Raw genomic sequence first — 70,496 nt, 5'->3', positions numbered from 1 at the left:
GTTAACAGTATTATGTATATATATGTGTGTAAATATAACTCCCAGACTATTGAGCTTGGGGAAACAAGGCTTAGAGTCTTGAGGTGGTAAAGTAGGAAAGTTCAGTAATCCACGAGATAAATGATGGGAGAGAGATATTTGTAATCCACGTTGTAATGGAGAAAGAAGGTAAGTACGATGTATTCCACAGGTTCCACGCTGGTAAAACGAGATAACAGTTACCGTAGATCTTGTCCATCGTGTCGTTCCAAATCCGCATACGAATTATCACCGAAAGTGACCTGTCACAGGAATATCATCTTCCAGTGGTTACCACACAACATACCGAGGCAAGGGCTACACAAGTGGTCCACAAGATATCCCCAGAATCCACTCCTATGGATAATACGAAGTGACAGTCACATATAATCGTTGTGCAGTGTGTGCCGATGTTTAACCCACCCTTGTGGGCATAGGAGAGTTCCAAATCCTCAGCTGCAGCAAGCTGAAGCTACCAGCTTCCCCAGTCTCTCTCTCTCTCTCTCTCTACTACAACTGAAGATCTCTCTCCCTCTCCCTCTCTGTGTTTAACCTGCACAGACCGCGACAGCCTGTGGCTGACGTCATAGTCCCGTCTCACTCAGGCACTCTTAAAGAATCCTGCGGGTTCATAACAGAAGGAACTAGGAAGTGTCATGGAAGAGGGGGAACATAAGCGCACTCTTCATTGAAAGGGGCATTAGAGTAGACCAGGTGGTGAATGAGGTGTTAGCATCAGTCAGGACATTTAATAGAGGAGTTGGGACGGTCTGTTGCAGTTAAAAGCAATGGGCCCAGCAGCGATCCCCGTGACATGTCACTACACATAGATCTCCAGTCCAATAAGTAATCTCCTACCATCACCCTCTGCCTCCTAACTTCAGGTGTTTATGTATCCACGTATCTACCTCTCCCTGGACTCCCTAATATGAACCAACCTTCCAGACTATAGTTCCATAGAACCATAAAACATTACAGCACAGAAACAGGCCTTTGGGCCCTTCTTGGCTGGGCGGAAACATTTTTCTGCCTAGTCCCACTGACCTGCACCTGGACTATATCACTCCATACACCTCTCATCCATGTACCTGTCCAAGTTTTTCTTAAATGTTAAAAGTGAGCCCACGTTTACCACTTCATCTATCAGCTCATTCCACACTCCCACCACTCTCTGTGTGAAGAAGCCCCCACCCCTCCAATGTTCCATTTAAACTTTTTCCCCTTCACCCTTAACCCATGTCCTCTGGTACCTTTCTCCCCCAGCCTCAGTGGAAAAAGCCTGCTTGCATTCACTCTATCTATACCCATCATAATTTTATATACCTCTATCAAATCTCCCCTCATTCTTCTACGCTCCAGGGAATAAAGTCCTAACCTATTCAATCTTTCTCTGTAACTGAGTTTCTCAAGTCCCGGCAACATCCTTGTAAACCTTCTCTGCACTCTTTCAACCTTATTAATATCCTTCCTGTAATTTGGTGACCAAAACTGTACACAATACTCCAAATTCGGCCTCACCAATGCCTTGTACAACCTCACCAAAACATTCCAAAAACCACTTTTAGAGAATTTTGTATCTGTATTTCCAGATCCCTTTGTTCTACTGCATTCCTCAGTACCCTACCATTTACCTTGTATATTCTACATTTGTTTGTCCTTCCAAAGTGCAATACCTCACATTTGTCTGTATTAAACTCCATCTGCCATTCTTCAGCCCATTTTTCCAGCTGGTCCAAATCCCTCTGCAAGCTTTGAAAACCTTCCTCACTGTCCACTACACCTCCAATCTTTGTATCATCAGCAAATTTGCTGATCCAATTTACCACATTATCATCCAGATCATTGATATAGATGACAAATAACAATGGACCCAGCACTGATCCCTGTGGCACACCACTAGTCACAGGCCTCCACTCAGAGAAGCAATCCTCCACTACCACTCTCTGGCTTCTTCCACTGAGCGAATGTCCAATCCAATTTAATACCTCTCCATGTATACCTAGCAAATGAATCTTCCTAATTAACCTCCCATGCAGGACCTTGTCAAACGGCTTGTTGTCCATGTAGACGACATCCACTGCCTTCCCTTCATCCACTTTCCTGGCAACCTCCTCAAAAAACTCTAATAGATTGGTTAAGTGTGACCTACCATGCACAAAGCCATGTTGACTCTCCCTAATAAGTCCCTGTCTCTCCAAATACTTGTAGATCCTATCTCTTAGTACTCCTTCCAATAATTTACCTACTACCAACATCAAATTTACCGGCCTATAATTTCCCAGATTACACTTAGAGCCTTTTTTAAATAACGGAACAACATGAGCTATCCTCCAATCCTCCGGCACCTCACCCGTAGATACCAACATTTTAAATATATCTGCCAGGGCCCTTGCAATTTCAACACTAGTCTCCTTCAAGGTCTGAGGGAATACCCTGTCAGGTCCTGGGGATTTATCTACTCTAATTTGCCTCAAGATAGCAAGCACCTCCTCCTCCTCAATCTGTATAGGTTCCATGACCTCACTACTTGTTTGCCTTATTTCCATTGACACCATGCTAGTTTCCTTAGTAAACACAGATGCAAAAAAAAACCATTTAAGATCTCCCCCATTTCTTTTGGTTCCATACTTAGCCGACCACTCTGATCTTCAAGAGGACCAATTTTATCCCTTACTATCCTTTTGCTCTTAATATACCTGTAGAAGCTCTTTGGATTATCCTTCATCTTGACTGCCAAGGCAACCTCATGTCTTGTTGTAGCCCTCCTGATTTCTTTCATAAGTTTTTTTTTTGCACTTTTTATACTCCTCAAACACCTTGTTTGTACCCTGTTTCCTATACATGTCATACACCTCTCTCTTCTTATCAGAGTTCCAATATCCCTTGAGAATCAAGGTTCCTTATTCTTATTCACTTTGCCTTTAATCCTGACAGGAACATACAAACTTTTTATAACTTATGCTTCAATTACGCTTTTGTGAATGGCGCGTCTCAAATCCGATGTGTCTGTGACACCCACATCAGCCCCGAACAGATTTGTGAAATTAACTGGGGAACTGAACAGAAACGTAGGGAGGCTGGGTGTAGTTGATCAAACAGTCAGAGATTGCAAACGATCTTGGTCTCCTGGTTAAACTAAAAATATAGCCCACGTAAGGAGGAGATGAAACCTACCCTAAACTAGGGATCAGGACTGTGAGAAGCGCTGGTCTCGGGGCCTTTACAGTTATCGAGATGAGAATCTACAAATAACACTCGATAATCTGCAGAAACGCAAACACGAGGAAATCTGCAGATGCTGGAATTTAAAACAACACACATCAAAGTTGCTGGGGAACGCAGCAGGCCAGGCAGCATCTCTAGGAAGAGGTACAGTCGACGTTTCGGGCCGAGACCCTTCGTCAGGACTAACTGAAAGAAGAGCTAGTAAGAGAGAAAGGTCGGCAGAAAGAAAAGCTTGCGCTAGGTGCTGCGTACCGGGTCAACAGTTCGCGCTGTGAATGTGCCAGTTGTGAACATCGAGTCAGAGAGTGTTTAAAGGACCGGACGGCTCAGAGTGGAGTCACTGTGTTTGTGAGTCCGATCACGTTGCTAGATTTTTCAGCCCCTCCTATGGAAAATGAAATATTTCCCCGTCACAGGATGCACTCGCTTCCCAGCTCAATCCTGAAGTAGGAATTAACCGCAGAGTTTTAGTTGGTTGCAATATTTCTGTCGAGGAACAGCGAACATGTCGACGATCGCAGTAGAAAACGAAGTCTGGGCAGCAGTGAAACTGGTTTATATGGAAACTGCTGCTTTTAAATCGGACCAAACTTCCTTTACAGCAAGTAATCTTACCTCGGGTACAGACAGAGAGCGGTGTGGGTCTCAGGGGTGACCTATTTTAATTGAAATCGGAGAGTTTTTGAGGAGAGAGAAACACAGAGAGATGGGGCAGCCAAGAGCTGACATCAGAATGTCTCCGCCCCGTCCGCTCGCTGCCTTTAAATTGCTCTGCGCGGTCGCTTCTCGCTTCATTTCTCACCCAGTTCTGAGACCGAGAGGGAGTTTGTACAGAGTCGTCGACATGACCGAGACTGCAGCCGCCGAATCAGCTCCTCCAGCCGCGCCCGCCGCCGCAACCAAAGCTCTCAAGAAGAAGAAGGCGGCCGCCCGCACCAAGCTAGCCGGCCCTAGGCTAGGCGAACAAATCGACAAAATTGTGGCGGATTGCCGCAATCGCCGAGGGGTGTCCGTCATCGCGATAAAGAAGGAGTTAGCCGCCAACGGCGTCAACGTGGAGAAGTTCAATCGCCAGATCAAGATGGTCATAAAGAAGAAATTGGAAAGCGGCTCCCTGGTTCACACTAAGGGCGCGGGTGTCTCCGGCTCCTTGAAGGCCGCTAAGAAAGAGAGCACCGCCAAAAAAGCGAAGAAACCAGCGGCCAAAATTCAGGCCAAGAAATCTGCGGCCAAGAAAACAGTGGCTAAGAAATCTCCCACTAAAAAACAAGGCGTTAAGAAACTAACGCCTAAAAAAGCGGTAGCTAAGAAACCAGCGGCTAAAAAAGCGGCCGCGAAGAAACCAGCGACCAAGAAGGCTGCGCAGAAGCCCAAGAGCCCCAAGAAAATGACTGCCGCGAAGGCGGCCAAAAAGTCTTCAAATGCCAAGCCGAAGGCGAAATCTATGAAGACCAAGCAAAAAGCAGCTAAAAAGTAAAAAGGAAAATGCAACTTCTAATGACCTAAAACCAACGGCTCTTCTAAGAGCCACTCACATCTCCCAGGAGAGAGCTGACTGAAATCAGGTGATTCCTGTCCCGGAGCTGGGTTCAGATGGCGATGCGAAATCATGGATCCCCAGCACACCTGACATTAACAATCGCTTCCCTAGTATCAAAGCTGCATGGCGTGTCCGGGCCGAGGCTCACTTGGAACGTGTTCGGCCTCAGGTTCCGTTCAAAGATCGTTTCTTTCTCATAAAATACCAGGATATCGTCTGTGAGCCGGCAACACTAGAGGGGAATCCCCGCCTCACAGCCAGAAAACCAACATAAAACGTTCCACAATTAAACAGGTTATAGTGACTAAAATTCTCAAGAGGAGTGGGGTCGGGACATCACTATCTAGTATGGTGGGGGTGGGAGGGGCTACTACACAGGACCGAAAGAAGCTGCTGAAAGCTGTAAATTTAGGCAACTCCATCTTGGGTGTGAGCCTACAAAGTACCCAGGATATCTTTGGGGAGCGGTGTCTCAGAAAGGCAGCGTCCATTACAGTATTAAGGACCTCCGGCACCCAGGGCATATCCTTTTCTCACTGTTACCATCAGGTAGGAGGTACAGAAGCCTGAAGACACAGTCAGCGATTCAGGAACAGCTGAATGGACCCTTGGACTTTTTAAATATATAGTATTTCTATTTTTTGCGGGATTTTTAATCTATTCAATATAAGTTTATTGTATAAAGTATACTGAATAAGTTACTTTATTATTTTTTAAATTTTGTTCTAGATTATGTATTGCATTGAACTGCAGCTAAATTAAACAAATTTCACGTCACATGCCGGGGATAATAAATCTGATTCTGAGGTCTCTGGCTGTGTGTAAAAGGAGACCGCGGCAGTCGGTTGTCATTTCGCAGTGACTTGGAGCGGGAAGAGATAAAGAATTTAATTATTGATTTTAGTTAATGTTTTGTAGATATATTTTGTATTTCAGTCCAGGGAGGATTCATGTGATCATTTCGTGGTTCTGTTTTCCCTCTCAAACTTTAAATACCTGCAGAAGATTAAAATCTCAATTCTCTCCGCCTGTCGGGCGGATTCCGTTTTCCGGTAGGACGGAATTCACTCACACAGTGAAGCTAGACGCATATTCTGATTCAGCTAATTGAAGGAAGTAAAATCGACGTGAAATTTAATAATTCGGGTTAGAAACTAGACCCGGTTGTTCTTGAAATTGGCGGGCGATTTGAAATTGAACCCCCTGCAGTGAGATTGGCTGAATTCTGACTCTCAGGCTCCAGTTTCCATATTTGGTCACAGGTAACATTCCCCACCATCCCCCAGCTTTCAAACGGATGGAAGAAAAACAGCCAATCGCAGCACTGGGATCCGATAATGGACATCTTTCCCACCAATCAGAGGATGCGGGCGGCCCTTCTCAACCCTTTTAAAAGGCGGTCCCGCGTTCTGCTCCGACGCTCCTATTTGGGACTGCTAACAGGTTTCTGAAGTGGAATGGCTCGGACCAAGCAGACGGCGCGCAAGTCGACCGGAGGGAAAGCTCCTCGCAAGCAGCTGGCGACCAAAGCGGCGCGGAAGAGCGCTCCAGCCACCGGCGGAGTGAAAAAGCCCCATCGCTACCGGCCCGGCACCGTGGCTCTGCGGGAGATCCGGCGCTACCAGAAATCCACCGAGCTGCTCATCCGCAAACTTCCGTTCCAACGCCTGGTGCGGGAGATCGCTCAGGACTTCAAGACCGATCTGCGCTTCCAAAGTTCAGCTGTCATGGCCCTGCAGGAGGCCAGTGAAGCTTACCTGGTGGGGCTGTTCGAGGACACCAACCTGTGCGCCATCCACGCCAAGCGAGTCACCATCATGCCCAAAGACATCCAGCTGGCTCGGCGCATCCGTGGGGAGCGCGCCTAAACCCGACCTCGGCACAAAGCACAACAAAAAGGCTCTTTTAAGAGCCACTAACTAGGCAGATAAAGGGCTGTCTCATTCTATTTACTCACATTCCCCTCAGTTGGTTGTGTTTACCGAGAGATCTCTGAATTGCTTACAAACTACAAACGGTTGACCCCGAGAATCGGCCATTATATACCCCTCAGGGCATCTCTGTCCCACACCTTGCCTTACAGCTGGCTGCTGCGGGTGAGGTTTCCCGATATTTGTGGTTGTTACTGTTAAGAAAATCGGATTTTCATAAATTCAAGCAACACACAAAATGCTGGAGGAACTCAGCAGGCCAGGAGCATCTATGGGAGAGTTCTGATGGAAGGTTTCGGCCTGAAATGTCGACTGTTCACTCCTTTCTCTAGATGCGGCCTGGCTTACTGAGTTCCTTCAGTATTTTGTGTCTGATGCTTTAATAAACGCAGTCTTCCATTTAGTAACTATTCGAATCCATGGTAGGTTCACGGAGACACAACAGTTTGCAGCTGCAGGTATTACGTCCTTTCACATACAGTATTAACTATTTTTTTTCTCTCCTTATTTCTCTTTAGACCGCAGAGAGAACAGTGCATTTACAGCTGATTAAATTTATACAAATCAGCCGCGAATACAGCCTGAATCGGCTTTTGGAAGCGTTAATGACCAGGAACATTCAAACGTGATCTAAATAAAACTTGGCCTGTTACTGTAAAATAAATATTGAGCAAATTAACGAGTCACCGTATGTTTTCGCTGACTACGGAACAATAGCCAACTTTTTCGGCGGGCTTTTCAAATTTTCGTCATCCGGGGAACTAACTGACAGTTTCTTTCCGCGCTTTTCTTGCTGCCCTCTGTTCATTGGTGAATAAGGTAGCTCTCTCATGGGGTTAGTGCGCTCGCCACAAGGGTTGGAATTTAATCTCCAGACAGTAACGTAGCAACCGCACTTTTCATGATCCGGTGCCGCCCAGTCGGTGTTGCTCGTATTTCCAACGTCTGCAGATTTTCTCTGGTTTGTGTTCTCAGCGGTTTTCAGTCCCGTGGCGTAATTGGCATAAAGTTACTTCGTCCATCCGCTTGTTTTAAATTTAATTGCACATTTGGGAAATAAAGAGTTAACATTTCGGGTCAGTGACACCAGATCTGCTCTTTCCGTGAGGCGGTGGGTGGGTCGGGTCTGAGAAGAGTCTTTGATTTAAACCTTCACTGGTCACAGGTAAGCTGTCAGCTGACTGGTGGACAGCATTTGTGGGATCTTCATTCCAGAACCATAATAGGGACAAGACAGAATTAAAAGTCAGCAATTTTCAAATTATAGTGGGGAAATTGCTATAAAGATAATTTGTACTTGGAATGGGAGGGATGGATCAGTGATGGTCAGTACAGAGAGACCCAACTGACTAATTTAATTGAGATCATTATTTGAAGAGATTACCAAATAGATTGATAAGGGCAGTGTGGGTGATGTGGTTCAGATGGAATTCAGTAAGATTCACATAGAAGACTGATCCAAAATGTTAATGCCACAGAACCCAAAACATGGCTTGGTAACAAGAGACAGAGTTGTTCAGTAATATAGAACAGAAACAGGCCCTTTGGCCTATCTCCTCCTTGCAGGCCAAAACTCCCATCTAACCTAGTCCCATTTCCCATTGCCTGAATTTGACCCATATCCCAAATCTTTCCTATGTACTTTTCCAAAATCATTTAAATGCTTTTATTGTGTCTGCCTCAACCATTTTCTCTGGCAGCTTGTTCCATGTGTCTGTGTCAGTAAGCTGTTCTTGAGGTCCTATTTAAATCTTTCCCCTCTCACCTTAAAATTATGTCCCCTAGTTTCTCAATCCATTACCCTGGGAAAAAAAAGACTACACATACACCTTATCTACACCTCAATAATGTCACCCATCAGTCTCCTGTGCTCCAAGCAAGGAAGTCCTTGCTTGCCTGACCTGATCCTATATACAGTACTGTTAGTCAAGAGGAACTGCAGACCAATATTGGGGACAAAAATTCTTGTGGGCAGGTTTACTAGAGCTGTTGGGAGTGGCTTAAACTAATATGGCAGGGGGATGGGAATCTTGCATGCAATTGTGGTTGTTGTGTACATCCCTCCCTCTGCCAACCCGACATCGGTGTGTAACATCATTTACACCATCATAGCCAGATTACAAACCCAACACCCGAGTGCCCTCATTACCACCTCGGGTGACTTCAATCATGTTACCATGGCTAGAATACTGCCCAACTTCATGCAGTATGTGAGCTGTACAACCAGAGGGGAGAGGACTCTGGATTTGATGTACGCTAACATTAAGGATGCATACAGCTCCCCTCCCCTCCCCCCACTGGGAAGGTCAGATCACAACCTGGTGCATCTAAAACCCTGCTACGTGCCTCTGGTGAAGAGTAAACCAGCAACCTCGAGGACAGTGAGAAAATGGTCAGAGGAGGCTTATGAGGCGCTCCAGGGTTGTTTTGGAGTGACAGACTGGCAGGCACTCTGTGAGCCACATGGAGAGGATATTGATGGGCTCACAGGGTGCATCACTGATTACATCAACTTCTGTGTGGACTGCAATGTTCCGACAAGAACTGTCCTTTGTTATTCAAATAACAAGCCATGGATGACTAAGGACATCCTGAACACTAAAAAGAGGGCGTTTAGAGATGGAAATAGGGAGGAGCTGAAGGCAATACAGAGGGACCTGAAAGCCAGGATAAGAGAGGCTAAAGACAGGTACAGGCGGCAGCTTGAGTGGAAACTCCAGCAGAACAACATGAGAGAGGTCTGGAGGGGGATGAGGACCATCACTGGGTTCCTGAACTTAACCTGTTCTTTAACAGATTTGACATTGTGGCCCCTGCCCATCCCCCACATGAGCCATCTGCTGTCCGCCCCCAACCAACACATATTCCACTCTCCCCTCCTATCCCTCCTCACAGTCCCCCACCCTGCTGTCATGACTATTCCCCTTCCCCACACGAAACCACCACGGTGGGCTTCACAGCTGAACACGTGAGAAGACAGTTGAAACGTCTCAATCCAAGCAAGGCTGCAGGACCGGATGGTGTCAGTACCAGGGTGCTCAAAGCCTGTGCCCCTCAGCTATGTGGAGTACTTCGCCATGTATTCAACCTGAGCCTGAGGCTCCGGAGGGTTCCTGTACTGTGGAAGACGTCCTGCCTCGTCCCCGTGCCGAAGACGCCGCGCCCCAGGGGCCTCAATGACTGTTGACCGGTGGCATTGACCTCCCACATCATGAAGACCCTGGAAAGACTTGTTCTGGAGCTGCTCCGGCCTATGGTCAGGCCACACTTAGATCCCCTCCAATTCGCCTACCAGCCCCGACTAGGAGTTGAGGATGCCATCGTCTACCCGCTGAACCATGTCTATGCCCACCTGGACAAGCCAGCGAGCACTGTGAGGGTCATGTCTTTTGACTTCTCCAGTGCGTTCAACACCATCCGCCCTGCTCTGCTGGGGGAAAAGCTGACAGCGATGCGGGTGGATGCTTCCCTGGTGTCATAGATTCTTGATTACCTGACTGGCAGACCACAGTACGCGTGCTTGCAACACTGTGTGTCCGACAGAGTGATCAGCAGCACTGGGGCTCCACAGGGGACTGTCTGGTCTCCCTTTCTCTTCATCATTTACACCTCAGACTTCAACACCGCACAGAGCCTTGTCATCTTCAGAAGTTTTCGGATGACTCTGCCATAGTTGGATGCATCAGCAAGGGAGGTGAGGCTGCGTACAGGGCTATGGTAGGGAACTTTGTCACATGGTGTGAGCAGAATTATCTGCAGCTTAATGTGAAAAAGACTAAGGAGCTGGTGGTAGACCTGAGGAGAGCTAAGGTACTGGTGACCCCTGTTTTCATCCAGGGGGTCAGTGTGGACATGGTGGAGGATTACAAATACCTGGGGATACGCATTGACAATAAACTGGACTGGTCAAAGAACACTGAGGCTGTCTACAAGAAGGGACAGAGCCGTCCCTATTTCCTGAGGAGACTGAGGTCCTTTAACATCTGCCGGATGATGCTGAGGATGTTCTACGAGTCTGTGGTGGCCAGTGTTATCATGTTTGCTGTTGTGTGCTGGGGCAGCAGGCTGAGGGTAGCAGACACCAACAGAATCAACAAACTCATTCGTAAGGCCAATGATGTTTTGGGGATGGAACTGGACTCTCTGACAGTGGTGTCTGAAAAGAGGTTGCTGTCCAAGTTGCATGCCATCTTGGACAATGTCTCCCATCCACTACATAATGTACTGGTTGGGCACAGGAGTACATTCAGCTAGAGACTCATTCCACCGAGATGCAACACAGAGCGTCATAGGAAGTCATTCCTGCCTGTGGCCATCAAACTTTACAACTCCTCCCTTGGAGGGTCAGACACCCTGAGCCAATAGGCTGGTCCCAGACTTATTTCGTAATTTACTGGCATAATTTACATATTACTATTTTACTATTTTCCCCCGGGATCAATAAAGTATGACTATGACTATGATAGAGCTGAGGATGAGCCAGCAGGTTTACAAGTAGATGGTTGGTGTAACGTGAATGTAAGGAAGGACAAGCCAATGACTGGGTACAAATGCTGACAGAGCAAAGAGTTAAATTGTACCAAACAGGCAAAATTCAAAAGGGTGAAGAATGCAGGACTGAAGGTGCTGTCTTTAAATGCGCGTAGCTGAATTCCATCTCACCCACACTGCCCTTATGAAACTTATGGCACAATTATAGATTGGGCGGTGTGACATTGTGGGCATCACTGAGTCGTGGCTGAAAGAAGACAATAGTTGTAAACTTAACATAAAAGGATATACTTTGTATCGAAAGGACAGGCAGGAAGGCAGAGGTAGTGGTGTTGGTAAGAGATGGTAATACATGTTCAGAAAGAGGTGACATAGGGTCAGAGAACGCTGAATCTTTGTGAGTGGAGTTAAGAAACTGTGAAGGTAAAAAAAAAAAAACACATTATGGGAATCACATATACTAGGCCTCCAAATAGTCACCAAGATGTAGGGCTGAGATTGCATAGGGAGCTGAAAAAGACAAGTATAAGGGTAATGGCACAATTGTAATGGGGGAATTCAATATGCAAGGGGATTGGGAACATCAGGTTGGTGTCGAGACACAAGAGAGGGAATTTGTTGAATGCCTACGAGATGGTTTTTAAGAGCAGCTTGTGCTTGAGCCTACTCAGGGAAAGGCTATCTTAGATTGGGTATTGTGTAATAACCCAGATCTTATTAGGGAGCTTAATGTAAAGGAACCCTTAAGAGGCAGTGATAATAATATGATTGAATTCATGCTGCAATTTGAGAGGGAGAAATATAACTCACATATATCAGTATCGCAATGGAATCCAGGGAATTACAGAAGCATGAGATAGGAGCTCGCCCAGGTGGATTGGAGGAGGACACTTGTGAAGATGACAGCAGAGCTGAGGTGGCTAAGTTTCTGGGAATAGTTCACAAGGCACAGATTGGATATGTCCAGAGAAGAAGTTGTTCTTCAACAACAGGAGTAGTGTTATGGTCCGGTCCGTAAAGTCCACATTCCGGTTCACAATCTGGTCCGTGGACTCAGAACTCTGGGTCTTCCAGCTGTCCCTTGGTTTGATTGAATTAATCATAGGCACCTGATTCCCATCTTGGGGCTCAGAATATAAGTAGCCTCGGGGTTGAGTGTGGGCTGCTGGTTTGTCTTATCAGCCCCCCCTCCCCCCTTGGAGCAACCTGCTGATGGAAGACTAGTGAAACCATTTGTGATCTCTAGGCCTGGTTGGAGGACCACTGCTTCATGGAGCCTTGTTGCTACTCATTGGAGCAGTCATCGTGGTATGGATTAGGCCATTTCTGTAGCCAGCCAGGGTTGCTGGCTGCCCCGAGACTCAGAGCCACCCTGGATTAAGCTTCTTTCCTGTCCTTGCCTCTGTTGGGTAAGCCAGGCTGTAATTGCTGTTACCCTGCGGTTGGTTCTGTCCCTCCCTGTCCTTGCCTCTCTGGGGTGAAGTTCTGCGTCTTGCCCAGGAGAAGCTCCAAGAATACAAGCCTCGAAGATCCCAAGCCAAGCTCCAAGAACACAGGCCTCGAAGATCCCAAGCCAAGCTCCAAGAACACAGGCCTCAAGAGCAAAGATCCCAGCCTGTCTCCAAGCTCAGGCTTCTAGACCCCAGCCACGTCCTGAACTGAAGCCATGTCATGTCCTTGCCTGGTTCTGGGGTAGCTGAGCCCAAGGTTCTGGGTCCTTGTCCAATCTCGGGCTCAGAGTCGAAGCCTTGTCTCCTAGTCCATGGTTTCTAGTCCTGGTCCCGCTTTCCCTAGCCCAAGTCTGCGTTCTTGCCCCTGCTCCTGGCCTGTATCCTGTCACGTCCCTACTCTAGTCAAGTCCTGTTCCTTGAACTTCAGTGTCTGTGTCTTGCATTTGGGTCCATTCCCCGCACCCCATTGTGACAAGTAGACAACTGGCTGATGCAGGGACTACATAAAATCCGAGGGAAGGGCCTACAAGGTAGCAAAAGTGAGTGCATGATTGGGAAGCTTTTAAAATTCAACAAAAGGTGACTAGAAAAGCTATAAGAAGGGAAAAGATGAAACATGAGGTCAAACTTGCCAATAATATAAAGCAGGATACTAGAAGATTTTTCAGTTACATAAAGAGTAAAAAGAAGGTGAGAGTTGATATTGGACCACTGGAAATGATGCTGCTGAGGTAGTAATAGGGGACAAAGAAATGGCAGATAAGCTTAATGGATACTTTGCATTTGTCTTCACTGTGGAAGACGCTAGCAGTGTGCCAGAGGTCTGTGAGTGTCAAGGAGCAGGAGTGAGTGCCATTGCTATTATAAAGGAGAGAATGTGAGGGAGACTGAAAGGTCTTAAGGTGGATAAGTCACCTGGACCAGATGGACTACATCCCAGAGTCCTGAGAGAGGTTGCTGAAGAGATAACAGATGCATTGGTGATGATCTTTCAAGAATCACTTGATTGTGGCATGGTCCTGGAGAACTGGAAAATTACAAACGTCTCTTCACTCTTTAAGAAGGGAGGAAGGCAAAAGAGAGGAAATTATGGAGCCAGTTAACCTAACCTCAGTGGTTGGGAAAGCGTTGGAGTCTATTATTAAGGATGAGGTTTCAGGGTACTTGGAGACTCATGATAAAATAAGTCAAAGTCAGCATGGTTTTCCCCCATTTTGTGGACTCTGATTTGTCCTCTGGGATAATCTGATCAGAGCAATTGAATGTGCACACAAGGAGCTTCAAGCCATGACATGCTAAACCAGAGACCATTCTCAGATGAGTAGCTATTTGTTATGTAAAGTGCCAGACCTACAAAAGAAGCAATCTATAGTGTTAGACTTAGTGTATGGGTCCCCTAATTTGACTAACTTGGACCAGTCGAATTTGAAAGGAACATCTACACAAGGCTGGGGGCAGAGGGGCAAAATATAGAACAGCGTTGATTTTAGCCCTGGACTAGAGCCATTTAGAAGGTGACCCAGGTAGGCCAGGTGACCTTGAGCCAATGGGCTGGAGATCCATCAGTTCAACTGATGAGGAACACAATAAGAGTCAGGAGCTCCAAATCCATAGCAGAGGTAACACAGTAAGGGAACAATGATCGCAGATGAGGAGAACCCAACGGACATGTGGAGATTGGAAACGGGACTATGAGGAACATGTGGCCAGCAGCAGAAACTCCTTTTTAACAGGTAATATCTTTTCTATTCTTTGACTGTTTGTGAATGGTCAGGAAAACTTAGTTGGTGTGCAGACATGAATTCAGTTATGTAAGTTCACATGTTCTTCCATTGAGACAATAAAGGTACTGACTGGCATTACAGACTCTCCCTGTGCTTCACTGATCATGACTACAAGGGGTAATGTTTCAGAAACAGCTTCTTCCCCTTTGCCAGCAGATTTGTGAATGAACAATGAACCTATGAACACTGCCTCACTATTATTCCCTTCACTTTTTGCACTACACAAATAATTTCACTTTCTTTTTATTTAAACAAAATTCCAAAATGTCTTATTATCAGAATACATATGCATCACCACACATAACCCTGATATTCTTTTTCTTGTGGGCATGCTTAGCAAATTTATAGAACAGCAACAGAACCAATCAACAACAAATTGTGCGAATACAAATATAAATAAATAGCAATAAATAATGAGTATGAAATAACAAGATAACCAGTCCTTAAAGTGGGACCATCGGTTCTGAGAACCAAGTCTCGCTGCAACAAACAATTGAGATCTGCCCATCTGCTTTTGATTCATCAGTCTTGCCCTGAGATCATAAATCTTAATTTCCAGCAGCTGCACATTCACCGACAAGATGCTGGGTAGAGGAGACCTCATCTCTGTATGCTTCAGCCTGGTTTGAATTCCTCCTCTCCTGCAGTGTTTTCGGCTATGGCATTGATCCTTAAAGGTGCCATGCATAACTGCCTCGCATTCAACCATCGATTGTGAGAACTGAAGATCACTGATGTAATTTCATAGTCTGTCGCTAAGAGGAAATTTACCTGCTGCTGATTGCAGCGAAAGTAATTCAAAGGGAGTATATTTAAGAGGAAAACTGGTACAGTTTTCTACAGCCCGCAGAGAGTTGCTGATGTATGCCAGTATCATCTTGATATATACTTATTGTTATTTATAGCTTTTTAAAATTATGTATTGTAAAGTACTGCAGCTGCAAAACAACGAATTTCATGACATGCCTGTGATATTAAACTTGATTCTGATATCAGCATTTATTTCAAGAGAACTAGAATACAAAAGCGAGGATGTATTGCTGAGGCTTTATAAGGCATTGGTCAAATTACACTTAGAGTGTTGTGAAGAGTTTTGGGCCCCTTATCCAAGAAAAAACCTAGGTGGAGAGGAATTGAGGAGGGTCCAGAGTTATCATGAGAATGATCCCAGGAATGAAAGGGTTAAAGTACGTGGAGCATTCGCCGAATCTGGGCCTGTTTTTATTGGAGTTCAGAAGATTGAGGGGGATCTCATTGAAACCTACTGAATATTGAAAGCCTTGGATAGAGCTAATTTGTAGAGGATGTTTCCAAAAGTGTGGTGTCTAGCACCAGAGAACACAAGACTCAGAATACACAGAAGTCTCTTTAGAACAGAGGTGAGGAAGAATTTTAAAAACACAAACAGTCCTGACGAAGGGTCTCAGCCTGAAACGTCGACTGTACCTCTTCCTAGAGATGCTGCCTGGCCTGCTGCGTTCACCAGCAACTTTGATGTGTGTTGTGAGGAAGAATTTGTTTAGCCAGTTGGCGGTGAATATGAGAAATTCACTGCCATAGACAGTTGTGCAGGCCAAGTCATTGAGTACATTTAAAGTGAAGGTTGATAGTGTCTATAGTAAGTGTATCAAAGGTTATGGGAGAATGGGGTTGAGACAGATAATAAATCAGTCATGGTGGAATGGCAGAGCAGACTAGATGGGCCAAATAGCTTAAGTCTGTCTCTATTGTCTTAGGTAACCCCCTCATTGGGCTCGTATACAAACTTGCTCATTCTAGCTCTGCTAAAAGCTTCATTACTCAGCAATGAGAAGGCCACCTTTCATACACAATATACATCTAGGGTCAGTATGATTTGGGGTTCAACCAAACAGAAAAGTTGGGCTGTTCTGATCAATGGAACCTCGATTTGAGTGAATACTGTGTAAATACTGTTTATTCACAGTTATTAGTCAGCAAGAAATAACAGATCATACAACCCCATAAAAGTATATTTACTTACTTCAGCAGTTATTAAGAGGAAGAAAAGAAAAAAAATAAAAGTTATAGGTTTATTACAGTTAATCCAATCTAAATGTGCACATTTCATTGGAACTTGTAACTTCCAAAAGCTGGATATAACCATTACTCACGGTGCTGAATTGTTATTACCAATCACTGGTAGAGTTTCCCATCTTGGACTCCTTCATCTCGCAAAGCATTCCTTGCAATTGCATCTTCCTGTCGAATTGAATCCCATGGCAGTCTCTCCCAATCTTCTCTTCTCCACATCTCTTGCCAAAAGATCATGAACCCCACCAGTGTTTGTCACAAATCTCTCTTTGCCCAACTGGCTGACACAACATTCCTAAGTGGAACATCATAGCCCTTATCTTTAGCCGAAACCAAGTCATTTTTCCAGCAGGACACACTGCTTTACAGAAAGCTACTAAATGAAATGCCCCACAGCATTAGCAGTAGAATCTTAACCAGGGCATTACACCTATGGTCTATGACCTTTGTAAAATTATTTCAGATGTGAATTGACAATTCTGGACCATACCTGAATCATGGAAGGATGCTCAACAGCTGTGTCAGGGCTTGAATGTCTATATCTCCTCTAGAGTGAAATCAAGTGACATGAGTGACAAGGTTTCTCTGCCAGATGAGCTCAATGCCTTTTAAGGACACTTTGACCATCAGAACATGGAGGCACCTTCACAAACTCCCACCGCTACCGAATACCCTGCTATTTCAGTCCCAGTGCATCCTTCAGGAGGGTGAACTCACAGAGAGTATCTGGCAGAGTACTGAACACGTGTGCTCATTTACTGGCTGTCATTTAGTGACAACTTTAACCTTTCATTTTGGTAGTCTGCGGTACCTACCAAGGTTCAATCAGACAAGAAGAACGTGGCAACTTGCCTCCATGACTATCATCCAATAGCACTTACATTCACTCTGATGAAGGGTTTTGAGAGATTGGTGATGAAATGTATCAACTCCTCCCTGAGAAGTGACTTGGATCTGCTCCTGTTTGCCTACGGGAGCAACAGGTCAAAAGCAGATGCCATTTCATTAGCACTTCACTCAGCTTTGGAACATCTAGACAGCAAAGGTGCACACATTGGGATACTCTTCATTGACCACTGCTCAGCATTTAACTGTATCATCCCCTCAAAACTAATCAATAAGCTCCAAGACCTAGGTTTCAATACCTCTGATTGGATCCTTGATTTCTACACTTGCAGACCCTAGTCAGTACAGATCGGCAAAAACATCTCTTCCATAATCTTCATCATCACAGGTGCACCACAAGGCTGTGTGCTTAGCCCCCTGCTCTACTCATTTTATATTTTTGACTGAGGTTAAATACACTCCAATGCCAGATTTACATTTGGTGATGATACTACTGTTGAGGGCCAAATCAAAGGTGGTGATGAATCAGCATATAGGAGGGAGATTGAGATTCTGGCTGAATGGTGCCACAACAACTTCTCACTCAATGCACCAAAATCAAAGAGCTGACTATTGACTACAGGTGGTCCTGAATCTTTTGTGCAATTTGATCCTTGATTTCCTCGCTCGCAAATCCCAGTCAGTATGGACAAATAACAATATCTCCTCTACGCTCGGAATGGTTGAGAATGTTGTTGTTCACTTCAGTTCTTTGGATGATAGAACATAGAACATAGAATAGTACAGCACAGTACAGGCCCTTCGGCCCACAATGTTGTGCTGACCCTCAATCCCTGCCTCCCATATAACCCCTCACCTTAAATTCCTCCATATACCTGTCTAGTAGTCTCTTAAACTTCACTAGTGTATCTGCCTCCACCATTGACTCAGGCAGTGCATTCCACGCACCAACCACTCTCTGAGTAAAAAACTTTCCTCCCGTATCCCCCTTGAACTTCCCACCCCTTACCTTAAAGCCATGTCCTCTTGTATTGAGCAGTGGTGCCCTGGGGAAGAGGCACTGGCTATCCACTCTATCTATTCCTCTTATTATCTTGTACACCTCTATCATGTCTCCTCTCATCCTCCTTCTCTCCAAAGAGTAAAGCCCTAGCTCCCTTAATCTCTGATCATAATGCATACTTTCTAAACCAGGCAGCATCCTGGTAAATCTCCTCTGTACCCTTTCCAATGCTTCCATATCCTTCCTATAGTGAGGCAACCAGAACTGGACACAGTACTACAATTGTGATTGAAACACAGTTTTATAGAGCTGCATCATTACATTGCAATTCTTAAACTCTGTCCCTTGACTTATGAAAGCTAACAACCCATAAGCTTTCTTAACTACCCTATCTACCTGTGAGGCAACTTTCAGGGATCTGTGGACATGTACCCCCAGATCCCTCTGCTCCTCCACACTACCAAGTATCCTGCCATTTACTTTGTACTCTGCCTTGGAATTTGTCCTTCCAAAGTGTACCACCTCACTTCTCCGGGCTGAACTCCATCAGCCCACTTCTGCATCATATCAATGTCTTTCTGCAATCTTTGACAATCCTCTACACTATCTACAACACCACCAACCTTTGTGTCATCTGCAAACTTTCCAACCCACCCCTCTACCCCCACATCCAGGTCATTAATAAAAATCATGAAAAGCAGAGGTCCCAGAACAGATCCTTGTGGGACACCACTAGTCACAATCCTCCAATCTGAATGTATTACCTCCACCACAACCCTCTGCCTTCTGCAGGCAAGCCAATCCTGAATCCACCTGGCCAAACTTCCCCAGATCCCATGCCTTCTGACTTTCTGAATAAGCCTACCGTGTGGAACCTTGTCAAATGCCTCACTAAAATCCATATAGATCACATCCACTGCACTACCCTCATCTATATGCCTGATCACCTCCTCAAAGAACTCTGTCAGGCTTGTTAGACACGATCTGCTCTTCACAAAGCCATACTGACTGTCCCTGATCAGACCATGATACTCTAAATGCCCATAGATCCTATCTCTAAGAATCTTTTCCAACAGCTTTCCCACCACAGACACAAGGCTCACTGGTATATAATTACCTGGACTATCCCTACTACCTTTTTTGAACAAGGGGACAACATTCACCTCCCTCCAATCATCCAGTACCATTCCCATGGACAACGAGGACATAAAGATCCTAGCCAGAGGCTCAGCAATCTCTTCCCTTGCCTTATGGAACAGCCTGGGGAATATTCCATCAGGCCCCGGGGACTTATCCGTCCTAATGTATTTTAACAACTCCAACACCTTCTCTCCCTTGATATCAACATGCTCCATAACATCAACCTCACTCATATTGTCCTCACCATCATCAAGCTCCCTCTCATTGGTGAATACCGAAGAGAAGTATTCATTGAGGACCTCGCTCACTTCCACAGCCTCCAGGCACATCTTCCCGCCTTTATCTCTAATCAGTCCTACCTTCACTCCTGTCATCCTTTTGTTCTTCACATAATCGAAGAATGCCTTAGGGTTTTCCTTTACCCTACTCGCCAAGGCATTCTCATGCCCCCTTCTTCATCCTCTCAGCCCTTCCTTAAGCTCCTTTCTTGCTTCCCTATATTCCTGAATAGACCCATCTGATCCTTGCTTCCTAAACCTCATGTATGCTGCCTTCTTCCACCTGACTAGATTTTCCACCTCACTTGTCACCCATGGTTCCTTCACCCTACCATTCTTTATCTTCCTCACCAGGACAAATTTATCCCTGAACATCGACCACATGTCCATAGTACGTTTCCCTGCAAAAACATCATCCCAATTCACACCCACAAGTTCTGGCCTTATAGCCTCATAATTTGCCCTTCCCCAATTAAAAAATTTCCTGTCCTCTCTGATTCTATCCTTTTCCATGATAATGCTAAAGGCCAGGGAGCGGTGGTCACTGTCCCCCAGATGCTCACCCACTTAGAGATCTGTGACCTGACCCGGTTCATTACCTAGTACTAGATCTAGTGTGGCATTCCCCCTAGTCGGTCTGTCCACATACTGTGACAGGAATCCGTCCTGGACACACTTAACAAACTCTGCCCCATCTAAACCCTTGGAACTAATCAGGTGCCAATCAATATTAGGGAAGTTAAAGTCACCTATGATAACAACCCTGTTATTTTAACCAATTTCCCCTGGGATCAATAAAGCATGACTATGACTATGACTATTTTTGCACCTTTCCAAAATCTGCCTCCCAATCTGCTCCTCTGTATCTCTGCTGCTACCAGGGGGCCTATAGAATACCCCTAGTAGAGTAACTGCTCCCTTCCTGTTCCTGACTTCCACCCATACTGACTCAAAAGAGGATCCTGCTACATTACCCACCCTTTCTGTAGCTGTAATAGTATCCCTGACCAGTAATGCCACCCCTCCTCCCCTTCCCCCCCCCCCATCCCTTTTAAAGCACTGAAATCCAGGATATTGAGAATCCATTCCTGCCCTGTTGCCAGCCAAGTCTCTGTAATGGCCACTACATCGTAATTCCATGTATGTATCCAAGCTCTCAGTTCATCACCTTTGTTCCTGATGCTTCTTGCATTGATGTACACACACTTCAGCCCTTCTACCTTACTACCTTTACACCATTTATTCAGGTTCTCTTTCCTCAAAGCCTCTCTGTATGTTAGATCTGGCTTTACTCCCTGCACTTCTTTCACTGCTCTATCGCTCCGGGTCCCATCCCCCTCGCAAATTAGTTCAAGCCCTCCCGAACCATGCTAGCAAACCTACCTGCAAGGATACTGCTCCCCCTCGAGTTCAGGTGCAACCCATCCAATCTGTACAGGTCCCACCTTCCCCAGAAGAGGCCCCAAGGATCCAAAAATCTAAAAGCCTGCCCCCTGCACCAACTCCTCAGCCACGCATTCAACTGCCATCTCCTCCAATTCTTACCATCACTGTCATGTAGCACTGGCAGCAATCCTGAGAACGCCACCACTGAGGTCCTGTTCTTCAGCCTTCTGCCTAGTTCCTGAAACTCAGACTTCAGGACCTCATCCCTCTTCCTGCCTATGTCATTGGTACCAACATGTATCACGACCTCTGGTTGCTTTCCCTCTTGTACCAGGATGTCGTGCACCCGGTCAGAGACATCCCGGACCCTGGCACCCGGGAGGCAACAAACCATGCGGGTGTCCTTCTCACATCCACAAAATCTCCTGTCTGCTCCCCTGACTATAGAGTCTCCAATGACAACAGCTCTCCTCTTCTCCGTCCCAACCTTCTGCACCACCAGGTCAGACTCAGTGCCAGAGGCCCTGCCACCGTGGCTCACACCTGGTCAGTCTTCCCCACCAACAGTATCCAGGACGGTAAACTTATTATTCAGGGGAATGGCTGCAGGGGTGCTCTGCACTACTTGTCTGCTCACCTTCGCTTTCCTCCCTCTGACTGTCACCCAATGACCTGCTTCTGACAGCCTAGGTGTGACTACCTCCCTGTAGCTCTCATTGTGCTTTTGATTTGATTTGTATTTGATGAATTAAATTCCATCTGCCATCACCTTGCCTCATTCCTAAATAATCTATATCCCACCATTCAGAACTGTCCACTCTACCACCAGTTAGGTGTCTGCAAATTTATTATTTTTGCAATTTACATCCTCATCAAAATCACCAATGCATGGGAGAAATGACAGAGCACAGTTCTCCAATCTAAAAACGTAAGTGAATACTCAAAAGGGACCAAGGATGTTGGAGAGCAGACACTTCAGAAGGTCACATGGACTGGAGAAAGTTACAGAGTGTGAGGCTACAGAGGAATTTAAATTTTCTCTATATTTATTTATTTATTTATCTATCCATCCATGATTTAATATATAAACCCATCCCTTCTTGTGCTCCAGAGAAACAGACCCAGCCTGTCCTTGTAACTCAAGCCCTCCAGTCCCAGAGTAACATCTTTGTGAATGTTTCCAGCAACCTCTCCAGCTACATCACCCCGTTCCTGTAGCTAGGTGATCAGAACTGTCCACAATATCCCAAGTGCAATCACACCAGTATCTTTTACAGTTGTAACATTACCACCTGACTCCTGTAATTACTGGCCTGATTAGTGAAGGCAAATGAAGTCAAGCCCTTTCTTCACTAAGTTGCCACTTTCTGGAATTCGCTCAGGAGGACCCTCTGTTCTGCAACAATCTCCAGGGCCCTGCCACTTACTGTGTAATGTTTTGCCTTGCTTTAACTGACTAAAATGCAAAATTCAGCATTTGTCCAAATTAAATTTCATCTGTCACCTCCTTGCCTATTTTCAAAGTTCATGTATGTTCTATTGTAACTTGGACAACCTTCTTCACTGTCCACTATATCATCAATTTTGGTGTCATTTACAAATTTACAAAGAGCACCAAATCTCTTGGTGTTCACCTGGCAGAGAATCTCACCTGGTCCCTCAACACCAGCTCCATAGCCAAAAAAGCCCAGCAGCATCTCTACTTTCTGCAAAGGCTGAGAAAAGTCCATCTCCCACCACCATCCTCACCGCATTCTACAGAGGTTGTATTGAGAGCATCCTGAGCAGCTGCATCACTGCCTGGTTCGGAAATTGCACCATCTCGGATTGCAAGACCCTGCAGCAGATAGTGAGGTCAGCTGAGAAGGTCATCGGGGTCTCTCTTCCTGTTATTACAGACATTTACACCACACGCTGCACCCGCAAAGCTAACAGTATTGTGAAGGACCCCACGCACCCCTCATACAAACACTTCTTCCTCCTGCCATCTGGCAAAAGGTACCGAAGCATTCGGGCTCTCACGACTAGACTGTGCGACAGTTTCTTCTCCCAAGCCATCAGACTCCTCAATACTCAGAGTCTAGACTGACAGCTACATCATTTATTATATTGTAATTTGTCCTCTACTGTCTTGCTTATTAATTATTGTACTGCCCTGCACTGTTTTGTGCACTTTATGTACTCCTGTGCAGGTCTGTTGTCTAGTGCAGCTTTTACGTTTGTTTCACGTAGTCTAGTGTAGCCTTGTGCTGTCTCACAGTCTAGTGTAGTTTTGTGTTGTTTCATGTAGCACCATGGTCCTGGAGGAATGTTGTTTCGTTTTTACTGCGTACTGTACCAGCAGCTTATGGTCGAAATGACAATAAACTTGACTTGACTTTAGTAATCACCCTACATATATTCTCATTCAACTTATCAATATATTTGATAATCAAAATGCTCAACCCCTTCCCCAGCAGCGCGTCTGGTAACAGGTCACCAGTCCAAAAAAAATAATGCGACAATATATAAGAGGCCACAGCTGGAGGAGAGCAGAGCAGCGAGAGTTTGCCAGGATGGGAGGAGGTTACAGCAAGAGTGGGGGGGGTGAGGAACAAGAAGGGGTGTGAGCTTAAGGATGAGAATGGGAAACATGGCAATAGCAGAGAGCACGGTTTAGATCATCTGATCCAGTCGCTGTCTTCTCCATCTCTCCACATCAACCTGCAAACCACAGAAGAAGCTCATTACATCACATTGCCACCACCCGAGGCTGCACCAGCCCATAGCCGCGGGAACAACATCAGGGATGCCAACACACAAATAGTTCCACAAAGAGGTGTCAAGTGACATTATCTCCTGTCCACAGCCTGGGGGGCAGAGCAAAGTGAGCTTTCGATCAAAGGAGACACAGCGGGCAATTACTTACTTCTCAGACACATTTCAATGTCAAATTTACCACTGGGGGAGGGAAATAGAATTTAACACCAGGACAGGAAAAAAAAAAGGGCGATAATTCCAAATATCCATGTTTCAAAGGACAGGGAAGTTGAAAATGATAAAAAAATAATAGTTCAGTTTAGTAGGGTTGTTTATGGTGACACTTCATACTTAGATTCAATTCGAATTTTGTTCTCTAAGTATTGAAAGGTAGCAATGTTATCTGATGAAGGACCTGTGGGCTGAAACGTTAAGTTCAAATTTCAAAATAAATTCATTATCGATAGGTACTGTATGTGTCACCATACACACTTCCTTATACATATTTGCAGTTTGTCTTTTGCAGAATGATCTCTCTGTGCTTATGTGTAATTTTTCACTGATTCTATTGTATCACTTTGTTCCACTGCAATGCCGGTAAATACAAAGAAACACAACAGAACTAGTGAAAACTAGCAACAAAGACAAAACAATCTGCAAAAGACAAACTGTATAAGTACAAAAAGAGAAAAAAAAGTAAGAATAATAAATTAGAAAACAATAAATATCGCGAACATCAGTTGTAGACTCCGTAAAAGTGCAGTTATCCCCTCTGGTTGAGGAGTACTAACTGTTCCTGAACCTGCAGGCGACGACAGCAATCTTAAATATGGCATTGGCGCTCTACTTAGCCTCGCAGTCATAAGATGTCCCAGGGTTCAGTGAAGAGCCAATGAAATGACACCTGTCATGATGTTCAAGCCTCTCCTCAAGCAGGGAATGCTTCATCACCACCCTGCGGTCACTCACCTCCCTTGGCACGGACCTCTCTTGCCCAACACCTCACACCCCCCCCCCCCCATACTTCCTCTGGAACGGGCGGCTACATGTAATCGATCACACTGCTGGACTCCTATAAAAAACATTCAATTCCAACATCAGTGGGGGACCCACCTCCGTCATTTCGGACTGCAACCCGACTGTTCACCCTGTGAGCTTCGCAACAGGAGGAAATTTCAATTAACCACACAGTAAACAATCAAATATAAATTTGAGCCCTTTCACCCGCACCCATGGTAACCGTAGACAGCCCTTTCACAGACACTGTGAGTGGCTCTTAAAAGAGCCTTTGGGTCACCGGGTTCAGAATCTGTCGCTTCACTTGCTGGCACTGCCGGTTTTCTTGGGCAACAGCACGGCCTGGATATTGGGCAGCACCCCGCCCTGAGCGATGGTCACCCCTCCCAGCAGCTTGTTGAGCTCCTCGTCGTTGCGGACGGCCAGCTGAAGGTGTCTGGGGATGATGCGGGTTTTCTTGTTGTCCCGGGCTGCGTTGCCGGCCAACTCGAGGATTTCAGCTGTCAGATACTCGAGCACAGCGGCCAGATAGACCGGGGCGCCGGCACCCACACGCTCAGCATAGTTACCCTTTCTCAGGAGCCTGTGAACACGGCCCACCGGGAACTGCAGTCCGGCCCGGGACGAGCGAGATTTGGCCTTGGACCGAACTTTGCCACCGGTTTTCCCTCGTCCAGTCATCTTCACAATCTCAGCAAGTGCTTCACACAGAACGATGAAATAGGCCAGCCCTCGCCCTTCTTGTAGCTTTTGGGGGAATGCAGTTGATCATTTTTCTATTGGAGCAACCACACTTAATCTCAGTGGTGCCATGATATAGTCCAATCAGGGGGCAGCTTTATTCACCAATCAAGAGACAGCAATAGCAGAAGCGCGGAAACTAACCGTTTATTTCCTATAAAAGAAATTTGAAAAAGCCCGCCAAAAAATCCTTTGTTCAAACCTAACCTAAAATCAAAATATTCCAGATGTTGGTCTCCGCATACATCCCATTAATGAAGTCCGACACATTTAATACGCGTGTAAGTAATATGGAAAAAATATCTAGGAAATTAATTCGCAGATTTCTTTCAAGTGATCAACGCTCTGAGCGAAAACTTCGCTTCTGTTCGCGGCCGGTCATTATAAGCTGATCAGGTTATGAAAACACCGGTCTTCTCAGACTGCGACTGGTTTAACCTGCAGTTTTAACAAATTACTTCGCAGACAAAAGGTATCTGTGAGAAGACCCGTGAACCAGTTCATGTCTGGCACTGAAATGGGATTCGCATAAGCTGTCAAAATGGGACAAAAATTAATCAATCAGATTCCCCACAGCTATTAAATCAGAATCAGCAAATATCCGCTTCACAAATACACAATTTGTAATGACCGACAGTAAGGCTATAGAGGGGATGATAGTTCCGCGTGCGCGCTATAGGAAGAATGCAACAAAGACCTCGGGATAATACCGGACAGTCGGCCGGTTAACATGAATAGAATTTCAATTTGCTCATTGAACTTCGATGCTTGCCTCATTCAATGGCAAAATATCTCTAACTTTTAATGACTCTGAGTTTCCTGTTTTGTCAGTGGTTATTTGTAATGTTTTCGTAAATGTTGGATATGTGGGAGATACAGTTTCTAATAACCAACAGAGAGGCGAAGGACGGAATTATGCTTCCGCGTGGGCGGGAGTAGTAACTCTTTGAATGAATCTGTGAGTGGCTCTTAAAAGAGCCGTTGGGTTTCCGGTTTGGTTAGTCGGCACATTTCATTTGGAGCTGGTGTACTTGGTCACCGCCTTTGTCCCTTCCGACACGGCGTGCTTGGCCAGCTCCCCAGGCAGCAGCAGGCGCACGGCAGTCTGGATCTCCCGGGAGCTGATGGTCGATCGCTTGTTATAATGGGCCAGCCGGGAAGCCTCGCCCGCGATGCGCTCGAAAATATCGCTCACGAACGAGTTCATGATGCTCATGGCCTTGGAGGAGATGCCGGTGTCGGGGTGAACCTGCTTCATCACTTTGTAGATATAGATGGAGTAACTTTCCTTCCTCACCCTCCTGCGTTTCTTGCCAGACTTGCCCGCTGGTTTGGGCAAAGCTTTCTTGGCGCCCTTCTTGGGAGCGGATTTCTGCTGCTCGGGCATTTCTTCACTTGGAATCAAACGGCAAAATGAACACACATGACTCGGAGCCCGGTTTAAATAGGCAGCGCTGAAAGCAGTATGCTAATGAAGAATGGAGAGGTCGAGCATTTCCATTGGTTGACCGAGAAACGAATCACTCATCAGATTTATTCCGATAAATCCTACGATCGGATATCAGCGCGAAATTCGTGGACGATCCGAAGATAGGCGGAGGGGCAGATAGTTTTGAGGAAACTAGGTTAGAGAAGCCACAGAAGGATTTAGAAATATTAGGACAATGGACAAAGAAACAGCAGATGAAATACAGTGTCGGGAAGTGTATGGTCCTGCACTTTGATAGAATAAATGAAAGGGTTGACTATTTTCTAAATTGAGAGAAAAAAAATTTTAAAAACTGAGATGCAAAGGAATTTGGGAGTCCTCGTGCTCAATTCCCTAGAGGTTAATTTACAGGTTGAGTTGGAGGTGAGGGAGACAAATGCGATGTTAGACCATAAGACCATAAGATAAAGGAGCAGAATTTTGCCATTTGGCCCATCAAGTGCAGTGCTATTTCATCATGGCTGATCTATTTTTCTTCACAACCCTAATCTCTTCCCTTCTCTACACCACCCCCCCCCCCCCGGTATCCATTCATGTCCTGATCAATCAAGAATATATCAACCTCTGTCTTAAATATACATAAAGTCTTGGCCTCCACAGCTGCCTATGGCAATGAATTCCACAGAGAGGGAGGGATGGAAAAGAGGAAATGATGATATTGCAAGATTAATGGGGGAGACCATCACTGCAGGAACGAGGGTGGGTGTCTCAGAATGTTCTTTACACGAGGCCACATGGACAGATTTTAGAAACAACAGCACATTCATGTTGCTGGCATTGTACTGCAGACCACCCAACTGTTGGTGGGAGATTGAGGAAGAGATCTGCTGAATGGAGTTGCAGTTGCCTGGCATTCATATTAATGGGATTCATAGGATCACATTCACATTCATAGGATCTGATTTATGTGGAAAGATTAGAGGTGGAATTTTTAAAGTGCATCCAGGAGAGCTTTCTGTGTCAGTACAATGATAGTATATAATGCAGGGAGGTAGAGGAGGACTTTAGTGCTGAGGAGCGTAAATAGGGAAGTTTCAAAATAGTTCTGATACAGGAAGCTGGATGGAAATTAATTCTCTGAATTGAAGACAGAAATCTCATAATCATAGAGTCATTCAGCACAGAAACAGGCACTTTGGCCCTAGATACACTGCAAGCTAGTCCCACCTGTCTGCATTTCACCCATAGCCATCTAAACTTCTCCCCTCCATGAACTTATCGAGATGGGTTTTAAATATTGTGATCATTGTTTCAGGCACCTGAATCCATTTACGCACCATAGTCATACTTTATTGATCCTGGGGGAAATTGGTTTTTGTTACAGTTGCACCATAAATAATTAAATAGTAATAAAACCATAAATGGTTAAATAGTAATATGTGAATTATGCCAGGAAATAAGTCCAGGACCAGCCTATTGGCTCAGGGTGTCTGACCCTCCAAGGGAGGAGTTGTAAAGTTTGATGGCCACAGGCAGGAATGACTTCTTATGACGCTCTGTGTTGCATCTCGATGGAATGAGTCTCTGGCTGAATGTACTCCTGTGCCCACCCAGTACATTATGTAGTGGATGGGAGACATTGTCCAAGATGGCATGCAACTTGGACAGCATCCTCTTCTCAGACGCCACCGTGAGAGAGTCCGGTTCCATCCCCACAACATCACTAGCCTTACGAATGAGTTTGTTGATTCTGTTGGTGTCTGCTACCCTCAGCCCGCTGCCCCAGCACACAACAGCAAACATGATCGCACTGGCCACCACAGACTCATAGAACATCCTCAGCATCGTCCGGCAGATGTTAAAGGACCTCAGTCTCCTCAGGAAATAGAGACCAAACTGTGCATGAAAAAGCTGCCCCTTATACCCATTTTATATCTTTAGCCTCCCATCATAAAGCTGTGTCCTGGTTTTTTTAGCCCTGGGAAAAATACAATGTGCTTTCACCCTGTCTATGCTTTGCATGCTCTTAATACAGACCTCTATCAAATCACTCCTCAATCTCCCTTGTTCCAGGAATAAAATCCTAGTCTATACAATATTTCTGTCCGACTCATTCCCCCAAGTCCAGCCAATATCCTGGTATATCTTTTCTGCACTCTTTCTAGTTTAATAACATCTTTCCTAAGCAGGGTGAACAAAGTGTACATAGTACTCCAAGTATGGTATCATCGATGTCTTATTTAACTGTAACATAACTTTCCAACACAGAACAGAAACAGGCCCTTTGTTATGGTAATTATTCAATAGATTTGCTGAGTATGCCCACAGGAAAATTAATCTCAGGGTTGAATATGGTGACATATCTGTACTTCATTCATAAAATTTACTTTGAACTTTTGAAATCCAGTGATGTTACTCACTGCTCACAGTTACATAATCAAGAAATCACACTTCTTTTCTACTCATATACCAGTCATCAACAATTTAAAAACTAACCATTTCTTCATGTTAGGATTATACAGTTTTCATTGAATTAGTCTTGCTTGTTTCCAAAAAATCTTATCAGCCAAGATTTTGCTAATCCCAATGGTTTCACTGAGAAACAAGTTGTCACATTAATGGACCAGCATGTGGAATTATGACATTGTAGCCATTAGTGAGACTTGGTTTCAGAAGGGGCAGGATTGGCAGCTCAGTGTTCCAGGATTACATCGTTTTAGACATGATAGAGTGGGGAAGGTGGTATTATTAGTTGGGGAAAATGTCATGGCAGTGCTCAGGCAGGACAGACAGGAGAGCTCATCGAGTGAGGCACTACAGGTGGAACTGAGGAATAAGAGAGGGACGACCACATAAATGGGATTATATTATAGACCACCCAATAATTAGCAGGATTTAGAGAAGGAAATTTGTAGAGAGGCTGTAGACTGTCCCAAAATACATGAAATTGTGATAGTAGCTGATTTTAACTTTCTACATATTGACTAGGACTCCCACACTGTAAAAGGGCTGGATGGGTTAGGTCTTCTCAATTGTATCCAGGAAAGTTTCCTTAATCAATGTCAACATAACAACTAGAGGGAGTGTGCTACTAGATTTCCTATTAGGGAATGAGAGAGAGCAGGTGACAGAATACTGTGTAGGGAATAATTTGCACCTAGTGATCATAATGTCATTAGTTTCAAGGTAATTATAGAAAGGGATAGGTCTGGTCCTCAGGTTAAGATTCTAAATTGCAGAAAGGCTCATTTTGATGGTATGAGAAAGGATCTGGCAAGTGTGGACTGGGACATGTTGTTTTCAGACAAGAGTGTGTTTGGTGAGTGAGAGGCCTTAAAACGTCAAATTTATGAGTATCAAGTTTGTTTATTCCTTTCAGAATAACGCTAGCAGCTTTAGGGAACCGTGGTTTTCGAGAGATATTGGGATCCTGGGTCCTAAGAAGAAGGAGGTGCATAGCAGATATAGGCAGGCAGGCACAAATGAGGTACTCGATGAGGATAAGAAATGCAAGAGAACTCTTTAGAAGGAAATCAGGAGGACTAAAAGGAGGCATGACTTTGCTCCGGCAGACAAGATGAAGGAAAAACCCAAAGGATTCTACAGATACATTAAGAGCAAAAGGAGTACAAGGGTCAAAGTTGTTCCTCTTGAAGGTCAGAGTGGTCATCTATGCATGGAACCAAAAGAGATGGGGGAGATCTTAAATGGATTTTTTGCATCAGTGTTTACTTGGAAGATGGGCATGGAGTCTTTGAAGTGAGGTAAAACAGCAGAGAGGTCATGGATCATATACAGATTACAAAGGAGGAAGTGTTTAGTGCCTTGGGGCAAATTAGAGTGAATAACTCCTCAGGGCCTGACAAGGTGTTCCCTCGGACCTTCTGGGAGGCTAGTGCAGAAATTGCAAGGGCCGTAACAGAGATATTTAAAATGTCCTTAGTAATGAATGAGGTGCCACGGGATTGAGGATTGCTAAAGTTATTCCATTGTTTAAGAAATGCTACAAAAATAAGCCAGGAAATTATATACTGATGAGCCTGACATCAGTCAGGGATAATGGGAAAGTTATTGGAAAGTATTTTAAGGAACTGGATATATGAGTACTTGGATAGATGGACTGACTAAGGATAGTCAACATGACTTTGGTAGGTCATGTCTAACCAATCTTATAGAGTATTTTGAGGAGGTTATCAGGAAGGGTGATGAAGGAAAGGCAGTGGATGTTGTCTACATGGATTTTAGCAAGGGTTTTGACAAGGTCCCACATGGGAGATAGGTTGTTTGGCATTCATGATAAGGTAGAAAATTGGATTAGACATTGGCTTCACGGGAGAAGCCAGTGAGTGATTGTAGATGGTTGCCTCTCACAATGCAGGCCTATGACTAGTAGTGCATCTTTCAGGAGGGTGAACTTCTGCAAATTTATTATTTTTGCCATTTATATTCTCATCCAAATCACCAACACATATGGAAAACGACAGAGCACAGTGCTCCAATCGAAAACAGGAAGTGAGGATTCAAAAGGGACTAAGGATGTCGGAGAAGAGACATGTCAGAGGGTCACAGGGACTGGAGGACATTGCAGAGTGTGAGGCTACAGAGTAATATATATTTATCTATCCATGAATTAATATATAAACCCATCACTTTGTGCTCCAGAGAAACAGACCCAGCCTGCCCTACCTGTCCTTGTAATTCAAGCCCTCCAGTCTCAGAGAAACATCTTTGTGAATGTTTCCTGCACCCTCTCCAGCTACATCACCCTGTTCCTGTAGCTAGGTGACCAGAACTGCATACAATATCCCAAGTAGAATTCCACTGACATCTTGTACAGTTTAAACATAACATCCTGACTCCTGTACTCACTGGCCTGACTCTAAAGAAGGCAAATGAAGTCAAGCACCACCTTGTTCGCCTATGTTGGCACTTTCTGGAATTCTATCTGGAGGACCCTCTGTTCTGCAACAGACTCCAGGGCTCTGACAAAATTTCTGTTACTGTGAATAGTTAAGTGAGTAGAAGATGAACTGATCTCCAAAAGACAAAGTTAAAGATGAAACATTCTTTTTGTCACGTGATCGGCAACAATGAATTATGAAACGAGGCAGGTTTTATAAACAAACAAAAACATTTACTAAACTCTGCTCATTAATAGTGAAAAATTTTCAACGACTAACTTAACCGTAAGTTGACTGCTATACAGCAACTCTGGAACAGTTCTTAAAAGGGTAAATGCGAAAACAGTTCTTAAAGTGGTAAATTCGAACCCAGTCTTAAAATGGTAAATTTGAAAGTCCAAGTGATTTACACAGTCAATAAGGAGAGATTTCTCTGGAAACAGATTTCTTCGAAGACGTGATGTTACTGCTGATTCTCCAAAAGGATTCACGATGAAGGAAATAAAACAGCGTAAAGGAACTGACCTTTTTCTGGTGAGTGGACACTGCACAAACTTCCCTGCTCTTGCAGGAGTTATCTCAGATACAGGTCACCACTTCTGAATGAATGCTCGATAAGGTCGATCCTGTATAAAACCGCCGAATGACTCCAAACAACAGGAATTCTGCAGATGCTAGAAATTCAAGCAACACACTTCAAAGTTGCTGGTGAACACAGCAGGCCAGGCAGCATTTCTAGGAAGAGGTACAGTCGACGTTTCAGGCTGAGACCCTTCGTCAGGACTAACTGAAGGAAGAGTTACTAAGAGATTTGAAAGTGGGAGGGGGAGGGGGAGATCCAAAATGATAGGAGAAGACAGGAGGGGGAGGGATGGAGCCAAGAGCTGGACAGGTGACTGGCAAAGGGGATATGAGAGGATCGTGGGACAGGAGACCCAGGGAGAAAGACAAGGGGGGGGAACCCAGAGGATGGGCAAGGGGTCCAGAGCAGGCAGAAGACCAGAGCGGGGTGTCCATGAAGAAGAGGAGGGTTGAAGACGGGAGAAGGGGTCATCGGTGGGGGTGGAAGAGTCCTTGCCGAAGAAGTAGGCTCGGAGACGGAGACGGCGGAAGAAAAGTTCCGCATCATGGTGAACACGGAACTCGCTGAGGTGTGGGCGAAGGGGGACAAAGGTGAGGCCCTTACTGAGGACAGAGCGTTCTGCCTCCGACAGTTGAAGGTCGGAGGGGATGGTAAAGACCCAGCACTGATGAGAGCTGGGGTCAGAGGGGGGAGGGGGGAGGCTGGGGGTGTCAGTGGAGAGGGGATGGTTGGGGCGAGAAGAAGATGGAGCCTCTGAGTACCCAGGAGCTGACGATGGGATCTGAGGGAGACGGGATTGCAGAGTATTGGTGGGAGAAGGGGAGACGGGAGTCACAATAGCAGCACATAAAGACCTGGCCTGGAGTTCAAGGCTGGAGTCGCAGTTGGTGGTTGCGCAATCGCTGTGAAGGTGTCCATGGTCGTTGCTGGAGTCCGGGTTTTGAATATGCCCTGAGGTGTTGGAGCCCGTGAGATCAATGGCAGGAGCTGCAGTCTAAAGTTCATGCCTGCTAGTTTCATGGCCGGCAGGCCCTGGAGTCCGTAGTTGTAGGATCTTGCGATCTCCAGAGCCTGCTGGCCATGAAACTAGCAGGCATGAACTTCAGACTGCGGCCCCTGCCACTGATCTCGCCAGCTCCAACACCTCAGGGCATATTAAAAACCCAGACTTCAGCAACGACCATGGACACCTTCACAGCGATTGCGCAACCACCAACTGCGACGCCAGCCTTGAACTCCAGGCCGGGTCTTTATATGCTGCTGTTGTGACTCCCATCTCCCCTTCCCCCACCAATACTCTGCAATCCCGTCTCCCTCAGATCCCATTGTCAGCTCCTGGGAACTCAGAGGCTCCATCTTCTTCTCGGCCCAACCATCCCCTCTCCACTGACACCCCCAGCCTCCCCCTCCCCCCTTTGATCCCAGCTCTCATTCGCGCCGGATCTTTACCATCCCCTCCGACCTTCAACTGTCGGAGGCAGAACGCTCTGTCCTCAGTAAGGGCCTCACCTTTGTCCCCCTTCGCCCACACCTCAGCGAGTTCCGTGTTCACCACGATGCAGAACTCTTCTTCCACCGTCTCTGTCTCCGAGCCTACTTCTTCGGCAAGGACTCTTCCACCCCCACCGATGACCCCTTCTCCCGTCTTCAACCCTCCTCTTCTTCATGGACACCCCGCTCTGGTCTTCTGCCTGCTCTGGACCCCTTGCCCATCCTCTGGGTTCCCCCCCCTTGTCTTTCTCCTTGGGTCTCCTGTCCCATGATCCTCTCATATCCCCTTTGCCAGTCACCTGTCCAGCTCTCGGCTCCATCCCTCTCCCTCCTGACTTCTCCTATCATTTTGGATCTCCCACTCCCCCTCCCACTTTCAAATCTCTTAGTAACTCTTCCTTCAGTTAGTCCTGACAAAGGGTCTCAGCCCGAAACTTCAACCATACTGCTTCCTAGAGATGCTGCCTGGCCTGCTGCGTTCACGAACGACTCCAACGTTATTCCGATCCTTCAGGTTCCCATCCTTTAATAAAGTCTTCACTCTCCAATACTACTGGAAAGGGAAAATTATAGATGCAACACACATAAACCTGGCAGCAATTAGCGAAACTACCAACACTAATCTTTGCACCTTAAAACAGACAGGAAAACTCCATTTTAAAACGAAACTGCATCATGACAAATACACAGCATAACGGAGTAGCATAACGAACTAACACAAAACTAAACTGAAAACTAAACTGCGTCACCAGGGTTTCCTTTTATATACTTGTTGAGAACAGGTCATCACGTGACCTCACACTGGCGTGAAATTAACATCATTTGACCTCTGCAAGACCATTACATCATGCTCATAAGACCCACGGGGTATGTTACATTTTCAACATTTTAAGCAAGATTAGTGTATTATTTTTGTTTTGTACAATTTTAGAGTGAAAAAAAAGGAAAGGAGCACCATGCAAAAGTTTGGGCACCCCAAGAGATTTGAGTTCTCAGATAACTTTTACCAAGGTCTCAGACCTTAATTAGCTTGTTAGGGCTATGACTTGTTCACAGTCATCGTTAAGAAAGGCCAGGTGATGCAAATTTCAAAGCTTTATAAATACTCTGACTCCTCAAGCCTTGTCCCAACAACCAGCAGCCATGGGCTCCTCTAAGCAGCTGCCTAGCAATGTGAAAATTAAAATAAATGATGCCCGCAAAGCAGGAGAAGGGTATAAGAAGATAGCAAAGTATTCTCAGGTAGCCGTTTCCTCAGTTCATAATGTAATTATGAAATGGCAGTTAACAGGAATGATGGAGGTCAAGTTGAGGTCTGGAAGACCAAGAAAACTTTCTGAGAGAACAGTTCGTAGGTTTGCTAGAAAGGCAAATCAAAACCCCAGTTTGACTGCAAAAGACCTTCAGGAAGATTTAACCAACTCTGGAGTGGTGGTGCACTCTTCTACTGTGCAGTAACACCTGCACAAATATGACCTTCATGGAAGAGTCACCAGAAGAAAACCTTTCCTGCATCCTCACCACAAAATTCAGCGTCAGAAGTTTGCAAAGGAACATCTAAACAAGGCTGATGCATTTTGGAAACAAGTCCTGTGGACTGATGAAGGTAAAATAGAACTTTTTGGCCGCAATGAGCAAAGGTATGTTTGGAGAAAAAAGGGTGCAGAATTTCATGAAAAGAACACCTCTCCAACTGTTAAGCACGGGGGTGGATCGATCATGCTTTGGGCTTGTGTTGCAGCCGGTGGCACGGGGAACATTTCACTGGTAGAGGGAAAAATGAATTCAATTAAATACCAGCAAATTCTGGAAGCAAATATCACACCATCTGTAAAAAAGCTGAAGATGAAAAAAGGATGGCTTCTACAACAGGATAATGATCCTAAACACACCTCAAAATCCACAATGGACTACCTCAAGAGGCGCAAGCTAAAGGTTTTGCCATGGGCCTCACAATCCCCTGACCTAAACATCATCGAAGATCTGTGGATAGACCTCAAAAGAGCAGTGCATGCAAAACAGCCCAAGAATCTCACAGAACTAGAAGCCTTTTGCAAGGAAGAATGGGCGAAAATCCCCCAAACAAGAATTGAAAGACTCTTAGCTGGCTACAAAAGCGTTTACAAGCTGTGATACTTGCCAAAGGGGGTGTTACTGAGTACTGACCATGCAGGGTGCCCAAACTTTTACTTTGGGCCCTTTTCCTTTTTTGTTATTTTGAAACTGTAAAAGATGGAAATAAAAAAGTTTTCTTGCTTAAAATATTAAAGAAATGTGTCATCTTTAACTTCATGCCTTTTGGAAATCAGGTCATCTTTTACTCGCTTAGCTATTCACAGTAACAGAAATTTTGACCGTGGATGCCCAAACTTTTGCACCGCACTGTACAAACTGACTGGGGTCTGCAAGTGAGGAAATCACTATCTGCAGCTTAACTGCGCAGACAGTAGTCACTGAGGCAGGTCACCACGTTTTTCTTAGGAACCGGTATAATGAAAAGTCTGCTTGAAACAGGTGGGTACCTTAGATTGCCGAGCGAGAGTGAACAGCCCAGCCAGTTGATTAGCACAGGTTTTCAGAACACAGCCAGGGACCCCATCGGGGCCAGGTGCTTTCGGTGGGTTCATCCTCCTGAAGGAAGCATTCACGTCGGCCTCAGACACCGAAATCGGAGTCGGCGTTCGTGAAGGTGTCTCCATCTTTTGTTGGACAAAGTGAGCAGAAAAGGCATCAGGCTCATCTAGGAGTGAAATTTTGCGGCGGATTGCAGCTGCCTGACCCGTATTTTACCCGAATTTCAGAATTCCAGTTCTCTGCTTCTCCCCTCCCCGCCCTCTAAAGCGGTAACTTCCGCCGATCACGTCAAGCGTAAGGTCTGAAACGCCAAGTCCGCGCCCTGTATCTCGGCAAATGAAGAACAGCCCTCCGCACAAACCTTTTCTCCTAAGCACAAAACAAACGCTCTTTAAAGAGCCACCCGCTGCCTCAGAAAATGAAGCAGTGAGCCGGAGCGGAAACAGATAAAAGTTGTAATTTATTATACTTAATATATTTGTCGATACCCTGACGGCTGTTCACTCTGGATTCTGAAATTAGATTCTCTCAAATATATAGTGGAAAACCTTGTGCCTGTCTGTCTAGTTTCTTTGTTACAATCTAAATCGGCATAATGGTCGGCGCAGATATCGTGTGCCAAGTGTCTGGTCAGCTGAGGTGCGGTGCTGTAGTGAGATCACAATCGACTCCATCCATCTCTCTGGAGACTGGCTGAAGTTGGGCTGACACACACCGCTGTATAGGCACCGGGATGCCAATCCCCTCCCCCACAGCCACCGCTTGGCATACTTCTGGAAGAGGCGGCTATGTGAAACTAATGGCGGATTATGAACCCGAACGCACTGTTCGAGCCCAACAGACGCGGTTGGGGGTTTTCTGCCCATGGTAACCGCAGAACAGCCCTTTCACAGACACTGTGAGTGGCTCTTAAAAGAGCCTTTGGGTCACCGGGTTCAGAATCTGTCGCTTCACTTGCTGGCACTGCCGGTTTTCTTGGGCAACAGCACGGCTTGGATATTGGGCAGCACCCCGCCCTGAGCGATGGTCACCCCTCCCAGCAGCTTGTTGAGCTCCTCGTCGTTGCGGACGGCCAGCTGAAGGTGTCTGGGGATGATGCGGGTTTTCTTGTTGTCCCGGGCTGCGTTGCCGGCCAACTCGAGGATTTCAGCTGTCAGATACTCGAGCACAGCGGCCAGATAGACCGGGGCGCCGGCACCCACACGCTCAGCATAGTTACCCTTTCTCAGGAGCCTGTGAACACGGCCCACCGGGAACTGCAGTCCGGCCCGGGACGAGCGAGATTTGGCCTTGGACCGAACTTTGCCACCGGTTTTTCCTCGTCCAGTCATCTCACAAACTTAACAACTGATGTCACCAAGAGTGACGAAATATTCCAGTCCTCGCTCTATTTGTAGCTTTGGGGGGGGGGGAGGGGAATGCAGTCGGACATTTATGATTGGTGCTCAACGCTTAAACTCAATGTTGACTGGATATAATCCAATCAGGCAGCTGCCTTATTCACCAACCAAGAAACAGCAACAACTGAAGAGCGGAAACCAACCGCTAATTTCCGAAAAAAACTGAAATTTCAAAAACCCGCCAAAAAATGTTCAAACATAATCTAAAAGGAATTATTTCAAATCTGTTTGTCCATTTGGTCTCCTCATTCACCCCATTACTGAAGTCCGACACATTTAATATAGGAGTAGTTAATATTGAAACAGCGTCTAGGAAGTTAATTCGCCGAACTCTTTCAAGTGATAAGCGCTCAGAACAAAACAAATCGCTTCTGTTCGCTGTTCATCAGATCGCTCTCTCAGACTGAGACTAGTTTAGCCTGTAGTTTTAACAAATGATTGCACAGATAAAATGAAAATATTCATTTCCATAGACCCGATGAATTCCTCCAGGATTATGTGTTGCTCTGGATTTCTGCAGAGTATTTTGTGTGTCTGTGAAAGAACCGTGAATTAGTTCAGGTCTGGCATTAAAATGGATTCAGTAAATTGCCAAAAAGGGCAGTCATTAATAAACTACATTCCCCACGGCAATGAAAGCTACTGTGATACTATAATTTCCTTTGGGATCAATAATGTATCTATCTGTCTCTATCTAGAAACGGCTAATCTTCACATAGATACAATTTGTAATAACCTGGACAGTGACACCGTGGAGGAAAGTGATACTTCCGTGTGCGGTAAGAATGTAACAAACACCTCGAGATTACAGTATACTGAGCTGGTTTACCGACTAATATGGATGCAATTTGAATTAGCTCATGGAGAAGAAATTACCAGATTTACTTCAATTCAATGCCTTTGGGTCACTGGTTAATGTTAAATATTACGTATTAACTGATTTAGTGAATCTGTGCGTGGCTCTTAAAAGAGCCGTTGGGTTTCCGGTTTGTTTAATCAGCACTCCACTTGGAGCTGGTGTACTTGGTTTCCGTCCTTTGTCCCTTCCGACACGAATTACAGTACAGTATTCAGTTCCATAGAAGCCGCCTCCAGCGCATTGTGTGCTGTTCTGCATTGCCAGCATCGGTAGAATATCTTGTATATCTGTGAAATAACCGTGAACAAGTTCACGTCAGGCACTGAAATGGGATTCAATTAAATTGCCAAAATGGGACAGAAATTAATAAACCACATTCCCCACCGCCATTAAATCAGAAACAGCAATTATCCGCTTCAAAAATACGATTTTTAATAACCGGGAGAGAGACGCAGAGGAGGAGGTGATGTTCCCGTGTGTATAGTAGAAACAAAGACCTCGGGATTATACCGAACATGGATAGAACTTGAATTAGCTCATATAAAAAGGAAAGGAATTTCCATATTTACTTCAATTCAATGGCTTTGGGTCACTGGTTAATGTTAAATATTACGTATTAACTCTTTCAGTGAATCTGTGAGTGGCTCTTAAAAGAGCCGTTGGGTTTCCGGTGTGTTTTCTGGGTACTCTTCACTTGGAGCTGGTGTACTTGGTCACCGCCTTTGTCCCTTCCGACACGGCGTGCTTGGCCAGCTCCCCAGGCAGCAGCAGGCGCACGGCAGTCTGGATCTCCCGGGAGCTGATGGTCGATCGCTTGTTATAATGGGCCAGCCGGGAAGCCTCGCCCGCGATGCGCTCGAAAATATCGCTCACGAACGAGTTCATGATGCTCATGGCCTTGGAGGAGATGCCGGTGTCGGGGTGAACCTGCTTCATCACTTTGTAGATATAGATGGAGTAACTCTCCTTCCTCACCCTCCTGCGTTTCTTGCCAGACTTGCCCGCTGGTTTGGGCAAAGCTTTCTTGGCGCCCTTCTTGGGAGCGGATTTCTGTTGTTCGGGCATTTCCTCAGCCGATTTTAAACGCTGAAATGAACAGAATCTGCTCGGAGTGCGGATTAAATAGACAACGCCGACATCCGTATGTTAATGAGGGATGTGAATAGAGAACATTTCCATTGGTTGATTGGGCAAACGATTCGCTTATCTATCCTTTGATTGGATATCGAAGGGAGCAAATCAAAAACGCTCCAATTCACTAGTCCACCAATCAGAAGCGGCTTCCTCTGCCCAGTGCTGCACACCAAATGCTGCAGTGACTCAGCTGGCCGACACACGACTGTTTACTCTTTTCCAGAGAAGGAGAAGCTAAAGTCAGATGTATCAGTCTTACCGTGGAGTAAAGGGATTTATAGATGTATGTGAGAAGAATTGGCTTGTTGCTTGGAAAAGAACATTGGCGGGGATAATGGCAGAGCAGCAATGACTGGAATTCCGGGAAGCAATTCGGAGGCACAGAATACATACATCCCAAAGAGGAAGAAGTAATCTAAAGGAAGAGAATTCAAAGCCAAATAGACTAAAAATTAGTGGGAAGTTAGAGGATTGGGAAGCTTTCAAATACCAACAGACGACAACAAACAAGTCATTAAGATAGTAAAGATGGAATAGTAAGCAAACCAGTCATATTAAAGAGGATACCAAAATTTCCTTCTAATTCATAAAGTGTAAAAGAGAGGAAAGAATGGATATCAGTCTGCTGGAAAATGATAATAACAGGGACAAGGAAATAATGGATGAACTGAATAAGTATTTTGCCTCGGTCTTCAATGTGGAAGGCAGTAGCAGTATGGTGGAAGCTCCAGGTGTCAGGGGTCATGAAGCGTGTGAAGTTACCATTACCAGGGAGAAGGTTCTTTGGAAACTGGAAGGTCTGAAGGTAGATAAGTTACCTGGACCTGATGGTGTTACCCCAGGGTTCTGAAAGCAGTGGCTGGAGAGATTATGGAGGCATTAGTAATGATCTTTCAATGATTACTAGATTCTGGAATGGTTCTGAAAGACTGGAAAATTGCAAATGTCACTTCACTCTTCAAGAAGGGAGAGAGGCAGAAGAAAAGAAATTATAGGCCAATTAGACTGATCTCAGTGGGTGGGAAGATGTTGGAGTCGATTGTTAAGGATGTTGTTTTGGGGTGTTTGGAGGCACATGATAAAATAAGCCATAGTCAGCATGGTTTCCTCAGTGTTAAATCTTGCCTAACAAATATGTTGGAACTTTTTGAAGAAATAACATGTAGGATAGACAAAGGAGAATTGTCTAACAGACAATCAAATCTGGAGACTAAAAATGCTAGAAGAGGTGCAGGTATGATCACCAGAATGCCATCTCACAGACAAAGTGAAGATTCTGGACCAAACTGGAATCAACGATGGATGCTCGACATATGTGGCAGGATTTCAATGTTATCACCTCCCACAAAGTTAAATCAAGCAACATGGGGGACAATATATTTGATAATCAAAATACACAACCCATTCCCCAATCAAGTGACTGCATGATTGTCTAATTGTGCAGTAATACATTCAACATTTTCTCCTATCCTCCATTGTATAACTAAGCTGCTCGTGTCCTCCACAGTGAAGATTAATGCAAAATAGTTAGTAAATTCATCTGCCACTTCTTTGTCCCCCGTTACTACCTCTCCAGCATCATTTTCTAACAGTCTGATATCCACTCTTGCCTCTCTTGTACTCTATACATCTGAAAAATCTTTTGGTATCTTATATTATTGACTAGTTTGCCTTTATATTTCATATTTTCTCCCCCATGGCTTTATCAGTTGGTTTTTAAAAGCTTCATGCCCTCAAAATTCCCACTAATTTTTCCTATATTTTATATATTCTCTTTTGCTTTTATGCTGTCTTTGACTTCCCTTGTCAGTGATGGTTGCCTCATCTTCCCTTTGGAATACTTCTTCATCTTCAGGATTTAACTATGCTGCACTTTCTGAATTTCGCCCAGAAACTCCAAGGTTGACAGTTCAAAGTAAATTTATTATCAATGTCCATGTATGTCACCATATACAACCCTGAGATTAATTTTCTTGCAGGCATACACAGTAAATCCAAGAAACATAATAGGGTAAAAGACTGCACCCACCAGGATGGAAAAACTGTGCAAATATGAAAGAAAAAAGAAACAATTATAATAAATAAATAAACAAATAATAAATATCAAGAACATGAGATGAAGTGTCATTGAAAGTGAGTCCATACATTGTGGGATGAGTTCATTGTTAGCGCGAGTGAAGTTAACCCCACTGGTTCCAGAGCCTGATGATTGACAGGTAATAACTGTTCCTGAATCTGGTGGTGAGTCCTGTGGCTTCTCTACCTTCTTCCTGATGACAGCAGCAAGAAGAGAGCATGCCCTAGGTGGCGGCCATTGTTCTGCCATCAAATCTGCGAGTGTCATTTTCCAATCAAGCTTGGCACTCCTCTCTCATGCCTCCGTAATTCCCCTTACTCCACTGTACTCATACAGCTGAATTCACCTTCTCCTTCTCAGACTGCAGAATGAATTCCATCACATTACGATCACCGCCTCCCAAGGGTTCCTTTAGCTTAGGCTCCCTAAGCAAATCTGGTTCATTACACCAAACTTCAATCCAGAATTGTCTTTTCCCTTGTGGGCTCAACTGGAACCTGCTCTAAAAAGCCATCTTGTTGGCATTCTACAAATTCTCTCTCTTGGGATCTAGGACCAACCTGATTTTCCCAATCTACCAGCATACTGAAATCCCCAATTAGTATTTTAATAATGCCCTTTTTACTTGCCTGTTCTATCTCCCACTGTAATTTATATCCCACATTCAGAGGCCTGTATATAACATCCATCAGGGTCTTTTTACCCTTGAAATTTCTTAAATCTACCCACAAGGATTCTATATCTTTCAGTTTTCTGTCACCTCTTTCCAAGGATTTTGCTTTATTTTTTTTTACCAGCAGAGCCACCCCACTCCCTCTGCCTACCTACCTGTCCTTTTGATACAATTTGTATCCTTGCATGTTAAGCTCCCAACTATGATCTTCATTCAGCGGTGCATGTCTCCCCTTTTCTTTCTTCTATGGCCTTCAGTCTCCTTCACCAATTTACATCCCAGCTCTTCTCTTCATCCTCTCCCTCCTCAGGTTTCACCTATCACCCCATGTTTCTAGCTCCCCTCTCCCCCACCTTTTAAATCTACTCAGCCTTTTGTCTCCAGTCGTGCTGAAAGGCTTCAGCCCTGAACATTGACGGTACTCTTTTTCCTAGATGCTGCCTGGCCTGCTGAGTTCCTCCAGCATTTTGTGTGTAAGTTGTTTGAATATTGAAAGACCTGCATAGAGTGGGTGTGGAGAGGATGTTTTCAATCACAGGAGAGTTGAAGACCAGGGGGCACAGTCTCTGAATAGAAGGGCATTTCTTTAGAACAGAAATGAGGAGGAATTTCTTTAGCCAGAGGGTGCTGAATCTGTGGAATTCTTTGTCACAGACGAGTACAATTAAAGTGAAGGTTGACTGGTTCTTGATTAGTAAGTGTGAAAGTTTATGGGGAGAAGACCGAAGAGGGCAATAATGAAACACGGCAGGGATGGGCTAACTGGCCTAATTCTGCTCTTATGTCTGAGGGTGACGGGGTAGGGAGGAGTTGGTAGAGACAGAGAGGCTGGGGTTGGAGGGGTTTACAGAGACGGTGTGGTCATGGGGGCAGAGCTTAGAGACAGTGGGGTGCAGGGGTCAAAGAGGCTCACAGACATAGGGAGGGGTGCAGGGTGTGGTTGGACAGAGAGGCAAGTAGGAGGTCAATAGGGGCTGGAGGGGGAGGATTACAGAGATAGTGAGGGGTGTTGGACTGGATGGGGTGTCACAAATGGGGAAGAGTGCAGGTGCTGTAGAGGTTTAAGTGAATGGGCAGTGTAGGAGGCAGACAGAGTGAAGACCAGAAGACAAAGGAGCAGAAGTCGGCCATTCGGCCCATCGAGACCACTCTGCCATTTTATCATGAGCTGATCCATTCTCCCATTTAGTCCCACTCCCCCGCCTTCTCACCATAACCTTTGATGCCCTGGCTACTCGGATACCTATCAATCTCTGCCTTAAATACACCCAATGACTTGGCCTCCACTGCCGCCCGTGGCAACAAATTCCATAGATTCACCACCCTCTGGCTAAAAAAAATTTCTCCGCATCGCTGTTCTGAATGGGCGCCCTTCAATCCTTAAGTCATGCCCTCTCGTACTAGACTCCCGCATCATGGGAAACAACTTTGCCACATCCACTCTGTCCACGCCTTTCAACATTCGAAATGTTTCTATGAGGTCTCCCCTCATTTTTCCAAACTCCAAGGAATACAGTCCAAGAGTGGACAAATATTCCTCATATGTTAACTCTCTCATTCCCGGAATCATTCTAGTGAATCTTCTCTGTACCCTTTCCAATGTCAGCACATCCTTTCTTAAATAAGGAGACCAAAACTGCCCACAGTACTCCAAGTGAGGTCTCATCAGTGCCTTACAGAGCCTCAACATCACATCTCTGCTCCTATACTCTATTCCTCTAGAAATGAATGCCAACATTGCATTCGCCTTCTTCACCACCGACTCAACCTGGGGGTTAACCTTAAGGATATCCTGTACGAGGACTCCCAAGTCCCGTTGCATCTCAGAACTTTGAATTCTCTCCTCATTTAAATAATAGTCTGCCTGTTTATTTCTTTTGCCCAAGTGCATAACCATACACTTTCCAACATTGTACTTCATTTGCCACTTCTTTGCCCATTCTTCCAATCTATCCAAGTCTCCCCGCAGACTCTCCGTTTCCTCAGCATTACCGGCCCCTCCACCTATCTTCGTATCATCAGCAAAGGTAGATAGTGGTCAAAAGGGTGGAGGGGGATGGAGGTGGTTGCAGAGATCGGGAGGTGTGTTGGTGCTATCGTGGCTCACAGAGTCAAGTGTGTAGGATCTGTAGAAGGTGTTATAGAGACAGGTAGTGGTGTAGAAGATGAGGAAATGGAGATAGTTGGGACTGTCGGAGCCAAAGGAGGTTGCAGAAGGCTTATAGAATGTGTGTCTTGCTCCAGATTCCAGCATCCACATCTCTCAGGTCCCCAGTGGGGGGTGTTGGTGGTGTGAGCATCATCTGAGGAGACAGAGGGACACTTGACCTACAGGGTAGAGAACCCTGTGTTGGAACGGTAGTCAATGTGAGGAGGTGAGGGGGAACCAGCTGAGAAAAGGGGCTGGTACAGTGATAGGAGAATCAGACTGTGTCCAGGCAATGCGAATGGAAAGAGGGCAGGGAGAGGGGAATCTGGGATGTGGAAGTGGGGAAGGAGAGCAGAGAGGGGTATCCCTCTGTACCCTGCACATCAGGATGGAAAGAGTGGCGTAGCTGGTGAGCATGAGTGTGAAGATTTCGAACTTTGAAGAATCACACAGACAAAGTGGAATTTTCAGTGGCTAATCAAAACGTTCTCATTCCAGTTTTTCAGAGAGAAAACTAGTTCTGGCTTCTACATCAACAGCTAGGAGTTAGGAGTGAGGTTTGTGGACTGCCGTTTTAATGGCCGCTGGATGGGGGTCTCCTTGGTGGGGGAGCTTCTGATGCTCGCAAGGTGGGAAGGGGGTGGTGAATCAATGTTTTTGTTGCTGCTTGTTCAAAGGGAGGGGGAGGGGTGCTTTGGTGAAGAGTAAGAGTTTCAGGTTGTATACTGTATACATTCTCTGATTTTAAAGTGAACCTTTGAATCAGCAGAATAGAGAGAGTGAAAAGTCTAAAGAGCAAATTTTGCATTAACCAAATGAGCAAAAGAACACAGTAATTCAATCGAAGTGCATTGTGCAGAGCTCAGAGGCAAATGAAAGTAAAATGGAAAAGCACAGCCATGACTTTGTGGGCAGTCCTGCTAGTGACACTGATGACACTAGTGCTCTGGCTTGGGAAACACCTACTTCTGAAGCTCTGCCAGAGAAATTTGTCTACATTGGACTGTTTCCCAATATAGTGTCTTCATTCAAACACTGAGAAATTACAGCCTAAGTTGGACAGCCTCCCATCGACTGACATCCAAACTCTGGCGAATTACAGCCTACGCTGGGATCGTCGCCCAACATGAGACACCATCTGAACTCCAGGGGATTACAGCCTATCACAAAGATGGGAAAAGCTGCAGATGCAGGAAATCCAAAGCCACGCAGTACAAGCAAAATGCTGGAGTGACACAGCAGGCCAGGCAGCATCCATGGAAAAGAATAAGCAATTGACGTTTCAGGCCAAGACCCTTCATCAGGACTGGAAAGAAAAAGGAGAAGTTATGCTAAGAAGGTGGAAGGAGAGGAGGAAGAAGTACAAGGTGGCAGGTAATAGGCTCTCTTCTCACTGCTGCCATAAGGAAGGTAATGTCAGATAGAAAATCCTGGAACAACAGGAAAGCTATGACAGCTAAGTGCTGCTGCCCCACCGGATCCATTTTCACAGCGATTTTCAGGTATATTTAGACGTGCCGGTAATAGTGGACAAGTTTTTAAGATGGATGGAAGATGTTCCAGCAAGGAAAGCTACTGCCACACACAGAGCAAAAACTCAGATCAAGAACTCTATTCCTCGATGGGGATTGCCATGTCACATCGACTCTGACCAAGGAGCGCAGTTCACTGGGCTTGCCAGAAATTATATTGACTGATGAACATTGAATGGTCTTTTCATTGTTCACATCACCCAGAGTCATCAGGACAACTCGAATGAATGAATCAAACTATCAAACAAGGACTGGCTACGTATCACGAGGAACTACCCGGCCTACGGCTCTTCCTTTGGTCTCATGTAGCAACAGAGCAACTTACTCAACTAAATGCCTGTATGCATACCTACCAAGTTTCCCTGACGCTCCACAAACAGTCAAAAAATGGAACAGGTACTACCCAGGAAGAGGTGTCTATACTGGCTATGCATTGCTTGTATTCTCCACATGTCCGACCTGGAGGCCTCCACATCTGCGAGGGTTGGTCTCCGGAGAATTATCACCGACTAAGCCACTAAGATCATCCGTTTTCATACTTTTCCTTATCAGGTCAATCTATGATGTTTCAATTTCGTTGGCTTGAGGTCACCTGACTGACTTACAGGGCTGTAAGCAGCATTGTTCTCTGGCCTTCGCCTTCAAATTCGTGCCTTTGGCGACTTCTTTTGCTCTATTCAATTCTGAATGGTTCAAACCAGGTTACCCAGACATCGGGCCTAAAAACATCATAGATTGCTTCTTCAGCCTGCCATTTAAAGATAACGTCAAGCAATTTAAAGTTGCTGACCCTCTCCACCTCTGATCACCTGATAAGGACTGGCTTATAGACCTCTGATTTCCTCCTCTTGTAGTCAATAATCAGCTCTTTTGTTTTACTGACATTGAATGAGGGATTGTTGTTGTGGTAACATTCAGCTAGATTTTCAATTTCCATCCTCTATGGTATCTCCTCTACCACCATTGATTTGGTCAACTTACATATGTCACTGGAGTTGGACTTGGCCTTCTAGTGATAAGTACAACGCCGGTAGAGCACACAGCCATATTGATTGAGACTGTGGAGATGTTCTACATCCAAGCTGACTGGGGTCTGCAAGTAAGAAAATCCACGATTGCAACTTCATCGTCCAGATATTCCAGGACTGAGTGAAGAGCCAATGAAGTGTTATCTGCTGTTGGCCTGTGACGGTCGGCAAACAAGACTGGATCCAAGTCAATCCTCGAGCAGGAGTTGTAAAGTTTCATCACCACCCCCACAAGGCACTTCATCACCGTGGATGCAGGTGCTGCTGGAGGATGGACGTTGAAGCAGGTTGCCATGTTTTTCTAAGGATCCAGTATAATCGAAGCTTGCTTGAAACAGGTGGGTACCTCAGACTGCGTAAGCGAGAGGTTAAAGATACCAGGGAGCCCTCCTGCCAGTTTTCTTGCAATATTTTTATTAAATTTCATATAGAAGAATACAGAATTCATGAGGATACATATTATGAATCAAAAAATAGTACAGGATGCACTATATTTAAAATCATACTATTGCAATCACAGTAGCCCATATTCATAATCAAACAAATGTATTAAATTGCATTATAATAGTTTTGTTATAAAAAAAATCTAAACCCACTACCAAGATCGAAGCTGTTCGGTAAAGAAAAGAAAGACAAAAAAATTCCTTATCACATTGTGATTTATGTTATCTGCCGACATCTGTACTTTAACGCCAGATCAAAGGTTTTGAAAATAGTTCAAAAAAAGGTCCCCACAGTGTTTGAAAGTCTTGATTAGAATCAGAAATTGAATAACGAATCTTCTCTAAATTTAAGCATGACATCACGTAACCATTGAGCCTGAGTAGGCGGAGCAACATCCTTCCACTTAAGCAACACCGCCCTCCTGGCCATGAGAGAAATAAAGGCCAGTACTTGCAAATCAGATCTCTCCAAAGTTATGCCTCTTTCTCCAACAATACCAAACATGGCAGTCAAAGGATTAGGCCTAAAATTTGCTTTAAAAAGTACAGAAAATTTTGGAATACTTCCTTCCAGTATTTTTCAAGACTCGGACATGTCCAAAACATATGAATTAATGAAGCCTCTCCATTGTTACATCTGTCACAACAAGGAGATATATCCGCATAAAAACAAGATGACTTGTCTTTGGACATGTGAGTCCTGTGGACCACTTTAAATTGTAGGAGGGAGTGACGAGCACATAGTGATAAGGTATTAACCAATTTAAAAATTACATTCCAAGTCTCTTCAGAAATTGAAATCTGTAAATCTTGTTCACAGGCTTTTTTAATTTTGTCTAAAGCAGCCTCTCTCATTCTCAACAGCATGCCATAAATATTGGATATTGAGCCATTGTGAAAAGGTTTCAAATTAAAAATTACATCTATTAAGTTTTTATCAGGACTAATAGGAAATGTATGTAATTGAGATCCCAGAAAGTCTCTATGTGTAGATATTGAAAAAAATGGGTATTTGGTAAGTTATATTTAACTGACAATTGCTCAAAAGAAGAAAGACTCCCTCCAACAAATAAATCTTGAACGCATTTAATACCCAATCTATTCCATTCTTTAAAAAATACATCAGTCATAGAAGTTTAAAAAAACAATTAGAAAGAAATGGGACTAGAGAGAGAAAATCTCAAAAAAAAATATATTTTCAAAATTGTAGCCAGATCCTCAAAGTATGCTTAACTACCAAATTGTCAGTTAATTTATTTAAAGATAAAGGAAATGAGGATCCAAGAAGAGAGATAATAGAAAATTTCATAACAGAATTAGCTTCCAAAGAGACCCATACTGGATAGTCTTCACGGTTAATGTAATATGACCAGAATGTAAGATTTCGTATATTGACTGCCCAGTAATAGAACCTAAAATTTGGTAAAGCTAAGCCTCTATTCATTTTAGCTTTTTGAAAATGTACTTTGTTTAATCGAGATTGTTTATTCTTCCATATATAAGAAGATAGAACTGAATCAAGAGAATCAAAAAAAGACTTAGGAATACAAATGGGTAAGGCCTGAAAAAGGCAAAATATTCATTTAAATAGAATTAATTTGACCAATCAGTGATAGAGAGAGGGGCGACCAACTGGATAGTGCCTTTTTCACATATTTCATTAAGGTAAGAACATTTTCTTTAAATAGGTGTTTATAATTCTTAGTAATTGTTACACCCAAATAGGTAAATTGATTTCTTAGAATTTTAAAAGGAAGGTTAGTATTAATTGGTACCAAATTATTCAAGGGAAACAGTTCACTCTTATGTAAATTCAATTTATATCCTGAAAACTGGCTGAAGTAGGATAGTAAAGAAAGTGTAGAAGGTAATGAGGTCTCAACATTAGAAATAAAAAGCAACAGATCATCAGCATAAAAGTGAAACATTGTGGGTAGTACCTTTCCGTAGAATACCAGTGATATCACTAGATTCTCAAAAAGCAATAGCTAAGGGTTCTAAAGCTAGATCAAAAAGCAAAGGACTCAAAGGACACCCTTGTCTGGTTCCACGTTGGAGTTTAAATGGTTTAGAGTTCTGAAAAATAGTAAGAACCCAAGCAGAGGGGGATAAATAAAATAATTTAATCCATTGAATAAAATTGGGCCCAAAATTAAATTGTTCTAAGGTTTTAAATAAGTAATTCTATTCCAAAGCCTTCTCCGCATCTAGAGATATCACACATTCCGATATCTCCTTAGAAGGAGAACACATGACATTTAATAAACAATGTATATTAAAGTGGGAATATTGATTTTTAATAAATTCAGTCTGACCGTCAGATATTATATAAGGTAAAATATTTTCAAGCCTACGAGCCACAACTTTGTATAGGATTTTAGTATCAACATTAAGTAAAGAGATTGGTCTATCTGAAGAGCATTCAGTTGGGTTCTTTTTTTTTTAAGAATGAGCGAGATGGAAGCTTCATGAAAAGACTGTGGCAGCCTACCCAACTTAAAGGAATCCAAAAAGATAGAACATAAATGAGGTATAAGCAATGAGGAAAAAGCCTTGTAAAATTCCCCAGAAAATCCATCAGGACCTCGAGTCTTCCCAGAATGCAATGAGCATACAGCCTCGGCAATTTCCTCATAAGAAATGGTTGATCCAACTGCTTTCGATTAGCAGCAGAAAGTACAGGAATATTTCATTGGTCTAAAAAAATTGTTCATCACAATATTATCTTTAGAAGAGTCAGAACTATAAAGTTCAGAATAAAATTCTCTAAAGGTATCATTTATTTCTAAATGGTCAGTTGTCATATCACCATTAGCTTTACGAATTTCTTTAATTTGCCATTTAGCTATAAAGGTTTTTAATTGGTTAGCCAATAATTTACCCGTTTTGTCTCCATGAATATAGAATTGACTTTTATCTTTTAGGAGTTGACTTTCAATTGAATACGTTAAAAGAAGATCATATTTAATTTTAATTTCAACATGTCTTTTGTATAACGCAGGATCTGGAGCCCAGGCATAGTTCTGGTCTAATTGTTTCAATTGATTAGCTAAATCAATTCTCTCTTTATTAGCTTTTTTTTTTCCCCTTAATACTTGCAGTATAAGAAATAATTTGTCCTCTAATATAAGCCTTGAAAGCATCCCATATAATAAGACTGGAAGTCTCTTGCAGTGTATTTTCTTCAAAACAAAAGAATAATTTGTTTCTCCAGAAATTTTAAAAAATCCATATCAGATAGCAAAGTTGAACTAAAACACCAAAATCTGTTTATTTGAGGGAGCCCAGGGAGGTTTAAAGCCAGTTGATTAGCTTAAGCCTTTAGTAAGATTGGTCACCGGATTTCAGATGGTGTTTCTGTCTTTGCAACAGAATAATTAGCAATCCTCTGGGCCTTATGGTGGATAGAAGACTCTCGACCACATAGGGTTATCATCTGTTCGGATTCTGCTGCTGCCTTAGAGTCTATAAAAGGGAGTAAGGCTCATCCTGACATAGTTATTGAGATTCTCTTAGTGTTGTTCAGAGTAGGGAAGATGGGTTGTGCAGTTAGATTTTCATGGATACCTGGGCATGCTGGGGTGGAGGGAAATGAAATTGTGGATGGCATTGCAAAGTCTTCCTTACAGAGCAGGCGAGTAGAAATTAGAGTTCCCTTAGGCAGAGCAGAATTGAGAAGTAAGATTAAAAAAGGTATAGCGAACAAGTGGCAGGAGGATTGGAAAAATGAATTAAGGGGCAGGCATTATTTTTCTAGTCATCCACTAGTTAAAACGGTCTCAGACTGTTACCTTTTAAGTCGTAGAGATAGGGTGAAATTAACAAGACTTAGGTTGGGGCATTGTGCGCTAAACTACTATTTAAAGATAATAGGAAAACGTCCTACTGGATTATGTGACTGTGGTAGTCCAGAGACAGTCCAGCATGTAATCGATACAAAATTGAAAGAAGCGTGTTGTTCAAGAGGCTGTCTGGCTTAAATTTATTTTGGTTTTGTATTAAACCTTTGTTTGGCCATCAAGAGAATCAACATCTGATTGAAGAGTCTATCATTCAGTTTATACATGAGATTTGGTTGTATTCGAAAATTTGAGTTCCTTGAAGTTCTATAATTAATTACACATCCTGCGGTGGGCTGTAATACGCCGAGATGCGTCTAAACAGGAAGGAGGAGGAGGAGGAGAAGAAGCCGCCCGTCGGTACCACGTGCTTTCCATGGGTTCACCCTACCGGAGGATGCACTCCCGTCGGCCTCGCACACTGAATTCACCGATTCGTCGGAAGCTGTGAGAGTTCGTGAAGGTGTCTCCGTGTTTTGAGGGTCAAAGTGAGCATAAGAGGCATTAAACTCATCTAGGAGTGAAATTTTGCTGTCACATATGTCGCTTGTTTGCTGCCTGACCGCTGTTTTACCTGAACTTCAGAATTCCGGTCATGGCATTTGTTCTTTCTTCAGATTATTGTCGTTTAATTTTCGTAGAATCGAGCAGAAATCTAAAGCTATCTAGGGCGTTAGGTGGTACTATTTCTGGGCGACCTTCAATATGGCACCAGGAGGTTTATCTGGAGCGCTGTATTTCTGTTCTGTTGTGGCTAAGCAATTGGAAAACGGCGCTGGTGGACTGGAAAATGTGAGGCCGCTCTCTGCTCTGTCCGTCACTGATTATTTCCTCCACTCCCTGCCTTGTCCATACTGCTGGGGATGACGTGTACGTTCTGAAAGCCGTGCGCTCACGGGAACTATAGACAGCCCTTTCAAACACTGTGAGTGGCTCTTAAAAGAGCCTTTGGGTCACCGGGTTCAGAATCTGTCGCTTCACTTGCTGGCACTGCCGGTTTTCTTGGGCAACAGCACGGCCTGGATATTGGGCAGCACCCCGCCCTGAGCGATGGTCACCCCTCCCAGCAGCTTGTTGAGCTCCTCGTCGTTGCGGACGGCCAGCTGAAGGTGTCTGGGGATGATGCGGGTCTTCTTGTTGTCCCGGGCTGCGTTGCCGGCCAACTCGAGGATTTCAGCTGTCAGATACTCGAGCACAGCGGCCAGATAGACCGGGGCGCCGGCACCCACACGCTCAGCATAGTTACCCTTTCTCAGGAGCCTGTGAACACGGCCCACCGGGAACTGCAGTCCGGCCCGGGACGAGCGAGATTTGGCCTTGGACCGAACTTTACCACCGGTTTTTCCTCGTCCAGACATTTCGACAATCTCAGCAAATTTTTCACAGAGAATGATGCAATAGGCCAGCCCTCGCCGTTCTTGTACCTTTTGGGGGAATGCAGTGGGATGTTTATGATTGGCGTAACAGCACTTAATCTCATTGGAGAGAGAAAATAATCCAATCAAGGAACTGCCTTATTCACCAATCAAGAAGCAATCAACAACAGAAGCGCGGAATTTAGATTTTAGATTTCCTAAAAAAAATCTGATGTGAAAAAGCCCGCCAAAAAGTCCTTTGTTCAAAGCTAACCTAAAATCAAATTATTCCAGATCTGTTTCGCCCACTTGTTCTCCGCATTTAGCCCATTACTGAAGTCCGACACATTTAATATAGGTGTAATTAATATTGAAATAAAGTGTCTGGGCATTTAATTCGCTGAACTCTTTCAAGTAATCAGCGCCCAGAACAAAAACATCGATTTTCAGCTTCTGTTCGCGGTCGGTCAATGTGTGAGCCTGATCAGGTTATGAACCGATTGCTTTTCTCAGACTGCGACTGGAGTTTAGCATGTAGTTTTAACAAACTACTTCACAGATAAAATTAAACTATTAATTTGCATAGATGCCTGACCTGCTGAATTACTGCAGTATGTATTTGTACTGTGTTGCTCTGCATTTCCAGCATCGGTAGAATCTGTGCCTGAAAGAACCGTGACCAGTTCAGGGTCTGGCTTTGAAATGGGATTCAGATAAGTCGCCAAAATGGGACAGAAAATAATAACCGCATTCCCCAGAGCAAGTAAACCAGATTCAGTAATTATCTGCTTCAGAGATACAAGTTGTAATAACCAATACAGAGACGCAGAGGAAGTGATGTTGGCATCACACAAAATGCCGGAGGAAATCAGCAGGTCAGGCAACATCCACGTAAAAAAAAGTAGTCTAACATTTCGGGCCGAGGCACCTAGACAAGATTAGGTCCGAAACGTCGACTGTACTTTTTTTACATAGACGCTGCCTGGCCTGCTGAGTTCCTCCAGCGTTTTGTGTGTTTTACTTTGATTTCCAGCAAATTTTTTCTTGTTTGTGAGAAGGTGATGTTTCAGTCTATGCGGTAGGATGAATGTAACGAAGACCTCGGGATTATATCGATTGACGTGGATAGAATTTGAATTAGCTCATGAAGAAATTTCCAGATTTACTTCGATTATTGGATTATTTTCGAGCTTTCGACCACTGGCTAATGCAACTTTTTATGAAACCGTGAGTGGCTCTTAAAAGAGCCGTTGGGTTTCCGGTGTGTTTTCTGGGTACTCTTCACTTGGAGCTGGTGTACTTGGTCACCGCCTTTGTCCCTTCCGACACGGCGTGCTTGGCCAGCTCCCCAGGCAGCAGCAGGCGCACGGCAGTCTGGATCTCCCGGGAGCTGATGGTCGATCGCTTGTTATAATGGGCCAGCCGGGAAGCCTCGCCCGCGATGCGCTCGAAAATATCGCTCACGAACGAGTTCATGATGCTCATGGCCTTGGAGGAGATGCCGGTGTCGGGGTGAACCTGCTTCATCACTTTGTAGATATAGATGGAGTAACTCTCCTTCCTCACCCTCCTGCGTTTCTTGCCAGACTTGCCCGCTGGTTTGGGCAAAGCTTTCTTGGCGCCCTTCTTGGGAGCGGATTTCTGCTGTTCGGGCATTTTTTCAGTCGGCTTTAAACGCTGAAATGAGCAAAATCCGGTCGGAGTGCAGATTAAATAACAGGGGTCCAGCGGTATGCTAATAAGGGATGGGGAACTTGAGTATTTCCATTGGTTACTTGTGGAAACGAATCGCCATTCAGATTTATACCTACTAATCATTTGATTGGATGTCAGAGGGAACAAATCACAATCGCTCGCTCCCCCAGAAGCGGCTCTCACTGTCCAGTAACACACACCAAATGTTAACCATATAACAATTACAGTACGGAAACAGGCCATACCGGCCCTTCTAGTCCGTGCCGAACTCTTACTCTCGCCTAGTCCCACCGATTTGTACTCAGCCCATAACCCTCCATTCCTTTCCTGTCCATATATCTATCCAATTTAACTTTAAATGACAACATCGAACCTGCCTCAACCACTTCTGCTGGAAGCTCGTTCCACACAGCTACCACTCTCTGAGTAAAGAAGTTCCCCCTCATGTTACCCCTAAACTTTTGCCCTTTAACTCTCAACTCAAAAATGTTCGAATAACTGAGCCGGCCAAACAGCATCCATGGGAACAGTCGACTTTTCGGGCCGAAACCTTTCATCAGGACTCTTGAGGAAGCAAGGGGGCTGCAGAAGATTAGGAGAATGAGCAAAGAAGTGGCAAATGTAATACAGTGTCAGGAAGTGTATGGCCAAGCACTTTGGCAGAAGGAATAAAAGTATAGACTATTTGCTAAATGGGGAGAAAATTCAAAAATCGGAGGTACAAAGGGACTTGGGTATGCTCGTGCAGGATTCCCTGAAGGTTAATTTGCAGGGTGAGTCAGTGGTGAGGAAGACAAAAGCAATGTTAGCACTCAATTTGCGAGGACTAAAATATAAAATATAAAAGCAAGGATGAATAAGGCACTGGTGAGGCCTAATTTGAGTGTTGTGAGCAATTTTGGGACCCTTATTTTAGAAAGGATTATTTGACATTGGCGGTTGACAAAAATTATTCCAGGATTGAAAGATTTAAGGTATGAGGAGCGATTGTTAATACCCGGCCTTTACTCATTGGAATTTAGAAGAATTAAGTGGGGATGAATCTCATTAAAAACTATCAAAGGTGGAAAGGCTAATACAGAGTGGATGTGGTGGGGATGTTTCCTATGGGGAGGGGGAGTCAAGGACCAGAGGACACAGCCTCAGAATAGGGGGATGTCTATTTAGAACAGATGAAGAATAGTTTCTTTGGCCAGAGAGTGGCGAGCTTGTCAAATTCATTGCCACAGGCAGCTGTGGAAGCCAAGTCTTTATGTATGTTCAAGGTGGAGGTTGATAGGTTATTGCTACAGTGTGAGAGTGTGGGGTTCCTTCTGGACCCGTCAGTCTCTGGTACAGTGTGAGAGTGTGGGGTTCCTTCTCTGGTACAGTGTGAGTGTGGATGCATTTTTGCTGATGTAGTCATCAGGGACATTGGAGGTCTCCCTGACTTCCCACATCCTCCAAAAGGAGCATTTCACTATCCTGCCTAAAATTCCTACTGCTCTAACTGTGCAACAAGAAAGAAAGCAACCTACAGCCTGTGCCTCTCCTCCCCAAAACCACTATCTATTGAAATTTCCATTATATTTATTAATAGTTGAGATTACTAGCAAAACCAGAGCTTAATATACAATTTTTACACTCAAATCAAAGGGTTTCAGCACCAAGGAACTAAACAAAAATACTGAACTCTTGCATCCATGGGCAAAATGGATAGGAGAAGATGGAGACGCGACACAGCGCGCGCAGCTCTCCGGTGAAATGATATCGTATTTGTAAGTAGGATGCCGTGCACAATTCTGATTTGATGGAGGCAGACATGAGAAGCACAGAGGAATATCTGGAGAAACTTCTGAAATGCCCGGTTCACTGCCGCTGCTACTGTGCAATCGAGAATCTCCGGCTTTGCCTGCTGCTGGCGACCGAGGCTGAGGTCGGAGCATTCGGCAGAGATGGTGCTCGGTACTCAGTGTCAGAGGACTGGTCGGAGGCTCGAAGTTTTCAGATGACTCAGAGTTGGACTGTGGTCGGGCATGGCAGGGAGAGTTTTCTTCCTTCTCCCGTCTGCGTGAGATGTGGGACTTTCGAGAGACTTTGAACTTTTTTACTGTGCCCATGGCCTGTTCTTTATCAAGTTACGATATTGTTGCACTGTTGTAACTATATGTTATAATTATGTGTTTTTTGTTAGTTTTTCAGTCTTGGTCTGTCCTGTGTTTCTGTGATATCACACTGGAGGAATATTGTATCATTTCTTAATGCATGCTTTACTAAATGACAATAAAAGAGGACTGTGTGTCCTCATAATCTAAAAAAAAACCTAAAAATGGATAGGGCACTACACAGTCGTTGACTGTACTGGATGAGACTCAGCTCCAGAAACTAAATTGTTATACTGAAGATTCACCCATAAACACCAATCATTTTACAAGGATCTATACAACTATAGAGCAAGTCAAATCTTTAGGGATCAGCCTAGACAGAGGTGTCAGCTGCGCAGATAATCCCAAATATATATACACACTAATTCAACGGCACTGAGTTAGGCTGAGTTCCACAGAGTTTCAAGTGTCTGCTCCTATCATCCTTTAATGACCTCTTCACTCTGCAACATCTCATTAAGCAGCTGGAAAATAAGATTTCTACAGAATGAAATTGTAAAGAGTAACTGTGCCAAATAATAATGGGTTTTTGCTTTTCGACAGCTAGCAATTCTTTCAATTTATATCAGTTTCAAACTGCTGTTGTTTCACTTTTATGATGAATTAATATCATAGTCATAGTCATACTTTATTGATCCCAGGGGGAAATTGGTTTTTGTTACAGTTGCACCATAAATAATAAATAGTAATAGAACCATAAATAGTTAAATAGTAATATGTAAATTATGCCAGTAAATTATGAAATAAGTCCAGGACCAGCCTATTGGCTCAGGGTGTCTGACCCTCCAAGGGAGGAGTTGTAAAGTTTGATGGCCACAGGCAGGAATGACTTCCTATGATGCTCTGTGTTGCATCTCGATGGGATGAGTCTCTGGCTGAATGTACTCCTGTGCCCAACCAGTACATTATGTAGTGGATGGGAGACACTGACCAAGATGGCATGCAATTTAGACAGCATCCTCTTTTCAGACACCACCGTGAGAGAGTCCAGTTCCAACCCCACAACATCACTGGCCTTACGAATGAGTTTGTTGATTCTGTTGGTGTCTGCTACCCTCAGCCTGCTGCCCCAGCACACAACAGCAAACATGATAGCACTGGCCACCACAGACTCGTAGAAGATCCTCGGTGTAGAATCTTGCAGAATCTCGGTGATTCTAGGCAAACTGCACATTCTAGTTTCCACAAAAAGATAGATTTAGCAATGTGTTAACTACCTTAAAGTTATATATCGGAGAAGCAGAACTTCACTGAAAGTGCTTTATGTGACGATCAGTGAGAGCTGTGGAGCGAAGGCCACCGTTCACAGTCCTGTGTGGGACAAGGACACAGGCTGCCAGAGGAATTCTGTTTCAGAGCCGCTGAGACGTATTCACTGAGCAAAGTGAAACTCTCCAATTCCAGGTCTTCAAGCTCATCCAAGTCAGCAAGGTGACATGATCAACACTCACACAGCTAGAAAAAGCTGTATAGAAAAATTCACAAGATTACCAAAACATTGTGATAGCACATTATTCAAGAAAATAGCAAACAACCTAAATGAAAGAATAAAACGCAGACCAAAACAATTCTTCCTCAGCTACATCTCATGACATGATATATTTTAAGTAAGCAGAGATTACATCAGCATTTTATGGCATTGTTAACACTGTAAACCCCTTAGTGATCCTCAAGAGTCACAACAACATCTCATTCTTGATCTCAAAATGCCTGATCTCACCGTATTCTGCATCCTACTCCTTAGTGCAAATAACTCGTTTGATATTTCACCGACATTCTTACTCTCCAAGCATAAATTCCCTCCTTTATCCTTGAATGTTCCTCCCTCTTGTTTTTAATGAATGTAGAGATGTCTTGGGCTTCTCATTTCATGCCCCCCTCCCTTTTTGCCTCCTTCCTTGTGGTCTTCCCCTTTGGACCTCCTACTTTATTTTCTTTACATTCCTGCAAGACACTTCCTAAACCTTACCTGTGTCCTCTGCCGTTTTGACTAAATTCACTGCCTTTCTCATCACCTGTTGCTTTACCCAGACATCCTTGTTCTTCCTCCTTACTGGAACATGCCTGTCCTGAACCCACATCAGCTGTTTTTTAAATGACTCCCACGTGTCACATGTGGACTTCCCCAATAACAATTCTAGCCAATTCACGCTGCCCAGTTCTTGCCTAAAATGCTGTAATTTGCACTCCTGTAATACAATACTTCCCCTTACCAGTCCAAACTATTGCAAACCTTTAAAAGCTTGTGATCACTGTTTCTAACTTGCTCCCCCACTGAAACCTCAGTTACCTGGCCAGGCTCATTTCCCTGTACAGTGTCCCGTATATTCCCTCATATCATTGGGCTAGCCATTTACTGTTTCAAGAAATCCTATTGGATGTACCCAACAACTATTTTCCCATCTGAGCTTCTTAAACTAAGGAAGTTCCCGTCAATATTGAGAATGTTAAAAATCACCAGCTACGAGAACCCAGTTACTTTTAGATCTTTCTATAACCTATCTACAGGTCAGTTCCCCTCTGTCCCAGTAGTTATCGGGAGGTCCACAGCACAATCTCATTGGAGTGAATGCACTTATCCCATTTTGAGTTTTACCCATATTGACTCAGTCACCACTGTGTCCTGTCTGAGTGCAGTTGTGTGAGTAATGCAAATGTCCACCTCTTTACCTCCCTCTCCATCACATCTGAAACATAGTTATTTGGAACATTGAGCTGTCATTTCTGTCTCCCTCACAACCACGTCTCTGTATTGCCCACACCATCATAGTCCTGTGCAGTGATACAGACACTAAGTTCATCTGCCTCACCTTGAATACTCCTTCAAGGAGCGGTAGTTAGGAAGTCTGTGTCCATCATTCAGGGTCCCCACCAATCATGACATGCACTGTTCACACTGTTACCACTGGGAAGGAGGTACAGAAGCCCAAAGGCACATACTCAGCGATTCAGGAACAGCTTCTTCCGCTCACCATCTGATTTCTAATTGGACATTGAAACCATGAAAACTAACTCACTACTTTTCTTATTTCTGCTATTTTGCACTGCTTATTTTAACAAATATTTAATAGACATATATAATGTTTCTCTTTATTTATTTATCATATATTTCATGACATAAGCCAGTAATGGTACATCTCATTCTGATTCCTTAGACTGAAGTAAACTTTCTTCCACCTGTTGGTCCCACCATGTTTCTGAACCTGTCCCTGACCTAACCTCTACCTTACCATCAATCCCTCCATCTACTGGTCTGATGTTTGTTTCCCAGCACCTTCCTCCCACCCTCACACTCTAGTTTAAACTCTCCTGACCAGGAGCAGCTCCAGCGAACCTCCCTGCGAGGATGTTGGTTCTCCTCCAGTTTAGATGCAACTCTTCCCTTTGGTCCATGTATCTGAAGCCCTCCCTCCTGCACTAACTCTGTAACCACATATTCAACTGCACCATCTTTATTTCTTGGTGAAAGTAATTATAGGAAGTCCCTCCACCTGCCCCATCCTGTGCTGAGATTACAGAACAAGCTGTGGAGGAGCTACAGGGGAGGCAGTCAGGGTGGAAGGGGCAGGGCCAGTTGTTATTTTAAGGGGGAAAAGTTTCAGGCCCCCCACGCTCCCTGTGGCCTCACAAAGCGGATTGTCTTGGGTTGTCTCTTGCTCTATGGATTCACTGATCTCCTGGCCCTGTCAACTACTGGTGAGGTGAGGTATGGGACAGATGTTTCAAGGTGAGCCCAGAGAGTAAAGGGTATCATTGAATCTCTCTCTGTCCACCTCTAAAGTTCAGCCAACTTCAGGCACCACTTCATCCAACAGGAACACAATTCATCTCTGTGAAGGCCAACTCATGCCTGCGAGATGCATAGGGAAGATGAGGGCCGTAGAGAGCAGGGTTTGGGGATTTTCGCGGCGACCATCAGAGAGCTTTTTGGTTGAAGCTGATGGTTGCAGAGGGAGCTCACCTCAATTTCCCCTCAGAGGTAGACAGTCCACCTTTGTGGGCGAACCTTATCTGAGATCAGACGCCAGATGCACCGTCCTTCCCACTCCAGGGCCATGCAACAGGTGCACCGTCAACTCCTCCTCTGGGACTGGGCATCAGACACACAGTCCCCTCCTCATTTGGGTCCAGGCTTGAAGGCAGAGTACAAGATTAATGCCAGAAGAATTATTAGCAGCATGAAGGAACAGAGGGATCTTGGGGTCCAAGTCCATAGACCCCTCAAAGTTGCTGCACAAGTTGATAGTGTGATTAGAAAGACATATTGTGTGCTGGGCTTCCTTAGCCATGTGAATGAGTTCTAGAGCCATGGTGCTCAAGAATAGCGGAATTCAGAAACAGGAAGGGAGCAGTCACTAAATTTGACTATAAACCCCCCAAAACCCACTATGATGCTGAAGAGTGGATAAGCAGGCAGAATTTAGAAAGTAGCAAAAATAACAGTTCGGTTGTTCTAGGTGACTTCTACTTCCCTAACATTGATTTTCACTCCTAATTGTAAAAAGTTTAGATGGGATAAAATTCGTTAGATGTGTCCAGAAAGGATACCTCACAGAGTATGTGAACAGGCCAAATAGATGAAACTCCATATTCGATCTAGAACTATAGTACTGTATAAAAGTCTTAGGCACACATATATATATAGCAAGGGTGCCTGAGACTTTTGCGCAGTACTGTAGTAATTTAATGTATTGCACTGTACTGCTGTCACAATGAAAAGAATCAAATTTCACGACAAATGTGAGTGATGATAAACCTGATTCTGATATGGGTCTTTGTTGTGGAGAAGGGATTGGGGAGGGAGCAGGAAACACCAAACATTTTGAAATGATCAATAAACCAGTTGTTTGGAATCAAATTCTCTTGCCTGGTGTCTCAGGGTTGGGTATGTCTGCATCTGTACCACCCCCAGTCCCGGCACTCCTTCTCTGCCACCTGTCCCACACCCCACCCGTGGCACTCCTTCCCAACACCTTTCGCTCCGGCCGGATTTACCAACTCGCTCTCCGCACCATGTTGACAAATATAGTACTGTGCAAAAGTCTGAGGCACCCCAGCTATATACATCTGTGCCAAAGATTTTTACATGGTACTGTAGTAATGAGCTTGGTCAGGTGACGTGCTTTTCAGTGGGTGAGCATTTCGGAGACAGTGACCACAACTCCCTGACTTTTAACATAGCTGGTGGACAAGAACCGGAGCAGACAACTGGGGTAATTATTTAATTGGGAGAGTGATAATTACGAGGGTATTAAGCAGGAATTTGAGAGTGTAAATTGTGAACAGGTGTTCACAGAAAAATGCACAGTAAAACTGTGGAAGTTTTTCTTGGAAACACTTGCATGGATACATCCGTGCCACTGAGGGAGGGAAAGGATGGTAGGAACCATGATTGACAGCAGAGGTGGGACATTTAGTAAAGAGGAAGAAGGAAGCATGCATAAGCATAGGAAGCAAAAATCAGGCAGGGCTCTTGAGAATGATAGGGTGGTCATGAAGGAGATAAGGGAGGGTCTTATGAGAGCCAGAAGGGAACATGAGAAGGCCTTGGCAATTAGGATTAAGGAAAACTCCAAGGCATTCTAAACGTAAGCAAACAGGAGAATGACTAGAGTGAGGATAGGACCGCTCAGGGATGAAGAAGGAAATGAGTCTTGAGGTGGATGAAGTCAGGAAGACTTTAATGAACACTTTGTTTCTGTTTTGACCAGTGAGAGGGACCTTAAAAAATGTAAGGTCAGAGTAGAACAGGCTAATGTGGCAGAGCATGTTGAAGCTAAGAAAGAGATAATGTTGGAGTATCTGAAAAGCATTAGGATAGATAAGCTCCCGGGTTATACACGATGTGAGGGAAGAGATTGCTGGGTCACTGACGATGCTTGCATCCTCCTTGTCCACCAGAGCAGTATCAGAGGAGTGGAAGATGGCAAATGTTGTTCCATTGTTCAAGAAAAGTAATAGGAATAATGCTGGGAATTATAGACCAGTGAGTCTTCCATCAGTGGTGGGCAAGGTAATGGAAACAGACAGGATTTACAGGTATTTGGAGAATGATTGTCTTATTAGGGATAGTCAGCATGACCTTATGAGGGGTAAGTCATGATTCATGGGCCGAATTGAGCATTTCAAGGAGATGACAAAACAAATCCATGAAAATAGAGCAGTGGATCTGGTGTATATGGATTTTTGTAAGGCAATTCCCAGTGGTAGGCTCATCCATAAAGGCAGGAGGCATGGGATCCATGGAAATTTGGCTGCAGGGATTTTGCCCACAGAAGACAGAGGATAGTTGGAGATGGAGCATGTTTAACTTGGAGATTGGTGACTATTGGTTTTCTGCAGGGATCCGTTCTGGGACCCCGCTCTTTGTGATTTTTATAAATGACTTGGATGAGCACGAGCAGGGATGGGTTACTAAGTCTGCAGATGACAAAGATTGGAGGACTGGACAGTGTAAAATGTTGTCTATGTTCCAATGGGATATAGACAGGGTGCAGAACTTGACTGAGAAGCGCCAGATGGAGTTCATTAAGGAAAGGTGCCAAGTGATTCAATTTGGAAAATCAAAGGCGGAGTACAAGGTTAAATGCAGAATTCCTAACAGTGTGAAGGAACGTGGGGACCTCAGGGTATAGGCCACAGATCCCTCAAAATTGCTATGAAAGTTGATAGCGCGGCTAAGAAGGTACATGGTGTGCTGAGTTCAAAAGTGGTGGGGTAATGTTGCGGCTCTATAAAACTCTGCTTAAACCACACTTAAGAGAGATTTTTGTTTAGTTCTGGTTGCCTCATTACAGGAAGGATATGAAGCCTTTAGAGAAGGTGCAGAGGAGACTTACCAGGATCTTGCCAGGATTGGAGAACATGTCTACTGAGGAAATGTTGGGTGAGCATGGGCCTTTCTCTTTGAAACGATGGAAGATAAGAAGCGACTTGATAGAGACGTACAAGATGATAAGAGGTACAGTTAGAGAGTATAGCCAGTAACATTTCCCAGGCCAGCAATGGCCAATCCCAGAAGACATCTGTTTAAAGGGAAATGTCAGAGTTAGGCTTTTACACAGAGAGTGCTAGGTGCCTAGAATGCCTCACTGGGGATGGTGGTAGTGGCTGATACAATAGAAACATATAAACTCTTAGACTGGGACATGGATGTAAGAAAAATATAGGGTTATGCGTTGTGTAGGAGGGACGGGTTAGATTGATCATGGAGGGTTTGTCATGATCCAGTCAGTGAAGTGTGCATTCCGGTTCACGATCCGGTCTATCGATCCTTGTTCCAGGTTTTCCTGTTTTCTCCCTTGTTCTGTTGGGTGCCTTAATTGAGAAACCTGATTCTCATTTTGGTCTGGCACATAAATACCTCTGCAAACCAGGGATTGTTGGCTGGACTGTTCCCTTCCCTTCCCGCCTGAAACCTTGTCAAGTTCATCGGTCGGAGTGAGACCGGGGCCTTGCCACGGCAAGAGAAGGAACTATCTATCATTGAGTTTGGAACTGTCTCTTTGTGTCCCCGTTTTGAGTGTCCATGTTCTGTGTATGAGTCCTGGTCCTACATCCTGTGCTTCCCAAGAAGGGGTCCTGACTCTGTGTTCCCTGTTCCTGTACTCAAATCCAAGGCTCTGTGTTCCTGTGTACCAAGACCAAGTCCAGGCACCATGTTCCAGCCCTGTCCAAGTCTGAGCTTCGTGTCCTCGCCCAGCCCAGGAGTACCTTGCCCAGCCCGGGGTGGAGATTCCTCGTCCTGTGCTGGATCATCCCCATCCGAATCCCTGGCAGTTTACCTTGGCAGTCATCCCGGCCCCGCGTCCTAGGAAGAGTCCTGGCCCTGCGCTCCAAGAAGGAGACCCAGCTCCATACCCAAGAGCCTAACAAAGCTGGGTCAAATCTAGTTCAAGAGCCACGTCCTGTACTGGAGATTCCTCGCCTAGCCCAGTGTGGGAGTTCCCACGTCCTGTCCAAGCCACGTCCAAAAACCTTGTCCTGTCCAAGTTCCTCGTCCTGTGCAGGATTTCCATGTCCAGTCCTGTAGCCACGTCCTGTGCAGGATTTCCATGTCCAGTCCTGTAGCCACGTCCTGTGCAGGAGTTCCACGTCCTGTCCTGTAGCCACGTCCTGTGCAGGAGTTCCATGTCCAGTCCTGTAGCCACGTCCTGTGCAGGAGTTCCATGTCCTGTCCTGTAGCCACGTCCTGTGCAGGAGTTCCACGTCCAGTCCTGTAGCCACGTCCTGTGCAGGAGTTCCACGTCCAGTCCTGTAGCCTCGTCCTGTGCAGGAGTTCCACGTCCAGTCCTGTAGCCACGTCCTGTGCAGGAGCTCCATGTCCAGTCCTGTAGCCACGTCCTGTGCAGGAGCTCCACGTCCAGTCCTGTAGCCACGTCCTGTGCAGGAGTTCCACGTCCAGTCCTGTAGCCACGTCCTGTGCAGGAGTTCCACGTCCAGTCCTGTAGCCTCGTCCTGCGCAGGAGTTCCACGTCCAGTCCTGTAGCCACGTCCTGTGCAGGAGCTCCATGTCCAGTCCTGTAGCCACGTCCTGTGCAGGAGTTCCATGTCCAGTCCTGTAGCCACGTCCTGTGCAGGAGCTCCATGTCCAGTCCTGTAGCCACGTCCTGTGCAGGAGTTCCATGTCCAGTCCTGTAGCCACGTCCTGTGCAGGAGTTCCACGTCCAGTCCTGTAGCCACGTCCTGTCCTTGCCAAGATCCTAGTCCCGAGTCCCAACCAAGACCCAGGTTCCGAGTCCTTGTCCTGACTCTGGTTCCGGAGTTCTGAGTTCCTATTCCATGCTCCACGTTCCAAGTTCCCCAATTGGGTTCCGTGTTTCTAGCCCAAGTTCTAGCGCAGGCCCTGAATCCTAGTCTCGTCCAGGGCCTGTGTTAAGGTCCAGTGTTGTTTCTTCCCTTGCTTTCTTGACACACCTAGTCCTGTTCCTAGTACTTCAGTGTCTGTGCCTTGCACTTGGGCCAGCTCATCAACACCCACCTTCTGACGGGCTTATATTGTCAGCACAGAGGGCCCATACCTGCTGGACTGTTCTATGTTCTAATTCTCTCTCAGGCAATATTTCCCTCAACTTGCATTAATGACATTGTTAATTTTGTTTATTCTGTCAAATAATTATGTATAATTTATGTTAATAGGATTCAAGTTGATCATGATTGTCATGTACTGTACCGCTGCTACAAAAAGATCATTTTTGTGTCATTTAAGCCCTGGGTATGTCTGCACATGACAGTAAACTTCGACTTGAACTTGTTGCTACAGATACAGTGAGTGCATTGCAAACTATTTCGCAAGGTTTCTGTTTGGTTGTTGCTGTAACGATGTAACAGAGTGACCTGCTGGGACATTTCAGAGGGTGTTCAAGAACTGTTGGGTCCGGAGTCACAGATGGGGCAGACCAAGTGGGGACAGGAGATCTCCCCGAGGGAAGTAACTGAACCTGACCTGATTTTACCCCGCAAACATGAGGAAATCTGCAGATGCTGGAAATTCAAGCCACACACATCAAGGTTGCTGCCTGGCCTGCTGCATTCACCAGCAACTTTGATGTGTGTGGCCTGATTTTACCCACTTGTTTCCTGGTCCCTGTTACCATGGTGATAGGTGGTTTTCCAAATTCTGGAACTGGAACTGAACTTCAATTCCAGTGATGATGTCACATCGTTTCAGAATGGAAACCAGGACAACAGTGAGATGAGTGTTTGGTGAGAGTTGGTGAGACCAGCAGATGTGCAAGCAGAAAGCTTGGTTCGAGCTCAGCAGAGAATTGTGAAGCAGATAGTGAGGCAGAGGTGACAGCGGTCAGAAGGTGGGGTTCACCCTCTGTAGAATTCAGTAACGAGTCCAAGCAATCAGTATGAAGAGAAAATAGCGAGGGAATGAGAGATCAACAGGAGAAAGCAACGGGGCTACGAGAGAGAGGAGAGATGAGAAAATGTGAGAATAAAAACGTGAAAACAAGCGACTGAGTAGAGAGAGAAGAGAGAGTGGATCAGAGAGTAGAGAGGGAGCAGCAAGGAAGAGTGGGCAACCCAGAGATAAGAAGGAAATGAGAGCCCAGTCCGAGTGAGCAGAGGGAGTGAACGAGAGCTCAGCCCAGAGTATTCTTGGAGAACAGCACAGATGTTGAGAGTTAACAGTAAAAGACAAGGTCAGAGCACAAGACAGCTGGTGGAGTCCTGCGAAGCAGCGTGACTTAACGTGTCCGTGTCTGATGTCAATGGTGCAGCAGCAAATAGAGATGGTGGAGGGAAAATGGTAACGTCACTGCTGACGGCTCTTTATCTGAACGTTGTAACCACTTCTACAGTACAGGGGCATTACTGGCACCTCGGAGTAAATGGGCTCATGTACATTACGGGGGTGGGGGTGTAAGGAAGGCAACAGAATATCACAGAGTGATTGGTTAGAAAGTGGGGTGGCATCAGTGGAGGGGAGGGCTGATATTACAGGGGTGGCATTGATGCAGGGGTACGAGGGGACCGGGACCCAAGATGTCAGTAAATAGAATCAGTTAGTAAAGGTCTCTCTACACTGGCCCATCACACACTCTCTGGGTCAGGCATGGAGTGAGTTCTCTCTATTCTTATGCTGCTGTACAAAGCATCAGAAGAGGCAGCAACGTCAGTTCAAGGACCCAGACATCAGTCTTTCAAACACCTGAGAAACAAGCCGTGCCTTTGCAAGTTGCCTTTTGGTGAGTTCTCCACCAACACAAATCACCAACAGATGTAAGAGCAGGAAAAAGGTCATTCAAACCGTCTACTCAGACCATTCCTCTCCCCCTTGACTCAGCCTCCACACTCCATGATTCCGACGGTCCCTCCAACTATAACACCATCCCCTTCACTCATCCAAAGAATCAATTCCTCTCCAAACGGGAACCTCTTGACTGATTAACCTGATGAGCACCCCTCCCCCGCCTTTGCTGCACCATTTCCTGAGTTCTGCATTGATGCATTCAAATACCAGGTAGTTCCTGCAACAGAAAAGGCCAACAGAGATCTTCCAGTTGACAACTTAGAATATCAGATATGCAACGGTTTGAGCTTTCTAGTCCACAGGGCAATACAGAAAGTTTTAAGAAGATGTTATTCCCAAGAGCCCACTGGAGTTGAATTTTCAAACGATACACCACAGTCTGACTCTGGAAATTTCACCCCCTCTCCTTCAATGGGTAGACAGTGAAGCATTAAAGCAGGCTGCCTTTACTGCATGATTGTCAAATCGTGCATTAATACATTTCCCGTATTTTCTGTGTGTATTGCTTGAATTTCCAGCATCTGCAGATTTCCTCGTGTTCCCGTATTTTCTTATCTATCTTTGTATAACTAAGGGGCAATTTCAGACCACCCCTGTGTTGGGATGGAGAGTGTGGGGGAAGGAGGTAGTCAGTGTGGGATGGTGAACGGGGAACAGCTGAGGAAAGAGCTGGTGGGGAAATAAGAAGCTCGAACTGATTCTCTGTTGTGGAGTGAGAATTGGGAAGGGGGCAGGGAGAGGGGTATCTGGGATGTGAAAGTGGGGGAGGGAGGGCAGAATGGACATCCCTCTACTCTCTAAAAATTCATGTGCCGAGCCATGAGAGTTTTACACACCTCCTTTGTAGGAGGCTCCAAATCTCTGTTTTGTAATGCTTTTTGTACTATATTTTAGAAATAGTACTTATTGTAACATTGACATTTTGGAAACTTCACACCATCTGTGAGTGAGGATAAGCCTGATTCAGATATGGGTGTCTATGTGGATGAAGGAGCCAGGGAGAGTTGAATCATGGTTGGGAAAAGGGGAAGGGAGAGGGGAGAGCAGGAGACATTCTGTAATCAATAAACCAATTGTTTGGAATCAAGTGATCTTGCCTGGTGTCTCAGGGCTGGGTGTGTCTGCAGCCCCACACTCCACCACACACTCCTTTGCCACCTGTCGCAAACCCCTCCCTCCTCAATACTTCTCCTACGGTGCTCCAACTTCACCATTCCCAAGTCCTTTGCCTCTGTCAGATTTATGATCTTGCTCTCCACTCCACATTGAAAAATATTTAAAATTAAAATTATGGAAGTGAATAAACTTCCATAAACCAGATATGACACTCCTCAGTAACAATAATGTTTTATCGCCCCTGGTTTAACAGCTCCACAGAAAGGTTGAAACCCCCCAGTGCTCCAGGAAGAGAAGCTCCAAATGGTGACTCCGCAGGTCGAAGGTTGACCTGCCTGGCTGGCCTTTGCTTGAGGGTGATGCAATCTCATGTTGTCAGCCTGCGCATCGCTCTTCCCCCGCTGTATTGACACTTGTCTCAGTTCCTCACATTCAAGTCACTTTTCCTGATCCTCCACTGATTCAGTGTGGTCCGCAAAAATAGGTCACTTTCTATTGGATGTAGAATTTCTACTGGCCACAGAATTTGTACAATTGCTCTTAAACAGTGCAGTTCCAACCACAGTTGTGTTGTACCTCACAGAGCATTACCTTTCAGCTATAGCATCCAAACCTTGGAATGTTTGCCCGAGCAAATACCCAGGAATTACACTGCATCTCAATCCTTCCCAATCTGCACTAACTTCGATTTAAAAGGTTGCTGTACACAGGTTCCTGCATTGTTTTAGTCAAGACCAGTGCAAAATGATCTTCCTTACAGTGTTCCCAGCAATCTTTGTTCAACTTGCCAAAGATATCATCCCTGCTCGAGATTACTGTCTCGGAATAAGTAGTTACGGCATTCTGCGTGTAGGTCTTTTAAGCTTAAACTCAAATGCAACAGTCTTTACTGTAATATTTGATTAAACAGATATTATTCCTGCCTTCAGCAGTGAATCACCTAATTCTGGTTGACTGGTGATGCTCCACTGGGGTAGAGGGTTGGGACCGCATCTTTTCCGTTATATGTCAATGACCTGCATAATGGATTTGATGACTTTGTGGCCAAGCTTGCAGATTATACTGTGGTAGATTGAGGAATGGGGAATCCTGCATAGAAGAAATAAAGGCATAGACCACTATCTAAAAGGGGAAAAAAAATTCAGAAATCAGAGGTGCAAAGGGGTTTGGGGTTCCCAGAGAGGATTCCCTAAAGGTTAACTTGCAAGTTAAGTCAATGGTGAGGAAGGCACACGCAATGCTAGCATTGATTTCAAGAGGAATAGAATATAAAAGCAAAGATGTAATGCTGAGGCTTTATAGGGCATTGGCCAGTCCACATTGGAGAACTGTGAACAGTTTCGGCTCCCATATCTGAGAAAGGATATGCTGATATTGGAGATATTTAAAGTGGAGGTTCACAGATTTTTGATTGGTGAGTGTGTCAAAGGTTATGGGCAGGAGACAGAAGAGTGAAGATGAGAGCGATAATGAACCAGCCATAAACAAATGGTAGAGCAGACTCGATGGGCTGAATGGCCTAATTCTGCTCCTATGTCTCATGGGGATAAGAGATAGAGAGAGAGGCAGGGGCCGGGGGGTTTACAGTAACAGAGGAATGTGGAGGGTCCAGAGAGGGTGTAACAGAGACAGATAATGTCTATGTGCTGGAGGGATTGAGGGGGGTTACA

General features: G+C 44.8%; 7 protein-coding genes across 9 annotated transcripts; 2 read left to right on the top strand and 5 right to left on the bottom strand.

Moving 5' to 3' along the window:
* The first annotated feature begins 3,787 nt into the window (after positions 1-3,787).
* Positions 3,788-7,773, top strand: LOC140201149 (uncharacterized). 3 transcript variants are annotated; one of them, XM_072264796.1, is made up of 2 exons: positions 3,788-4,716; positions 7,233-7,773. In XM_072264796.1, the coding sequence occupies exons 1-2, from the start codon at positions 3,950-3,952 to the stop codon at positions 7,261-7,263; spliced, it is 798 nt and encodes a 265-aa protein (XP_072120897.1). In that variant the 5' UTR covers positions 3,788-3,949; the 3' UTR covers positions 7,264-7,773. The 3 variants fall into 3 exon arrangements, with proteins under 3 accessions (XP_072120897.1, XP_072120898.1, XP_072120899.1); XM_072264797.1 differs by having other exon boundaries at positions 3,788-5,332; XM_072264798.1 differs by having other exon boundaries at positions 3,788-5,077; positions 7,233-7,283.
* LOC140201150 (histone H3) lies at positions 5,330-7,218 on the top strand. Its single transcript, XM_072264799.1, has one exon. The coding sequence runs from the start codon at positions 6,241-6,243 to the stop codon at positions 6,649-6,651; it is 411 nt and encodes a 136-aa protein (XP_072120900.1). The 5' UTR covers positions 5,330-6,240; the 3' UTR covers positions 6,652-7,218.
* Positions 7,774-25,154: 17,381 nt separating the features above from the next.
* On the bottom strand, positions 25,155-37,965 carry LOC140201986 (uncharacterized). Its single transcript, XM_072266852.1, has 3 exons — positions 37,579-37,965; positions 36,569-36,786; positions 25,155-25,648 (listed from the first exon to the last, which is right to left on the bottom strand). The coding sequence occupies exons 1-3, from the start codon at positions 37,949-37,951 to the stop codon at positions 25,202-25,204; spliced, it is 1,038 nt and encodes a 345-aa protein (XP_072122953.1). The 5' UTR covers positions 37,952-37,965; the 3' UTR covers positions 25,155-25,201.
* Positions 26,637-27,056, bottom strand: LOC140201148 (histone H2B 1/2-like). The gene has a single exon (XM_072264795.1). It carries the CDS (start codon positions 27,027-27,029, stop codon positions 26,655-26,657), a length of 375 nt encoding a protein of 124 aa, XP_072120896.1. The 5' UTR covers positions 27,030-27,056; the 3' UTR covers positions 26,637-26,654.
* A 1,330-nt stretch (positions 37,966-39,295) lies between the features above and the next one.
* On the bottom strand, positions 39,296-39,974 carry LOC140202142 (histone H2B 1/2-like). Its single transcript, XM_072267007.1, has one exon. It carries the CDS (start codon positions 39,942-39,944, stop codon positions 39,570-39,572), a length of 375 nt encoding a protein of 124 aa, XP_072123108.1. The 5' UTR covers positions 39,945-39,974; the 3' UTR covers positions 39,296-39,569.
* A 7,966-nt stretch (positions 39,975-47,940) lies between these two features.
* Positions 47,941-53,236, bottom strand: LOC140201147 (histone H2AX). The gene has a single exon (XM_072264794.1). The coding sequence runs from the start codon at positions 53,110-53,112 to the stop codon at positions 52,732-52,734; it is 381 nt and encodes a 126-aa protein (XP_072120895.1). The 5' UTR covers positions 53,113-53,236; the 3' UTR covers positions 47,941-52,731.
* Positions 53,237-54,214: 978 nt separating this feature from the next.
* On the bottom strand, positions 54,215-54,795 carry LOC140202141 (histone H2B 1/2-like). The gene has a single exon (XM_072267006.1). The coding sequence runs from the start codon at positions 54,763-54,765 to the stop codon at positions 54,391-54,393; it is 375 nt and encodes a 124-aa protein (XP_072123107.1). The 5' UTR covers positions 54,766-54,795; the 3' UTR covers positions 54,215-54,390.
* Between the last annotated feature and the right edge of the window lie 15,701 nt (positions 54,796-70,496).

Source organism: Mobula birostris, chromosome 8, assembly GCF_030028105.1.
Source record: "Mobula birostris isolate sMobBir1 chromosome 8, sMobBir1.hap1, whole genome shotgun sequence".
NCBI lineage: Eukaryota > Metazoa > Chordata > Chondrichthyes > Myliobatiformes > Myliobatidae > Mobula > Mobula birostris.
The sequence above is the reverse complement of the archived record's forward strand: the minus strand, read 5'-3'. Positions and strand labels throughout refer to the sequence as shown.

Bases quoted from the DNA above. Each gene is read 5' to 3' on its own strand.
- LOC140202141 (XM_072267006.1), bottom strand. From the start codon at position 54,765: ATGCCCGAACAGCAGAAATCCGCTCCCAAGAAGGGCGCCAAGAAAGCT.
- LOC140202142 (XM_072267007.1), bottom strand. From the start codon at position 39,944: ATGCCCGAACAACAGAAATCCGCTCCCAAGAAGGGCGCCAAGAAAGCT.
- LOC140201148 (XM_072264795.1), bottom strand. From the start codon at position 27,029: ATGCCCGAGCAGCAGAAATCCGCTCCCAAGAAGGGCGCCAAGAAAGCT.
- LOC140201986 (XM_072266852.1), bottom strand. From the start codon at position 37,951: ATGACTGGACGAGGAAAAACCGGTGGCAAAGTTCGGTCCAAGGCCAAA. The intron at 36,787-37,578 runs GCAAGTGAAGCG...TTTCACTCCTAG, and splicing joins CAAGAAAACCGGCAGTGCCA to ATGAGCCTGATGCCTTTTCT. The intron at 25,649-36,568 runs GTACCCACCTGT...TTCCCCCAAAAG, and splicing joins CTCTCGCTCGGCAATCTAAG to CTACAAGAAGGGCGAGGGCT.
- LOC140201147 (XM_072264794.1), bottom strand. From the start codon at position 53,112: ATGTCTGGACGAGGAAAAACCGGTGGTAAAGTTCGGTCCAAGGCCAAA.
- LOC140201149 (XM_072264796.1), top strand. From the start codon at position 3,950: ATGGGGCAGCCAAGAGCTGACATCAGAATGTCTCCGCCCCGTCCGCTC. The intron at 4,717-7,232 runs GTAAAAAGGAAA...ATTTCTCTTTAG, and splicing joins AAGCAAAAAGCAGCTAAAAA to ACCGCAGAGAGAACAGTGCA.
- LOC140201150 (XM_072264799.1), top strand. From the start codon at position 6,241: ATGGCTCGGACCAAGCAGACGGCGCGCAAGTCGACCGGAGGGAAAGCT.